The sequence below is a fragment of the Zingiber officinale genome, chromosome 5A (genome assembly GCF_018446385.1).
Source record: "Zingiber officinale cultivar Zhangliang chromosome 5A, Zo_v1.1, whole genome shotgun sequence".
Lineage (NCBI taxonomy): Eukaryota > Viridiplantae > Streptophyta > Magnoliopsida > Zingiberales > Zingiberaceae > Zingiber > Zingiber officinale.
In genome coordinates, this window is record NC_055994.1 from 87,461,706 (window position 1) to 87,533,794 (window position 72,089).

Sequence of the window (72,089 nt, forward strand, 5' to 3'; positions counted from 1 at the left end):
TCCATGTCTTCATCAACCAGCAGAGTTTTGTTTTTTTAGGGATTTTTTACAATCTGAAGCTCGATGCCCCTATTCACCATATCGAAAATACTTGATAGAGGTCTTAGAATTACCTTGTGGTGGCTGCTGGGAAGGGCGCAACTCCTGAGGGTGAACAACTCGATTGTTTTGATCACTTTTATTTGTTGGTCTATAGTTTAACTATTTTTCAACCATCAAAGCTCGCTGATAAGCCTCTGAAACTGTCCAGAGTGAGTGGAGGCTCAAGGAATCTTGTAAGGGTTGTCGTAATCCCCCTAAATATCGTCCTATCATTTGCTCTTCGATTTCAAATAGATCATTCCTAGCAATAAGCTAATAAAATTCCTTTGTATAGTTATAGACGCTAGCCCGTTGCCTTAATGTATGAAGTCATTGAAACAACGTTTGCGCATAACCAAAGGAAAGAAAGTGGGTTCTCATAAGTTTTTTCAATTTTTCTCAATCGGTGATTTTAGATTTACCTTGTCTCTCTTGTGATCGTCAAAGTTGCTCCCACCATGCTGAGGATCGACCTTTGAACTTGATAACGACCAATTTTACATTGACGTGATCAAGTACTTCCTTGTACTCGAAAATCCTCTCTATTTTGTTGAGCCAATCAATGAAGTCTTCCGCTTGTAATGTGCCAAAAAAATTAGGAAGATCAACTCAGAAACCAAAGTCCCCATATCGTTCCTCTCGACTATGGTGTTCCCGGTACATCGTACGATGGTGATATGGATTCTCAAAGTAGACTTAGAGTTATGATTAGAAATCTCACGATCTTCAAAATCCCGTGCTGCCAGACGTTGGGTTAATTTCACAACTTACTTTTGCAAATCCTCAATCATCATTACATCCTAGATATTACAATCACAGTGTTGGGCTTCCTCATTTGGAACCTACCTGTTGTGACCACGACTACATCCATGATGACCCTCCATTGGATCTTAATGAACTCTGATACCAACTAACATCGAGTAGAATATAGATTATCCTAGGGTGTGATGTTTCAGAGGAATTAATGAAACAACAAGAGAGAAATAACAAAATAAGAAGTAGCCCAAGCTAGGTTTAAAAAAAAAACTTTTCGAAGAAAACAAGAGTGGGAATAGAAGAATAAAAGAGATGTAGTCGTAACGTGGCTTAAGCGAAACCAATTGATTCAATATCAAAATAACTTCTCCTAAATATCATCTAAGCATAGATTTATATAGCTCTCAAAACCCTTAAAAAAATCTAAATGAAAAAAATAACCAACTAGACTTATTCCCTGAGATTTAGAATAAATTAACCAACAAGACTTGGTTCTTAAGATTTTGGAAAAAAATAAATATAATTAAAAAAATAAAAATTAACGAATAACTACTTAAAAAAAATCCAATTTAGATCTCCTCCTACATAAAAAAAATAGAGACAAAAAACCAGAGTAGATGCTACAGATGAAGATAGATATGTTGGAACCCCAAAAGTTGTTTTGGTGTGATCAACAAGTTAAGTTAGGTCCTGTGTGTTTTTAACCTTGTGTCCTAGTGTGCAAGAACTTAGGAGCACAGGTAGTCGAGTGGAAGACGCAACTAGTGAGAAGGAAGGCATGCGGTGCATCCGAGGGACGAGACGCTACGGAAGAGTACACCGGCGGACGATAAGGAAGCGTGTGGTGGTTCCGAGGGACGAGAAGCTGGAGCAGAAGACTGCTCGAGGAACAAGAGACGCAGCTAGCGAGAAGGTCAGCACGGGGTGCGACCGAGGGACGAAGACTGCGGATGAGTACGCTGGTGGACGAGAAGGAAGCACGCGGCAATTCTGAGGGACGAAAAGCCGGAGCGGAAGCATTCTCGAGAAGACCGGAAGTTGGGTTCGGGTGAGCCCTATTCCAAATGACAGAGATCACCCAAGCGAGCGGAAGGCTCGGTCTAAGGCGAAAGGAGTCAGAGCAAAAGACCCGTCCTGGAAAAAGTCAACAGGGTTGACTTTTCCCTCCGGGATGCCCAGAGCTGTCTGGGGCGCCCGGAACAGTCCGGGGGTGCCTGGAGCCCTCCGGGGACCCGGAACCCTTCTGGGCGCCCGGAGTTGACTTTTTGACCGAATCGAGTTTTGACTCGATCTGAACGTTGGGGGATAAAGTTTATCCCTCCCAAGGTGCCCAGAACCCCCAGGGCGCCCGGAACCCTCAGGGCGCCCCGAACAAGGCTATAAATATAGCCTTGGTCCAGAAGCTTTTCAACAATTCAAGCAATTCATTCTTTCTACACTTGTATGCTTTCTCTGTAGTTAAGCTTTTATTTTCTGTGCTTCATCGTTGTAAGAGGCTTCCCGCCTGAAGGAGATACTAGTGCTAATCCTTCCTTGGATTAACAACCTCCCCGGTTGTAACTAAGTAAATCTCTGTGTGCCTCTTCTTTTCTTTTAACTTACTGCTTATTTATTTTATATGCAAGTGTTAGTTTAAGAAAAGTTGAGAAGGGTTTGCATTTTTTTAGGCTATTCAACCCCCCTTCTAGTCGGCCGCAACGGTCCAACAAGTGGTATCAGAGCCAAGACGCTTCAGAAGGACTAACTGCCAATTGAAGCAAAGATAATGGCCGGACCAAGCATCTACCCACCGAAATTCAAAGGGGAATTCGCTAGTTAGAAAAAGCGAATGCAGGTATTCTTTAAAATCGATTTTGATTTAATGTTAATTATGGAATTCATGTTTACAGCACCAGAAGGTAAGGAAAAACACCACTGGACGAAAAAGGAGCAGGCCGACTACGTGGCAAACGACAAAGCTGAGTATCATCTACTAACCATTATTCCGCCACAAGAAGTCAACCGGATCGGCAACTACGACTCCATGAAGGAACTTTGGAAGAAGCTCCTTGAGCTGCACAAAGGAACGTCCGAAGCAAAACTCACAAAACGGGATCTACTCCGCAACTAGCTCACCAGCCTACGACTTGGGGAAGATGAGACAGTTGCGCATCTGCACTCGAGAATCAAAAAGATCATCACCGGACTGTCGAATTTTGGAGACAAGGTAAGTAACTGAGATTCGCTAAGGTACGCTTTAAATTCATTTCTGAGAAATTCAAAATAGGCATCGCTAGTAGATGCCTTTTATATTTCGAAAGATTTAGAAAAAATTACACTAGAAGAATTTTTCTCGACATTTGAAGTGCACGAATCAAGATGCGCAGGTACGAAGGAGCCCAAGAACAACGTCACCCTCAAAGCATCAAGAGACGAACCTGAGTCGGAATCTTCTCTCGACGACAAGGAAATGGTAATGATGGTAAGACGGTTTAAAAAGCTTTGTAAATCTAAAACTACTAACCATCCGCAGGGCACAAAGAAAAGGACCATCCACTGCTACCACTGCAACGAAGAAGGACACATCAAAGATAAATGCTCTAAGCTGAGGAACAAGGACAAGGACAAAGGTAAGAAGCATGTATAAAAGCGCAGGGTCCTAAAGGCGACGTGGGACGATACGTCGTCCGAATCGGAAGTCAAGGTATTCTCCGGACTCGCATTAATAGCGAGTCATCAAGACGACGACTGTGATTCAAGCTCTTCCGAGATGAGCATCGAGAGCATGATGAAGGGGGAGCTACGTCGGAAGAAAGCAGCAGTTCAGGGGGAGACACGGACAACGAGATCGACAAGGTAAGTGAGGTACGATCTCTTCCTCCTGATAAACTGTTTAAGTTTGTTAAGTTGCTAACTAAAGACTGCTGCAAGTTAGAGAAATAAATTAAGAATTTAAAATAATATTAGCTAAATCCTGCTCTATAGAAGAACTAGTTAAAGTTAAATTAGAAAATGAGAAATTGAAAGTAAAAAATGGAAATATGAAAATTCAAGTAGATAAATTGAAAAACCATGCATTCCTATCTAATACAAATTTTAGAAAGTTTAATAATTTAAATTGATATTATAGATATTATCAGGGACAAATTTGAAATATTTCAAGAAAATATGTCCCTAAGAAATTTTTGGTTAATCCAGTAGGCTGGAACCTATACTGGGTTCCTAAATCTTGCTTAGCCTAAATTTTAATCGAAATTAGCGCTTTCAGTGAGAAAATTAAATAATGAATTTCTTTATTAGATTTTGTCTAAGGAAGTGGTTGTTGCTCCAATAACCAAGAAGGCCTAGTGCCTCGCCACAACCTGTAAGCCAAAATATCGAAATAAAATGTTTAATTAACTTTTTGATAAAGCATTAAATTGAAAATTAATAATGCTTTAAAAAAAATTTTATTTAAACATTTTTTTTGTTCTTTTGAAATTAAAAATTTCTGCTTAAATTTTTTTACTTAGAATTTTTTTAAAAAAAATTTCCTATTTGTTTTCCTTAAGAAAATTTTCTTACCTAAAGTTTTTTTAAACTTAGAATATTTTTTTCTGAAAATTATTGCAAATTCTTTAACTTAGAATTTTTTTAAGAAAGTTAGAAATTTTTTAACCCTTAGATTTTTTTCAGAACCCCATTTTTTTGTAATCAAAGTGGGGAAGGAAAAGTATAAGTCTAGGAGGAGGTAGACTAGAAATTTAAATTTTCTATATTTTTGCACTTTATTGTAAAATTAGTTAGTTTTAATTTTTATGTCTATTTTACCCTAGTTTAACTTGGGTTGCTCACATCAAAATGGGGAAGATTGTTGGAACATCAAAAGTTATTTTTGGTGTGATTAACAAGTTAAGTTAGGTCCTGTGTTTTTGACCTTGTGTCTAAGTGTGCAGGAACTTAGGACCACAGGTAGTCGAGCAGAAAACGCAGCTAGCGAGAAGGACGACACGTGGTGCGTCCAAGGGACGAGAGGTTGCGGAAGAGTATACCGGCGGACGAGAAGGAAGCGTACGGTGGTTCTAAGGGACGAGAAGCCGGAGCGGAAAACTGCTCGAGGAGTAAGAGACGCAGTTAGCGAGAAGGTCGGCACGGGGTGTGACCGAGGGACGAAGATTGCGGATGAGTACGTTGGCGGACGAGAAGGAAGCACGCGGCGATTCCGAGGGACGAGAAGCCAGAGCAGAAGCCTGCTCTAGAAGACTGGAAGTTGGGTTCGGGTGAGCCCTATTCCGATTAGCAGAGATCACCCAAGCGAGCGGAAGACTCGGTCTAAAGAGAATGAAGCTGGAGCAGAAGACCCGGGATGGAAAAAATCAACGGGGTTGATTTTTCCCTCCGGGATGCCCGGAGCTGTCCGGGGCGCTCGGAACCCTTCCGAGCGCTCGAAATTGACTTTTTAACTAGATCAAGTTTTGACTCGATTTGAACATTGGGGGATAAAGTTTATCCCCCCCCCCCCAAGGCACCCGGAACCCTCAGGGTGCCCCGACCAAGGCTATAAATATAGCTTTGGTCCAGAAGCTTTTCAACAACTCAAGCAATTCATTCTTTCTACACTTGTACGCTTTCTCTGTAGTTAAGCTTCTATTTTCTACGCTTCATCATTGTAAGAGGTTTCTCCGCCTGAAGGAGATACTAGTGCTAATTCTTCCTTGGATTAACAACCTCTCCGATTGTGACCAAGTAAATCTCTGTGTGCCTCTTCTTTTCTTTTAACTTGCTACTTATTTATTTTATATGCAAGTGTTAGTTTAAGAAAAGTCGAGAAGGGTTTGCATTTTTTTAGGCTATTCAACCCCCCTTCTAGCCGGCCACAACGGTCCAACAAGATAGAGTGTAGAGTGCCTCCGATGGTAGAATTGTGTGAGTGACAGAGCCCTCACATGGTGCCAACCTGTGCGGTAGCCTCGCGCGGTGCCACCAACTTGACCACCTTGCCCGGTGCCACCTTCGCGTCTTGTGGCCGCCTCACATGGTCGTGCATCATGTGGCGCCCGTGAGTGCAAGTAGTTGAGGGAGAGATGATACAAAGGATGGACAAGCACTTTTCGCCCGATCTGGGAAGGATGAAAAAAACATGATCTATAGTTGGATTCATAAATTTATCGGTCCATTATTTTATATTAAGTAAATAATAAATTGAGGATTAATCCGTCCTTCCTCATGAAAAGTGGAAAACTTTACATACAGAAAGTTTACTTAAGTTTTTAAATTCACTCTACTAAATAAACAAAGCATTAGAGTTGGGATTGCCGGTTATATCAATAATGACATGCATAAAGAGGCTGTTGGTACAATTTTCCTAGGCCAAGGTTGACCAGTTTGACTAATCTTGAGTTGGCTCAAGTTTGAGTCTTGATATTTGAGTTTTGATGTTTGACAATGTATGAGGATTGCAGATGCAATTGTCTGATTGGGGAGATTAGTCAAGGTTGATCAGTTTAATGTGAAAAAGAGTCAAGTAGGTCAAGGTTGAGTGGATACTTGACTGAGAAGTCTTAATTGGAGATTAGACAAGAGCAAGTCTAATGGGAAGGTTGGCAAAAGATGGAAATCCGAGTGGGTCAGCGTTGATCGGACACTTGGTGAGGAAAATTCTGGTGAGTGAAGCTAGGTGAAAGACCTAGTGAGTGAAGCTAGATAGAAAGAAAATTTTGGTGAGTGAAGCCAGGTGAAAAGATCTAATGAGTGAAGTTAGACAGTGTGAAAGTCTTGGTGAGTGAAGTCAGACAGTTGGAAAGTGCCAATGAGTGAAACTAGGTAGTGAGGAAGTCCTGGTGAGTAAAGCCATATATATGAAAATCTAGGTGGGTCAAGATTGACCTGACACTTGGTGATTGGAAGTCCAAGTAGGTCAAAGGATTGACCGGATACTTGGCACAAGGAGAAAAGTCCAAGTGGGTCAAAGGTTTGACTGGACACTTGGTGAAGAAGTCCCAGCAGGTTAATGTTGACCAGATGCTAGGCAATGCGGAGTCCCAACAGGTCACAATTGATAGAATGTTGGGTAGGTGAACGATAGACTTCGGGTTTGATAATCGACTAGGTTAGTCGATTACCGAAGCTTAATCAATTGAGACAATCGATTAAGCAGTTTTCGCAAAGTGCACAGTAAGGTTCATAATTGATTAGGTCAATCGATTAGGTATGCTTAATCTAGTACGGCAATCGATTAAGCCTGGATTTCGCAGATGCACAAAGAGTTTGGTAAGCGATTAAGCAAGGAAGCTTAATCGCTTACGGCTTGCCTCGTGCAAACAGAAGCATGCCTAATCGATTAGGCTAGTCAATTAGGCATGGGTAATCAATCAGGGAAATAGATTACGATTGTAAAACTAGTCGTTGTGCGCCCGATAAAAGAAATTCGTGTGCACTGTTCTTCACATCACTCATAGGTTTTCTTCTCCACTCTCTTCACCGAGCTCACCAGTTCTTAAAGCTTCTTGGAGTCAAGTGTGTAAGTACCCAAGGTAGTTTTGATGTGATCAACCAATTTAGGTAAGTCCTGTTTGTGTTTAAGACTTGTGTCTAAGTGTGTAGGAACTTAGAAGCACAGGAAGTTGAGCGAAATATGTAGCTAGCGAGAAGGACGGCACGGGAGAGAGTCGACGGGATCGGTGCGTCTAAGAGACGAGGTGTTGCGGAAGAGTACACAGGAGGAAGAGAAGGAGGCGCGCGACGTTTCCGAGGGACGAGAAGCCAGAGCGGAAGTTTGGTTGAGAAGGTCGGAAGTTGGGTTCAAGTTAACCCTATTCCGGATGGTTGAAATCATCCAAGCGAGTGGAATTAGAGTGGAAGATCCAGACAAATGCAAGCAGAACCAGAGAAGAAGACTGAGACCAAAAAGTCAACACCAGGTTGACTTTCTAGTCTAGGTGCTTGGACCGGTCGAGGCGCCTGGACCCTCGGGATCCCCTGGGGGTGCCTCGGCCGAGCGACTTCTTGGAGTAGGTTTTAACCCAGTCCGAGTGCTCAGAATTGGTCTAGGTGCCCGAACCAAAAAAGTTATCAACACAATAGGTGTCGTGAGCCGTTGCGACGCGGATAAAATTCTATCCGAGTCCAAGCACTTGGAACTCTTTCAAGCACCCCGAACAGGGCTATAAATATAGCCCTAATACAAGAAGCTAAATAGAACACTTGTAATCAATTCTCTTTCTGTTTAGCTTTGTAATTGAGTGCTTTGAAAGCTATAAGAGGATTTCCCGCCTAAAGGAGACATTAGTGAGCTTTTCATCTTCCTTGGATTAATAACCTCCTCGGTTGTAACCAAGTAAAATCTCTGAGCCTCTTCTTTCTTTGATTAGTTTTCTTTTGTACAAGTGTTTATGTTAATATAGCTATAAAGTCAAGAAAGGTTGTTTTTATGATGCAGGCTATTCACCCCTTCTAGCCGACCAGTAAGAGACCAACAATTGGTATAGCCAGGCTTGCTTTAGAAGGACTAACCGCCATCTAAAGTAAAAGAAATAGCTGGATCCAACATCTATCCACCAAAATTTAAGGGAGACTTCATAATGTGGGAAAAAACACATGGAGGTATTCTTCAAAATCGACTTCGAATTTAATTATAAAATACAATTTTGTAGCACCAACGGATCAACACAGAGTCGAGAAAAAAGAGTACACATGGATGAAGAAGGAGCAAGCCGACTTCGTGGCTAATGAAAAAGTAGAGTTCCATCTGCTTAGCGCTCTTCCACCCCAGGAGGTTAACCGGATTGGAAGCTACGACTCCGCCAAAGATTTTTGGGAGAAATTCCTGGAGCTCCCCACAAAGGTACCTCGGAAGCCAAACTAGCAAAGCGGGGACATCCTCCGAAACCAATTGACGAACCTCTGAATGAAAAAGGGAGAGAAGGTAGCCCAACTCCATGCAAGGATCAAAGACTTGATCACCTAGCTCGACAACCTCAGAGAAAAGATAACAAATCGTGACTCCTTAAGGTACACACTTAACTCTATTCCAAGAACTCAAGAGTGGTATGCCTTGGTAGATACTTACTACATCTCTAAGGATCTCGAGGCATGTACTCTTGAAAACTTATTTTCAATCTTTGAACTTCATGAGTCTTGCTGTATAGATTCTCAAGAAATAGAGAAATCAAATAATATTGCCCTAAAAGCCAAGAAGGATGATTCAAACGCAGACACTTTCCTTGATGACGATGAATTGACATATATGGCAAGAAAATTCAAGAAGTTCTTTCACTCTAATAAATTTAACCAAGCACAGGCAAAGAAAAGAAGAGCAAGGTAGATAAGGTGTTATAACTGCGATGAAGAGGGACACATCAAGGATGACTGCCCAAAGCTAAAGAAGAAGGACAATAAGAAGGGACCAACCACAAAGCACAACTTGAAGGCAACGTGGGACGAGTCATTTTCAGAATCAGATCTAGAGGAGTATGCTAGACTTGCACTGATAGCAAGTCACCAGGAGGAGAGCATAGACGAAGGGGGAGCCTCCACAGAAGAAAGCTGCAGCGAAGAGAAATATACAGACTTCAAAGCGGATCTGGTAAGTGAGATATGTTTACTACCCCTCACCAGTTGTATTCAGGTATTAAATTCATGAGTAAATGCTTGTATAAACTTAAAGTTAAAAAGGATATTTTGGGAAATGAAATTGTAGAATTGAAATCAATTTTAGCAAAAACATGCCCTTTAGAAATGTATGACAAATTAAAAGATGAAAACAAAAAATTAAAGGACCAAATTGAAAAAACAAGGAACTCTGCATGTTTCAATCAAAATACATGGAAAAATTATAGAGGTCTAAATTAGTATCTTAAATATCACAAGGGCAAAATTAGAAAATTATCAAAGAAATATATTTTTAAGAAATTTTTGATTAATCCTGTAGGAAGGAATCTATTTTAGATTCCAAAATCATATTTAGATTAATTATTTTTTTGGACCTACGACTTTTAGAGAGAAAATTAAATATTTAATTTACTTAAAAAGCTTTGTCTAGAAGTGGTTGTTGTTTCAATAACCAAGAAGGTCTAATGTCTCGCTACAGCTTAGAAGCCAATTACTAAAATAAATGTTTAATTGACTAACTGTGAATCATTTAATTGTTAAACTAATGCTTTAAATTGTTTGTCAAAATTTCTATTATAAATTATTTAGAACTTAATTTTTCTGATAAAGATCATTTCTTCACTTATTTGTAAAACTTCTGATCGTTAAAATTTATTTAACAAAAATCATATTTATCATTTTAAAAATTATCTCGCAAAGTTATTTTAGTAAAATTATTTTTCTGTGAAACTTTATCAAAACATTTTTTTTGAAAGTTTTTTGACGGTTAGAAAATTTTCTATGAATTAGTTATCTAAATGTATTTTTTTTAAAATTCTGCTTAAAATAATTTCAACTTTTATATTTGCCTTATATATGTCTGATTAACCTTTGTTAAATTTTTAATTTTTTTCAATAATTAAAAGAGTTTTTCAATTTTTTTAATACAATTTGTTTATAAAACCAGAGTTTTTGAAGCTTGAAATTTTCATATTTTTCTAAAAAAATAGTTTTCCCTTAGACTTTAATTTTAGGTATTTCAAAGTCATTTAAAAGTACCTTATTTAATATGATCAAAGGGGGAGAAGAGAAGAAAATTAAGTCTAGCTAGGAGGAGGGTACTAATTTAATTTTTTTTTGCACATTATTGAGTTACAAATTTATTACCTTGTTATTACTTCTTTATGTTTGTTTACACTAACTTAACTTGGGTTGCTTACATTAAAAAGGGGGAGACTATAAGTACCCAAGGTAGTTTTGATGTGATCAATTAAGTTTGGTTAGGTCCTGTTTGTGTTTAACTCTTGTGTCTTAGTGTGCAGGAACTTAGGAGCACAGGAAGTCGAGTGAAAGAAGCAGCTAGTAAGAAAGACGACACGGGAGAGAGTGGATGGACTCAGTGTGTCTGAGGGACGAGGTGCTGCAGAAGAGTACGTGGGCGGATGAGAAGGAGACGCGCGGTGTTTTTGAGGGATGAGAAGTTGGAGTGAAAGTTTGCCCGAGAAGGCCGGAAGTTGGGTTCAAGTGAGCCATATTCTAGATGGCTGAAATTACCCAAATGAGTGGAACCAGAGCGGAAGATTTAGACCAATGCGATGGAACCAGAGCAGAAGACCGAGACTGAAAAGTCAACACTAGGTTGACTTTCTGGTCCAGGCGCTCGGACCCCCGGGATCCCCCGGGGGTTCCTAGGCCGAGTGGCTTCGCGAAGCGGGTTTTAACCCCAGCTGGGCCCCCGGAACTGGTCCAAGTGCCCAGACTGAAAAAGTTATCGACACGACAAGTGTCGCGAGCCATTGCGACGTGGTAGGCGCCTACAACCCTTCTAGGCGTCCGAACATGACTATAAATATCACCCTGACACAAGAAGTTAAATAGAACACTTGTAATCAATTCTCTTTATGTTTAGCTTTGTAATTGAGTGTTTTGAATGCTGTAAGAGGATTCTCCACCTGAAGGAGATATTAGTGAGCTTTTCATCTTCCTTTGATTAACAATTTTTCTCGTTGTAACTAAGTAAAATCTCTGAGACTCTTCTTTCTTTGATTAGTTTTCTTTTGTATAGGTGTTTATGTTAATATAGCTATAAAGTTGAGAAAGTTTTTTTTATTGTGTAGGTTATTCATCCCCATCTAGCCAGCCGCCAAGGGACTAATAAAGTGTTGCTGCACTTCTAAGGTCAAGAGATGTTCCCAAACAGGAAGAAGAAGCTAGCTAGGGTTTCATTTGTATAAATCTTGTAAGATTTTATTTGTGTTTTCTTCTTCCTTCTTCTTGTTGTATTGAGAGTCTTGTACGAGTTTTCACCACCTCTGAAGTGTTTCTGAGGAGTGTTTTGATAGTTGATGAGTGAGTGATGGCCAAATCCTTGGATTAGTCACTTCTTCTTGAGGTGGATACCAAGTAAATCCATATTGTTAGCATTGGAGAGCTTGCTTCAAGTATTCCGTTGCAAATCATCTCCATCGAAGCACAAGAAGTTATTCCCCCCCCCCCCCCCCCCCCTCCTTAGCTCCGAAGTGACCCAATAGAGGCTATTCAACCTTATGAGAAAATTTTAGAGGAGAAAATCATTCCAAACCAAAATAAGCTTTCTTTATCCGGATAATATTCCATTTTATGGTGTCATACAACTTGGTTTAGAGAGTATTGGTTTTGATGATGAGTGATCATGTCTAAAAGCGCTGGAGATGATGCACTAGGTAAGTGGCTTTGTCGTTGACGGGAAGAAGACTCTATGCTGTAAACTTAAAAAGGGGGAGATTTCCGACACTTAACTTGGGTTGCTCATATCAAAAAGGGGGAGATTGTAAGTACCCAAGGTAGTTTTGATGTGATCAACCAAGTCAGGTTAGGTTTTGTTTGTGTTTAACCCTTGTGTCTAAGTGTGCAGGAACTTAGGAGCGCATGAAATCGAGCGAAAGACGTAGCTAACGAGAAAGATGGCATGGGAGAGAGTTGACGAGTTTGGTGCATTTGAGGGACGAGGTGTTGCGAAAGAGTACGCGAGTGGACGAGAAGGAGGTGCGCAGCGTTTCTGAGGGACGAGAAGCTGGAGAGAAAGTTTTCTCCAGAACATTGGAAGTTGGGTTTAGGTGAGCCCTATTTCAAATGGCTAAAATCACCCAAGCGAGTGGAACCGGAGCGGAAGATCCCGACCAATGTGAGTGGAACCAGAGTAGAAGATCGGGACTGAAAAGTCAACACCAGGTTGACTTTTTGGTCCAAGCACCCGGACCAAAATAAGCTTTGTTTATCCGGATAATGCTCCATTTTATGGGGTCATACAACTTGGTTTAGAGAGTATTGGTTTTGATGATGAGTGATCATGTCTAAACATGGTGGAGATGATGTGCTAGGTAGGTGGCTCTGTCGTTGACTGGAAGAAGACTCTATGCTGTAAACTTAAAAAGGGGATGAAACCCGACACCCCTTTATGCGCACACCAAATAGATCAAACGGGGCGTTAGAGTGAGAACCAGGGAAGGGATCCCTTGTGCAGGCACTTCGACATTCAAGTTAGTAAGGTGGCTGAGCAAAATTGGAGCAGATGAACAGTAGATGTGTGCGTAATGTAAATTGTGAAGTGTAAAACATCACATACCTCGCCAATGGAATGTGGTCTCTCATAACCTTCACAGTAATGAGGTGACAAGGAATATTCGATGTTAGAATATATAGCGGTTGTATGATGGAGGACTGACAATATAAGTAGAGAGCTAAGCCTCTTAAGTCTAATCAACCCTTTTGTCGACCGGGTGTATGCTTTAGTGTTGAGCAATGGAGAGTTATGCCCTTTAGGCTTGACTGGATCTTTGTCCAACCGGCCATATGATAAGAGATTGCCTTGGTACTGAGAAATGAGCTGTTCTCTAAGTTTGACCGACTCAAATTCGACCGGTTATATACAGAGACTGCCTTTGTCATGTGTTGGAAGAGTACCTCGGCAGGATGAGGAGCTATCCCCCTACATCTGACCGAGTTTATTTTATGTTTTGGTGTTGAATGTAGCATTAAGTCCCTCCAGTTTGACCGACGCTTAGGTCGACCAGCTGTACGATGAAAGTCTTGCATTTGAAGAGTGGGGAGTTGAGTCCTTTAAGTTTGACTGACATTGAGTCTGATTGGCTCTATATTAATTGCCTTAGCATTGAGGAGCGATGAGCTGAGTCTGAGCGAGAGTGACTCATTCGATTGTATATATTTTGACTTTGACTGTCATCTCACTTTGACTTTGATTGCCACATCATCACCTCTAGATCTATTCACAACATACCGTATTAATGATGATGAAGAATATTATGGAGATTCAACATATTATGATAAAGAGTCAAAAGTCCAATAATTACTAAGTAGATTTTATCAATTTGGTGCCAAATGATTTTCTTTTTAGGCTACTACATGATATTACTCTAAATTTGATGACGAGTTCTTTCAACTCGGGATGACTAATAGAAGAGGATATGAAATTTTTTTTATTAGTTTGGTAATTTTATTTTTTGGTATTTTAGATTTAATAATTTATAGTCTTGTATTTTTTTGAATTATGAGTATATTTAGATATTTTAAAATTATGAGTATATTAGAAATTTTTTTTCTTTACCAGTTATTATAGTCTATATATGAGCATTTTTTTTATTTAGATCGGATCTAGAGGAGATCATCCTCTATTCTTAATAAAAAATTTTCCTATTGGTGATTTCTCTTCTTGCCTCCTTAATCCCGACGTTAAAAATTCAAAGAAAAATCATAAAACAATATAATCTATTTCCATAAAAAAAAGTAAAGGGAGATGATCGACTAAAAGGCAAAAGAATATCGCAAAGACGCAACCTGGATTTTGCGTACATACTCCCTCTGATAAAAATAAACTAGTCAAGAATTGATTCAACAAATGTAGCTGATGATTTCAACTACCCAAAGAAAAAGATCTTAAAGCTTGTGTGTGCTCAATTTATCACAAAAGCTCGTTATTTACTGATTATCTTCTTAAAATTATTTGGATGACAGAGTAATATGTTGTCTCCGGGTAGCTTCTGGAGTATGCAAACTGATCGTCGAGGCTAGTGTTCGACACTATCTCCGTAAATGATATTGCTCCGCTACGGTGCTTAATGGATTGTTGCAATTCGTTCCCAAGATACAACGACGACGAACGTCTCGGAATCGTAGCACTCCGACTTCCGAGACCAACGAACCTTTTAGTAGACTTCTTGGACTCTTGAATGCACAAGATGAGATGAATGCTTGAGGAAGAGAAGAGAAGATTGAGTGAGTATTCCATCATCTGGAGGGTTCTATTTATACTGAACGAAGAGGTTGAGTGTCCTTTGGGTGAGTGGATGTGTTCCTTGGGCTGGATCGATCTAGATCATCTATTCTGAAGGGTTGTAACCCTTCACCAAGCCCACTTCAATCTCATCCATCAGATCTGAGGAGTTGTGACCCTCAGATCCCGCCTATTGTCATCAGCCATCGGATCTGGATCCATTGATTCGATGCTTCAGATCAAGCCTCATACCAGGCCGTCAGATCGTTACTCTTTGCGATCCAACGCTCTAGATCGCATCACAAGCGATCCATCATATCTATTTGATCAACGTTGATCAACGGTAGCCATTCATTCCCTAAGTCAACTGTCCAGTCATCTCCCTTTACCCACGAGGATGCCGCATAGGCACTGCCACGTCATGCGTACGTGCGAAGTGCAAAGTGCGCCTACAAAGCGCCCATTGCGCACGTGCGCACGTGGCGGGTGGCGGGCTCACAGGTGCGAGCACCTGCTCGCCCTGGGCTAAGGGGTCACCTGTCCTTTTATTTTTTTTTTGTTAACTCCATTAACACATCTTCATTAATAAGTAGAGAATACACATCGAGAATTTCCGATGTGGGACTATTCTCCTATGCACTTTATTAATGAATAACAAATGTTATTTTGGGTTGACTTTAAACATTAATTTCTCATTCACCCTTAATCGGTTTTGAGCAAATTAATAGTCTAAATCTATCTACGCGAATCTTAGATTTCAATTTTGAAGTCAATTACGACTTTCAACAATTGATGGCTTCCTCGTTTTTTCATTCGAAAAATTATATTCCAACAATCCCCCACATGAATGGAAATTAATGCATGTATGCATGCTGACACCTTTTCAAGAGTCCAATCGATAAGTCATTGCATCGGGAGAGGTAGCTTGTGGCTTTGAACCTTCCGTAGTAGAATATGCTTGAGTATACTAGGCTGTACAGTGAACGTGATGTCTTGAACTTTCAGCTGTTGGTGTATACTTAGACAATAACACCCACATAGAGATCTATCTCACCTACTTTATGGTTCTCATGGTTGGTTCCGTTTTGGCCATGGATACCATCTTGGATTCATGAGTGTTTCATTGAAGCGGCTTGTCTTCACACTCACATAGGTGACACTTCTATCAAGAGTATCCTACCATACTCCACCTTATCGGTATAGAAGTCACTAAAGCATAAGCTTAACCTCACTACATGAGGTAGGACAACACAAATTCATCCTAGGATTGGGATAGAGATAAACTATCTAATGTGCTGGACCACAACTTCTGTAACTTCGTTGTCCCATTGAACCAAGATCTTGGGATCTCCAGTCAACAAGGTTGGGTTACCGCTACAGTCGTTTTTAGTTGTAGATTTTTAATCTCATTCCTCTTGATGAGCAGTATACTTGATCTCGACTCAACCCCTTCGTTAGAGGATCTGCCAAATTATCTTTGGACTTAACATAGTCGATTGCAATCACTCCATTCGAGATCAACTGCCTAATGGTATTATGTCTACGACGTATATGTCGTGACTTCCCATTATACATATTACTCTGTGCCCTTCCAATCGCCGATTGACTATCACAGTGGATTAGTACGGCAGACACAGGTTTCACCCAGCTAGGAATATCTTCCAAGAAATTCCGCAGCCATTCAACTTCCTCAGCTGCTTTGTCTAGTGCTATAAACTCGGATTCCATAGTTGACCGAGCAATGCAAGTCTGCTTAGTGGATTTCCAAGATACTGCTCCCCCACCGATCATGAATACATATCCACTAGTGGATTTGGAGTCTTTTGTATCTGATATCCAATTAGCATCACAATATCCTTCCAATACAGCGGGATATTTTCCATAATGTAATCCATAGTTCATAGTATATTTCAAATATCTGAGAACTCGCATCAATGCTTTCCAATGGGTGTCGTTTGGATTACTCGTAAAACGACTCAGTTTGTTGACCGTACAGGCAATATCCGGGCGTGTGCAGTTTGTGAGATACATCAAACTGCCTATTATCCGAGAATATTCCAACTGTGATATGGTCTCACCATGGTTTTTTGCTAAGTGTTGACTTAGATCCATAGGTGTTTTCACTATAGAGAGATCGTACGCATTGAATTTTTTCAATACAGATTCTACATAATGGGATTGTGTTAAAACTATCCCTTCTGATGTCCTGAGAATTTTGATTCCCAATATAACATCTGCTTGACCCATATTTTTCATATCAAAATTTCTGGTCAACATTTTCTTTGTAGTCATGATTACATCATGATTACTGCCCATTATTAGCATGTCGTCTACGTATAGACAGACAATTACATAGCCTTCAGGTGTGTTTTTGACATAAATGCATTTGTCACATTCATTTATTCTGAATTCGTTTGTGACATTACTTTGTCAAATTTTGTGCCATTGTTTAGGCGCTTGCTTAAGTCCGTACAGCGACTTAACAAGTCGACACACCTTTTTCTCATTTCCAAGAGCCATGAACCCTTCGGGTTGCTCCATATAAATTTCTTCTTCCAACTCACCATTTAAGAATGCAGTCTTAACATCCATTTGATGTATTTCAAGGTCATACAGTGCTGCAATGGCTATTAGCACTCGTATGGACGTAATCCTTGTCACCGGTGAGTATGTATCGAAGTAATTAAGGCCTTCCTCTTGCTTGTACCCCTTGGCTACAAGTCTGGCCTTATACTTGTCAATTGATCCATCAGCTTTATACTTACGTTTTAGTATCCACTTACAACCTAATGGTTTATTACCAGAAGGAAGGTCTACTAATTCCCAAGTATGATTATTCATGATAGACTCAATTTCACTATTGACAGCTTCTTTCCACATTGGAGCATCGGGTCTAGAGAGAGCTTCACTTAAAGTTCTTGGTTCAATTTCTGACATGAAAGTCATGAAATCTGGCCCGAACGATTTCTCAACTCTGGCCCGTTTGCTACGACGTGGCTCTTCACTTTGATCGTCAATAGTCCTTTTATAATAGCTAAGTTCGGTAACGTCATTTTTGTTTGAACTTCCGTTGTTATCACTTTCAACGTTTCCCTTTTTATTTGGGAATACGTTTTCAAAGAATATAGCATTTCGAGATTCTATGGTTGTTCCCACATGTATATCAGGAATATCTGATTTGTGAACTAGGAAACGATATGCACTACTATTATGGGCATATCCGACAAATATCGCATCGAACGTTTTAGGTCCGATCTTTACTTGCTTTGGTTTAGGTACTTCGACCTTTGCCAAGCACCCCCACACTTTCAGGTATTTGTACGATGGCTCGCGGCCTTTCCATAGTTCATATGGAGTTTTATCATTTTTCTTATGAGGGATTCTGTTGAGAATGTGATTTGCCGATAATATTGCTTCCCCCCACAAGTTTTGAGGTAAGCCTGAATTTATCAACAAGGCATTCATCATTTCTTTTAGTGTCCGATTTTTACGTTCGGCAACACCGTTTGATTGAGGTGAGTAAGGTGCCGTTGTTTGATGGATAATGCCAAATTCTATACAAAATTCATCAAACGGTGCACCATATTCTCCGCCTCTATCGCTTCGAATTATTTTAATTCGTTTGTCAAGTTGGTTTTCAACTTCTGTTTTATAGGTTCTGAACGCCTCTAGGGCTTCGTCTTTACTTCTTAAAAGAAAGACATAACAGAACTTTGTGCAGTCATCGATAAAAGTAATAAAATATTTTTTACCTCCTCTAGTTTGCACAAATTTCAAGTCACATAGATCACTATGTATTAACTCTAGAGGAGTTGTCGTCCTTTCCACCGAATGAAAAGGTAGTTTCGTCATTTTCGCTTCCACGCACACTTCACATTTGAGTGTTCCGTCAACATTGACGTTTGGTAATAAATTTAATTTGACGAGACGTTTGAGAGTATTATTATTCACATGTCCGAGTCGATCATGCCATAAATTAAAACACTCAACAACATAGCTGGAAGCATTTATTTTATTACCATCAAAATTTGAGTACAGGCATTACAACCATTTTGAATAGACCCTTTTCTAGGTACCCCTTTCCTACGAAGACACCATTCTTCGTAAGTACAAAGTTGTCTGACTGGAACACTAGCCTAAATCCGGCCTTGACCAATGCCGCTCCGAAACTAGGTTCTTACTGATGGGAACATGGAGTACATCAATGAGTGTTAGCTCCTTTCCGGACGTCATCTTGAACAACTTTTCGAGTCCAATAATTGGCGGCGTCGTGGAATTACCCATATAGAGCTTCACGCCATTTATCGGAGTATACTTGGAGAACATCGCTTTATCGGAGCAGATATGACGAGTTGCTCCAGTATCAATGAACCACTGCTTCGGGTTGGTATCCACCAAGTTGGCTTCAAATACAACCGCAGTGAGATCCAAGTCCTCAAGAGAGGTTGCGACATGATTCGCAACATCCTTTGGCCCCTTGGTTGGCTTCTTTGGGCGTCTGCAGTCCTTGGATAGGTGTCCTGCCTTTCCACAGTTGTAGCAGGAGCCTTTGAACTTCTTTGCTTGAGCCTTCCTTTTGAACTGCTTCGGCTTTTTGGCGTTCGGCTCGACCAGGTTGGACATTTCGTCTATAGTCCGCTTGGTTCCTCTGGAGTCGGATAACTTTCGATTATCCTCTTCTATTCGTAGCCTCAGGATCAGGTCTTGCAGCCCTATTTCCTTTTGCTTGTGCTTTAGGTAATTCTTGAAATCCTTCCATGACGGAGGAAGCTTCTCAATTACCGCAGCAACTGCGAATGTCTCGTTCAGCTTCATGCCTTCGGCGTCCAGATCATGCAGTATTAATTGCATATCTTGGACTTGAGATGAGACGCCTTTTGAGTCCACCATCTTGAAATCCAGAAATCGACCGACGATGAATTTCTTCAATCCAGCATTTTCGGTCTTGTATTTCTTCTCAAGGGATTCCCACAAAGATTTTGCCGTCTTCAGAGAACACTATACGTTATATAACGTGTTGTCCAAGGCGTTGAGTATATAATTGCGGCACAGAAAATCTCCATGAGACCACGCATCGCTAGCAGCCTTACTTCCTTCCGTAGCGGCTGGCGTGTCTTCGTACAAAAATCGTACAAGGTTTAGCGTTGTTAGATAAAACAACATCTTCTGTTGCCATCTTTTGAAGTCGGTTCCTGTGAATTTCTCCGGCTTTTCTCCGTGCGGAATGGTTGTCGGAATGGCGGTCGGAATGGCCGTCGGAATTTCGGAATGTCATTGGTAGCCATATCGTTTGGAAATATCGTTTACGACTGTTGTCTCGGGTAGCTTCGAGTATCCAAACTGATCGTCGAGGCTAGTGTTCGACACTATCTCCGAAGATACAACGACGACGAACGTCTCGGAATCGTAGCACTCCGACTTCCGAGACCAGCGAACCTTTTAGTAGACTTCTTGGACTTTTGAATGCACAAGATGAGATGAATGCTTGAGGAAGAGAAGAGAAGATTGAGTGAGTATTCCATCATCTGGAGGGTTCTATTTATACTGAACGAAGAGGTTGAGTGTCCTTTGGGTGAGTGGATGTGTTCCTTGGGCTGGATCGATCTAGATCATCTATTCTGAAGGGTTGTAACCCTTCACCAAGCCCACTTCAATCTCATCCATCAGATCTGAGGAGTTGTGACCCTCAGATCCCGCCTATTGTCATCAGCCATCGGATCTGGATCCATTGATTCGATGCTTCAGATCAAGTCTCATCCCAGGCCGTCAGATCGTTACTCTTTGCGATCCAACGCTCTAGATCGCATCACAAGCGATCCATCATATCTATTTGATCAACGTTGATCAACGGTAGCCATCCATTCCCTAAGTCAACTGTCCAGTCATCTCCCTTTGCCCACGAGGATGCCGCATAGGCGCTGTGGCGGGTGGCGGGCTCACAGGTGCGAGCACCTGCTCGCCCTGGGCTAAGGGGTCACCTGTCCTTTTATTTTTTTTTGTGTTAACTCCATTAACACATCTTCATTAATAAGTAGAGAATACACATCGAGAATTTCCGATGTGGGACTATTCTCCTATGCACTTTATTAATGAATAACAAATGTTATTTTGGGTTGACTTTAAACATTAATTTCTCATTCACCCTTAATCGGTTTTGAGCAAATTAATAGTCTAAATCTATCTACGCGAATCATAGATTTCAATTTTGAAGTCAATTACGACTTTCAACAATTGATGGCTTCCTTTCTCTAAATCGTTTTGGTCCATTTAAGGCCCCAATATCCAACATAATATATAACCACTTTACAAGGTGAAATGTCAAATGCACATTTAAGAAGAGCACAAACTTAGAACATTTGTTGACAAATTATAATATGTTGGATATAATTATCCCTATTAGATGAATTTATTTATAAGTTATATATGTGAATACGATCTGAACCTTTTAAAGTGATCTAACGTAGACTTATTAGATTCGGTTGTTAGATGTAGACTTTGTATATGTAGAACCTATAGTCTCACTTTTATTATTATCTATATGTTGATAATAGATATTCAGTATATATATGAATTTATAGTTTTGTATCTATTATTATGATTGATAATAGATGTCCAGTATATATAAGGTTAGTTTCCATGGGCTTAGAGAATCATCTTCATATAGTTTCTTGTTCCTCATTGACAAAATATTTTACGATGCCTAAAGAGGTTCCTTATTTATTATGTTTATATATTTATTTTCTTATGAAACGTATATCTATACTCACATATTTTTATTTTTCCTATTTAAATTTTTATTTTAATTGTCTAGAATTCATGCGATTTAATTTTACCAGAACTATCAAAATCCACATTGAGGATTTTTTTTTTCTACAACCAAATTCCACAGATAACATATTAAAAGTTTACAGTTTGGCAATCAAATATTTTAAAAACGCATGACAAAGGATGGAATTCCAATTTATTGAAAGTTCCTACGATGAGACATAGAATCAACGTGAATCCTCATCCCTCAGATTTTGATGAATAGAAAGCTGCATACGCCAAAATATTTGATCAGATAAATGTTCAATTAAATAAAGTTAAATGCAAAGATTGAATAAATCAAACCGAGAGACGAAATAATTCACCAAACAACAAGGCCAAGCAATCAGTGATCCCTTAGCATCCCCTAGAATCTTGACGCTACCATAAGGTCGTATTAAGTGCTCAGTGTTATCCATTGGAGTTCCAAGGTGTATTCCTGCCCAATTAGGACCTATCTCATATCCCCCCACCCTAGCATTTGAATCAAGGGTTTGAACAACTCCAATTCCCACAATTTTATCTGCATCATTCAAACTCTTCAGAGATACTTCAGCTCCAACCTGCACTTTCAGGAAAAAGAAGATCAGGATCGTGAAGCAATATATTTTTCAGGCATTAAAAGTGAAATATACCTTGAGACTTGATTTTTCGTCTTCAATTTGATCATGGAGAAGGCCACTTCTTTCCTCTTCCTTCATGGTATAAACGAGTAGTCATGAGAAAGAGATTAAATTCTAGTTTTGGCATTTAGACAGTCATAAAATTTTTAGTAAATGCTGCACTGTTTGATGCATCTAAATGGCTGTATGTATTTGGAGTACCTTTGTGAGATTTTGTTGATCTGGTATCACGCCACCAGTCCTGGGGAAGATGTCCAATGTCCTTGATCCATGAATGCCGTCGTCATAGCAGATATCAGGGATGTGCTCTACCTTGCTTCTCTGTTCTGTAATCGCATTGAGGAAGAAGGGGTTGCACTCAGAAAAGTGCAACTTCTGGAGGGACGCCAAGAATTCGATACCTATTGGGATCGTCATCAGTTGCAAGAGGCCTTCCATGATTAACAATTGCAAATTCCTCAGGGACCCTTGATATATTGTTATCTTTCCGAGGTTTGGCAAATGAAGCAAATGAAGTTCTTTGAGATTAGGGAACCAGGTGTTGCGAAAGGTTAGCGTCACGCCGTCATATGCCTTCTGCAGATAGAGCACAGTCAAATTCTGAAGTTGATAAAGTGCAGGAAGAGGATCTCTTTGCAGTCGACTCCAACTCAAACGCAACACCCGTAGATTGTCACTGAGAGAGATGAAAGTTTGGGACAGCTGCACGTAGTTATCCTTGAGTAATGATTGGGGAGCATCGATCAATTCTAATTCCACCAGCTTGCCTTGTAGATAGAGCACACGAAGATTCTTCATAAAGAGACCGAATTCTCGCAAATTGAGGACCTCGTTCTCGTCGTAGGCAGCAATGGACAACTTATACAGGAAAGGCATCTGCGATATCGAGTAGCGCAGTTGTGAGCAGTGGACTGATCTCACCTTGGATATGATGAGCACTCTGATGTTCGTCAGATTCTGAAGCTGCCACACGGACTCATCATCAGCTTCCAGGTCAAGGTGTTGCAGTCTCGTAAGATTCTGTAGGCCCTTGGGAACCTTCACATGTCTAATGGAATGAAACTCTCGACGGCTCGGGTCGTCCAGTCTGCTAGCAAGCAAGTGCAGCAGATTCTTCAATAGGGTTATTGCTTTAGGCAGCTTCACGATTCGAGTATAACGGGCATCAATCGTTTGCAGATTCTGAAGCTTCTTTATGGTCTCCGGAAGCTGTGTGACCCTGGTCCTCCTCAAGCCTAAATAGTGCAGGTTGTATAGCTCTGTCAGTCCATCAGGAACTCTGTCGATGTTTGCATTTTCTAGATCTATTACCCTCATAAATTTTGCTTCTTTTGATATGGTGCGCATTAACTCATCGAAAGCAGAAGAATTGTGCTTGTATATAAGTAAAGACCTGGTGCGAGAGAAATCCATCTTAAACAACACGCTGTTTTTGGTGAAGTCATGCACTGACAATCTACGAGCTTCATCTCTCAACTTTGGTGCTTCTGATTCATTCCACACCATGCTAAATTGTTCCTTTCTGGCCGCTGAAAGAGTTATTTTAAGGAAAAGATTACTCATCTCACATCTCCTCACACTTCCATCGTTATTCTTCTCCACAACCCGCAGCAGGGAACGGTAGATGAGTTCGTTAAAGATTTCTTCTGCAACTTCCTCTTTTGTTTGTTTATCCTCGTCTTGGACGAAGTTTTCGGCTACCCAAAGTCGAATCATCTTTTTTCCCTTTATGTAGTTATCCAACTGGAACATACTACAATACAGGAAGCAGTTTTTCACATTGCCCGGCAGATATTCGTAACAAAGACTCAAGACTTGGTTCACATCATCCGCATTGCTAGATTTGGGCTGCTGCTTGAGTTTACAGTGAATACGTTCTAATTCCGCAGTTTCTTTGTTTGTAAGCATCCATAGCCTGGCAACGGCCACAATAGCCACAGGCAGGCCTTGACAGTATTTTAAGATTTCCCACAAATTCTCAGAAGCAACAAGATCATGTATATCCGCCTGTCTCTTGAAAAGCTCAAATGATTCCTGATCATTCAGTTTGTTCAGCTTCATAGGCTTAAGGTCATTTACCTTTTTATCCACGTCAACTAAGCATGTCGTAATAACTATCCTGCTTCCTTGCTTATTGTCTATAAGCAATCTTTGAACATCCGAAATTAGTTGCAGATTCAGAACGTCATCAAGAATAAGCAAGTAACGTGTCTCTTGCAGAAGGTTATTAACCTTGTATGGTAAATTAATCAGATCAGATGCATTATAAATCTCTTCTTCTTTTGCAGACAATTCTTTAAGAATTCTTGTCAGTAATTCTTCCATTTCACAAGACTTTGAAAGAGTAATCCAAATTTTGCAATCAAAACGAGAGGCCAATGCCTTACTTCTATAAACCTCACCAACCATGGTGGTCTTGCCGACGCCTCTCTTTCCCACAACTGTTATCAAGGAGCGTTTAGGTTCTCCATCTGCTAACCACCCTCTCAGAATCTCTCTCTCTTTTCTGTGAATGGTCTTGTCATCCTCGGAATGCTCAAGCAAGTCTGATGGATCGATACGAACTCTTCCGGTGTTTGGTTCGTCCGAACAACCACCATTTTTGGATAAAAAATTCTTAATATCATATCGTTCTTTCATTGCGTCGAGATGAGCTAGGTCGCCTTCTATTTGTTCCAAATTAGACGATATCCTCTGCAAGATCATAGTCTTTCTGTTATGAAAACCCCAGACTCGGCGGTAAGCTAAGAGATCAGAAATTTGGGATCGCTTTGGCACCGCAGTGAGATACAAAAACTCATCGATGGCATCTTCCAAATTGTTCGCGATCTCCCTTGCTCGTTGTAGCCAAGGTTCCATGACGGTATTATGTTTTTGCACATCTACATTACTCAAAAATGTGTGTATATGCTGAAACTCACTGATAATACGTCTCATCCGACTCGCAATATCACCAAATGGCATTAGTTGTCCATCTTCAAGAAGTGTTCTAATGACAGTTATAGCTTCCCCAGCTAATGCTAGAATAGCCCTTCCGATCAAAAAACTTGGGTCCATACTTGATCTGTTCTTTATAAATTTGGAGAACTGGGCGTGCCTAATATTTCAAACAGGGCAGGTTGGTTATGACGAGGCTAATCAACAGATTTGAGATAATAAGTAAAACAATTAACTAAATACAATAACCAAATAGCAGGAGGTATATTAGTGGTATAAATGGTTTAAGATCTGCAATGAATTAAACATTGGTAGTCTTTTTTTCTTTCTGTTTTTTTGCATGAGAAGATGTTCTTAAATTTTTATGGAACAAAATGATAAAAAATTAAAAATACAAGGGAAAGACCAAGCTATGATTGAGCAAACTGATGTAGGCCTACGCTCGAGGCCGACTGTGCCGAGGTTGTCCGACCCGAGGGGCAAGACATTGTCGACGGACGGATGCGGGACTTTTGAACCTTCGAGGGCTTCGAAGTCGGTGGCATGAAGGCCACTGGCGGTGTGGCAAAAGTCCCTTGTGGCAGAACGGCAAGGGACAGTGTCCGATCAGACGACATGGAGGCCGTTGTTTGTTGAACCAGGGTTGGGGTCGAAGTTTCCACCCGCTCGGTCGACTGCGCCCCCGAGGTGGCAGAACGTGATGAACGTTCGGCTCGGCGCCTCTTGTGCATGTTCAGTGGCACATCGGAGGAGACCGAGCCCGATGGCTCCTCAACGAGAATGATGGGGCGTCGCTCGGTTGGAGGTTGTGAGCCCGGGGTGGCTCCTCCTCTCGGCGCGTGACTAGCCTCGCTTCGCCCATAACAACGGGAGTCTCCTCACTCACGCCGAGCGGATCATCATGTGAGCTGATCGGCTGAAGGCTTCGGCTCGCCAGTTCTTCAATGGCCACCGTATCGATCGCGACGTCCTTAAGCTTCGCCTTGCCAGTCATGTGTGCTCGCATCATGACGTCAGCTGCAAGAAAGAAAGAGAAATCAGTTAGCATCAAAGAAAGAATTAAATGAGCTTCATACCTAGGCTGGTCGACAACCTGGTGCGGATCGGACTCAGGCCGAAGATGTACAAGACACCCTCCAGCAGCAACCTATGGATATAATATTTTTGACCGAACAGCATGGAGGCTGTGTGCAAGTAGTCCGATTAGCTCTTGTGGCTCTTCAGAGGACGCTGAAGCGCCACTTCAAACTACCGGCTGGTCAGGAAGTCTGGCCGCTTGAGAAGACGCATAAAGAAGAAATACTCTTTCCAGTGCTTGTTGGAGGTTAGCATCTTATCGAAGAATACCAAACTGACTCGAGACTGGAATAGGAAGGTTCCCAGATTAGATAGTTTAGGGTAATAGAAAGTTTGAAGACTCATATTAAGCTTCAACATGGATGCCAGTCCCATATCACTGCGATCCTCTATTTGCCCACCGAAGAGTACAGCGAGCCGAGTGCCGGGTATCGAGGCCCTGAGCATCAAATCATTATCTAGGGCCCGCTCGCCAAGATCTGGGAGGACGCACGAGCCCATGTGGCGATGATGCCTCCAAGCGCCCTCGTGAACAGTTACACCCAAATGTCCACTGGAGTAAGTATTTTAATGTAAATTCATAATTTACCTCCAATCGGCACTCATAAACTCTCTTTTGATTGTCCGCAATACTGGGTGGAGAAACTGGCCATGTACCACAGGCTCGCGTTTTTGGAGGAGGAAGTAAAACAACTAAAGGCGTCGAGCGGCCAATCCTCCGTCATTCAAGAAAAGATGGACACCGAGGTGACCATACTCCAAGTTGCTCTGCAGAAGAGCGATAAGCTGCTCGAGGTCAAACGGGCCAAGAGCGCTGGGCAGGCCACCATGCTAGAGTGGCTGAATAAGTAGGTCACCACTTTAGATAATAAGATCGAGTCGACAAACGCGAGGAAGAACCGGGCCATCGCCGACCTAGATGAGAAGAATAAGGAGGCCCGGGCTCTCACCCAAAAGCTAAAGGAGGTCGAATACTTTTTGGTGGTCAAACGAAACAGCTGCTCGGTCGAAGAAACGACCCTTCGCGACCAAATTGCCTCCAGAGATACAGCGCTGGCCACCGCCAAGGATGAGCTAGAGGCCTCTCGAGTGGACCTGAAGACCTATCAAGAGGCTGAGTTGAATATGTTTGAGGTCAGGAAGTAAGCCTACATCCGCTCAGACGAGTTCTGTGACAAAGTCACTGACTGGGCCCTCCGACTATTCGACTTGGCGATTGACGGGATGATCAATCAGCTTCGTGAGGGAGGCCACCTGTCGGCCGATCTGACCAGCAAGGTCATAAGCTGGGACAAGCTTACAGCCGCGCTGCCCGACGATGCCCTGGATTATCTTGAGTGAGGCAGAGCCCTTTAATTTGTAATCCCAAAGTTTTAATGAATGCTCGTCCGTTCGGACAACCTTTATTTCCTTGCATGTTTTTTCAACTTCTTTGAGTTTAGAGCGAACTCCCAGCCCTGTGACTCCGCTCGTCCACAGTTGGTCCACCCAGCCGACCAATCCACTTCGAATTCAGTGGTGCACTTGTTCTATGCACCGCCGATCAGTCTTGGGGATGCTTTGAAGTGTAGTGTTGAACGGTCACTGTATTTTGTAGACTTTGGCCTTTGAGTAGCCATTGCTTATCTTCTCACTGAGCCAAGTGTTTAAGGTCACTGGTCGACCATTGGTACAGAGTGTGCAGGACTCGAGTTTAAGGTTGTCGCTCGACCCTTGGCAGAGGCAGGGATTTAACATCACTGCTCGACGGTTTGTTGTGGATTCGGGTTTAAGGTCGCCACTTGACTATTGATGGGGACAAGAGTTTAACGTCACCACTTGATGATTTGACGTAGATTCGGGTTTAAGGTAACCGCTCGACCGTTGATGGGGACAAGAGTTTAATGTCGTCGCTCTACAGTTTGATGTAGATTCGGGTTTAAGGTCGCCACTCGACCTTTGATGGGGACAAGAGTTTAACGTCGTCATTCGACGATTTGATGAAGATTTGGGTTTAAGGTATCCGTTCGACCACTGATGGACACAGGAGTTTAAGGTCGCTGCTCGACCGTTGGTGCAGACACGTGTTTAAGGTTGCCACTCGACTGCTGACGAAGACAAGAGTTTAACGTCACCGCTTGACGATTTGATGTAGACTCGCGTTTAACATTGTCGCTCGATGATTTAATGTGGACATCAACTGTAGACAAGCGTTTAAGGTTGCCGCTCGACCGTTGATGGAGACAAGAGTTTAACGTTGCCGCTCAATGATTTATTGTGGTCTCGGGTTTAAGGTCGTTGTTCGACCATTGGTGGAGACAAGAGTTTAACGTCACCGCTCGACGATTTGAGGCAAACCCGTGTTTAACGTTGTCGCTCGACGATTGGAGGTAGACCTATGTTTAATGTCGCCGCTCGACGATTGACTTAATCCTGGGTTTAAGGTCGTCGCTCGATCGTTTGAGAAAGATGTACTTCAAGGGGCTTCTGTTTTTTTTTATTCAAATTTTGCCCTGCGCTCGAGAGACATACAAGAAATACAGTACATAGTATTCACTTACGCACCTCTCATCCAGCCCTGTAGGGTTGAAGATGGTTTGCGCTACAACTCTTTATCCTCCAGATAGTAGGCGTCCGAACAGAGCTTCTGTACGACCTTGAAAGACCCTGCCCATAGGGCCTCGAGCTTGGTGGCGTCGCCAACCAACTTCACTTTCTTCCAGACGAGATCACCGACATGGAAGGATCTTGGGATTACTCTCCGGTTGTAGTTTTACTTCATCCATTATCGGTACGCCGTTAGCCGAACGGCTGCTTTAGCGCGCGTTTCATCCACCAGGTCGAGCTTCATATGCCTCCCTTTAGCGTTTCCTTCGTCATAGAGTTGCACCCGATCGGACTCCACTCTGACTTCTATGGGGACCAATTCTTTGCCGTCGTACACCAAATGAAATGGGGTTGTGTCGGTCCCCTCTTTTGGAGTCGTGCGGAGAGACCACAACACATTGGGGAGCTCATCAATCCAGCAACCTCCCACGTGGTCGAGCCAAGCGCGTAAGACTTTGAGGATCTCTCGATTGGCGACTTTGGCTTGTCAGTTGCCCTGAGGGTAGGCCACTGAAGTGAAGGTTTATTGGATGCCATAACCTTCACACCAATCTCTAAGCTCTTGACTGGTGAACTGTCTTCCATTGTCGGACACGAGTCGGCGTGGAATGCCAAACTGGCAAATGATATTTTTCCAAATAAATTTGATGATCATCCGCTTGGTGATTCTTGCAAGCGGCTCAGCTTCCACCCACTTAGAGAAGTAGTCAACCACAACAAGCAAAATCTTTCGCTGACCGGTCGTTATTGGGAACGATCCAACCATATCCATGCCCCATTGGTTGAACAGGCATGATACTGTGGACGCCTTCATTTCTTCGATTGGTTGGTGTGACAGGTTGTGATACTTCTGGTAGGATAAGCAGGTGGTCACCGTCCGAGCGGCATCCTCCTGGAGGGTCAGCCAGAAATACCCGGCTAGGAGTATCTTACGGGCTAGCACTCGGCTGCCCAGGTGACCTCCGCAAGAGCCTTGGTGCACCTCCTTTAGGATGTACTCGACGTCTTCCGATCTAACGCACTTGAGGAGGAGCTTGGAGAAGGCTCTATTGTAGAGCTGATCCCCGATCAAGGTGAACCGTCCGACCCTCTTCTTTAGCAAACAAGCTTCTTCTGGATCGGCAAGAGCAGCTCCTGACCACAAGAACTCCGTCAGGGCCGTCCTCCAGTCTTACGGGAAGGTTATTCCCTCCATCCGATCGATGTGCGCCTCGAGTGAGACTTGCTCGATTGGCTGACCTATGATGATCGGCATCAATGAACTGGCTAGTTTCGCTAACTCATCCACCGTCTGGTTCTCCGCTTGGGGGATCTTATGTATAGCGACCTCCTGGAAGTTGGTTTTTAACCTCTTGAAAGCCTCTACATAGAGCTTCAGCCGTGTGTTGCTTATCTCGAAGGTTCCGGATAGTTGTTGGGCGGTGAGCTGGGAGTCCAAGTGGATGAGGACTTTAACCGCTTCCACATGCTGAGTTGCTTGTAGGTTGGCTATCAGCGGCTCATACTCTACTTCGTTGTTAGTGGCTCGGTAGTCCAGTCGAACGGGCAGCTGCATCTGATCCTCCCGTGGTGAGATAAGCAATATGTCGATCCCGCTGCCTTGTCGAGTGGACGAGTCGTCCATATATATCTTCCATGTTGCTGCCGACTCATCACTCTGGACTTCTATGATGAAATCTGCCAAGGCTTGAGCCTTGATCGCCACTCGGAGCTAATACTGATTGTCGAACTCGCTCAGCTCGGTCGTCCATTTAATCAGCCGTCCGGACGCCTCCGGATTGAGGAGGACTCTTCCTAGAGCGCTGTTAGTCGTCACAATTATTGAGTGTGCCAGGAAGTATGTGCAAAGCCTCCACGTGGCAAGTATTAATGCATAAGCCAACTTTTCGAGACCAATGTAGCGGGACTCAGCATCTTTTAATATGTGGCTCAAAAAATATACAGGCTACTGCTTTGGGCCGTTCTACCTAACTAGAGCTGACCTGACTGCATGCTCATTAGATGACAAATAGATCCAGAGTGGCTCAACCACAACCGGTTTGGCTAACACAGGCAGTGAGTTTAGATACTCCTTCAGCTCCTCTAGTGCTCGGTCGCACTCGGCGTCCCAATGGAATTTTGTAGCTCGGCGCATTATCTTGAAGAATGGCAGGCTCCGATCAGACGACTTGGATATGAACCTGGATAGTGTCGTGATCCAACTGGTTAACCTCTGAGCTTCCTTCAAATTCCAAGGCGGAGGCATGTTCTACAAAGCTTAGACCTTACTCGAATTGGCTTTGATGCCCACTCGGTGACTATGTAGCTCAGGAAGCAACCACTCTTCGCGTCGAACAGACACTTACTCGGGTTCAGCTTTATTCCATATGTTCTCAGTGTGCGGCAAGTCTCGCCAATATCTGCGCATAGGACAGCAGCTTGGAGGGATTTAATTAGTATGTCGTCGACATATACCTCCATATTACGGTTGATTTGTCGTTGGAACACTTTGTTCATCAGCCTTTGGTAGGTGGCTCAAGCGTTCTTCAATCCGAATGACATGACGTTGTAGTAGTATGTTTCGTCAGCCATAATGAAGTTGACCTTCTCTTGATACTCTCGGACGAGTGACACTTGGTGGTAGCTCTGATAGGCGTCGAGCATGCAGATCAGCTCACAGCCCATCGTCGAGTCCACCATTTGGTCTCTCCTGGGCAGTGGATAGAAGTCCTTCGGGCATGCTTTGTTTAAATTGTGGAAGTCGATGTAGACCCACCATTTGTTGCCTGGCTTGGAGACTAGCACAACATTAGCTAGCCAGCTCAAGAACTAGACTTCCCTGATATGGCCGGCCTGTAGTAGCTTTTCTGTCTCTACCCGAATGATCACATTCTGCTCCGCACTGAAGTCCCTTTTCCTTTGCTTGACCGATCGAGCGTCCAATCGGACGTGAAGCTCGTGCTAAGCCACACTCGGTGAGATGCCGAGCAGCTCATGTGTCGACCAGGTGAATACATCAATTTTGTTTGAGGCATGCAATCAGCTCTACCTTCTTCCCCTCCTCCAGGTCAGCGACGATGAAGGTCGTGTCTTCCGACCAGCTCGAGTGGATCTAGACCTCCTCCTTTTCCTCGTATACCAGAGTAGGAGGTTTTTCAGTGATAGTATTTACCTCTAGCCATGGAGTCTTCCGAGTGGCTGTGGCCTCAGTCTTAACCATCTCCACATAGCAGCGTTGAGCGGCCAGTTGATCGCCCTTCACCTCGCCCACCTAATCGTCCACTGAGAACTTTATCTTTTGGCAGTAAGTTGACACTACCGCCCAGAACTCGTTGAGAGCCGGTTGGCCCAAGATGAGGTTGTAGGCCGATGGTGTGTCCACCACTATGAAGTTGGTGGTCTGGGCCCTCCTCAACGGTTCTTCTCCCAACGAGATGGCTAGCCTTGTTTGGCCGATAAACAATACTTCATTACCTGTGAATCCGTAAAGCGGGGTCACCATGGGTAGCAACCCACTTCGATCAATCTGCAGCTGATCGAACATCTTCTTGAAGATAATGTTCACCGAACTCCCCGTGTTGACGAAGGTCCGGTGAATGGTAGTTGGCGATTACCACTCGGATGATCAAAACATCATCATGAGGGATCTCTACACCCTCCAAATCGCTGGGGCCAAAGCTAATCTAAGGCCATTTGGCCTTCTCCTTGCTGCATCCCACGAAATGGATTTTCAATCGCCGAGCGTATGACTTCCTAGCCCAGTTGGAGTCACCGCCAGTCGGTGCAATAGGTATCATGCCTATCTCTCCTCTGGAAGCATTATTCCTATTTTCTTCTTCCTGAGCAGATGGTCTATCTCGCTCGGCTGGGGCTCGGGACGGATTGGTGTCTTCCCTCCGTTGATGTTGGTGATGGTGATGGCGTTCGAGCAGCCTTCTATCATCTCGACGCTCAGAGGATCTTTGTCGTGGTCGCCAATCGGGCAAAGGTGATTGGCGACTGTATCCTCTTGAAGCTAGTCGGCTAACAATCGGTGTCAGTCCCCGGTAGTCTCGCGTGTTATGCGTCGCCGACTGGTGGAATGAATAAAATATAGGCGTTCATACCTTGCCCTTCGACGCCTTAGGCCGACCAGACGCTATATGTTGTACGGCATGTGCCTTGGTCTCTTGGTGCAGTTGTGCTCCTTCAACCCTTGGCCCCTTGGGCGGTAGATGGTTGCTTGCCGGTCAGTGCTCGGTTGGTGTCGTATTCTCGGTCGACGCCTCCTTTCTTCTGGCCGCCTGAGCTTCTTCCACATTGATATAATCATTGGTCTTCTTGAGCATGTGGTCAAAGTCCCTGGGCGGCTTCTGGATGAATGACCAGAAGAAATCTCCCTCGGCGAGCCCTTGGGTGAAGGCATTCAACATAGTCTTGGACGAGACCGAGGGGATGTCCATGGCCACTTGATTGAAGCACTGAATGTAAGCTCGGAGCACTTCCTTGGGCCCTTGTTTCAGGATGAAGAGGTTGACACTTGTCTTCTGGTAGCATCGGCTGCTAGCGAAGTGGTGCTGGAACACGGCTCGAAAATCCTTGAAGCTTCGTATCGAGCTGTCCAGCAACCTTCTGAACCAGTGTTGCGCCAATCCCGAGAGAATCGTGAGGAAGATTCTGCACTTCACTCCGTTCGTGTACTGGTGTAGCGTAGCTTCATTGTCGAACCGATCCAGATGATCATCAGGGTCGGTCGATCCGTTCTATGTCCCAATTGCCAACGGGGTGTAGTGTCGGGGCAGAGATTCTTGTAAGATCTCCTTTAAGAACTGTCTGTTGATCCGTTCAGGAGACGTGTTGCTTCGGGGCACTTTGCCTTTCCGTGTGTCCTGAGCGGGGGCATCGTCTGAAGATGATCCTTGCTCCTAAGGCGCTTGGGCTATCTCTGAGGGGGTCTGGAATAGAGCTCGATAGAAGGGGATTGGCACGGGCAGCGCTTTCCCTTGCGTGTCGATCCACCTTCGGTTTTGCCCCCATATGGAGAGTTACTCCGCTCGGTCTTCTTGCCCTGCTCGTCCGTCGGCCATCGATATTGCAGGCTGCGGCGCTAGCCGATCGGCTAGAGCCTGTTATTGTTGTTGCTCGATCATTTTCGCTGCTCGTGCTTACATGAGCATCTCCAGCTCTTCCTATGTGAGTGTTACGGTGGTTAGTCGTCCAGCGTCTTCCATCTTCTCGGCTTGGATTCATGTGACATTCCCATAAACAGCGTCAAATATGATCATGTCCGAAAGTTGATGAGATGGATGCTGAGAATGTGGCACTCCTGTTGATCTCCGATGGACTTTGCTTCGACCTGCAACATAAACAGCGTCAGTGCCGAGCCAGGGAAGGGGTCCCCGACGATGGCCCTCCGACACTCAAGTTAGTCTCTGGTGAAGCAAGAAAAAGAAGAAGCAACGAGAACTGTAGCACAACAGTAAATATCGCATGTAACACATACATCCGCCAATGCTTGGACCCCCTTTATATAGAGCTCCAGAAGCGTGCATGCACACTTCCCAAGGCGAGCACGCATCTCATTTCCTTCCTTGAAAATACGTGTCAGTAAAGTGCCCCTAACACAGTACCTTAACGAGCCGAGCATATCTCTAAAGTGATAGTGGAAGCTTCTACTATACGATCCTCTGTCTGACCATGCCGCCTGTCAACGGCACTAGCTCCCAAAAGAATGTCAAAAGATATCCTGCAGTGTCTGTTGCTTGGCCGAGCGGAATAGTCGCTCGGCTGAAATTCTGCAATCCATGTGTTGTCTGCTATCGCGCCGAGCGAGATAGCAGCTCGACCGAAAGTTCATTGTCCAAGTGTTGTCCGTTGTCGGGTCGAGTGGGATAGCCGCTCGGCCAGAAGTCCACTGTCCACATGCTCTATTGCTGAGCCGAGCGGGATAGCCGCTCGGCGGGAAGTTCACTGTCCACGTTCTCAGTTGATGTCGAATTTGCTGCTAGGCCGAGCGGAGGAGCCGCTCTGCTCGGCTTTTGCACGTCCCTTGAGCGTCGGTTTGATTACTCCCTGTGTCGAAGACGATGGGTCGGTGCTTAATTCCCAGTCGGAGTATGATTCTCACGACCGGACAATACAGTACACCCATTGACTATCTTGATTTTCACCTCCTTTGACCTCTATCATGACAATGGGATGGAATCTTTCATCATCATTACATCACTTATATTTTTGATCTAGTATTGAGATGACATATTAGAGATTTTTTTTAAAAAACAAAAAACTCATATAGAACTCCAACTATTAGAGATATCACACTCAATGAACTAACGGCTGGAATTGCAACAGCAAATGGCCAACTATACAACCCAATTAGTTCAATCCGGAGTTCTAATTAGGTTAACTAGATAAATAAGAATCCAAGGAAACGTCTCTTGGCTTTTCAGGGTTAAAGTTGGATAAAGGGCAGAATGTAGCCATATAAATAGTGGTTGTTTTTGGCCATGTAGAGGCTAATTTTATCTTCTATTAGCGAGGCTCTTATTTTGTTAGCTCTTTAATAGAACTTGAAACTTATCAAGGCATTCCTTGTGATGTTCATTGGCTCATCAACCTCTTTCCCTTTTTGATTGCGGCACCATCTAGCCGGTTCCAACTTTCAAACTAGTTGTGGGTTGCTGATCCTCGTTGTTTCTTTCTATTTCTACAGCAATTCGAGCAAGTTGTTGAGACTTTTATTCTCAATTAGGTTCACATCATAACAATCCCTACATTTAGCTACTAGTTGCAGTACCAATTCCCATGTAATGTAATTATGGTTCTTCATTCATAAATTGATATATTCCTTGCTCTATCCAAATTATATATTTAATATTAAAAATTATATATATATATAAACCATTTAATATATGTGTGTGTGACTGACACACTTTAATGAATTAGCTATTGAATTGGTAAAATTGGTCAAGTTGGATGGAATGGGTAAGTTAGTAGAGTTGGACAAGTCTAGTAGGTCAAATGACCGATTAGGTTTGGCAATTTGGACAAGCAGGCGGTTGGATAGCAAGCCAAGCAGTTGGACAACTTGGTCAAATCAATATTATCAAACTAACACGCGTGGCTTAGTGACCAAATAAATCATTGCCTAGTTAAGTATTCACCTCAATTTTTCTATAGTATATATATCTAATTTAAAATAATTTATTTTATTAAATTTAGATAATTATTTTTATTATGCACTACATCAATCATCTTAAATTTTAATTTTTTTTATTTTTTTAAATTTTTTTTCTCTCTCCTTCACTTTTTTTATTATTTTCTCCTTCTCCTTATGTAATATCAAACTTTTCATTACCTAATCCATTTCTTTTATTTTTCTCTCTCTCCCAAATTAAATAATATTTTAATATTTAGAGAATGAATTTATTCTCTAAATTTAAAAAAATATTATTTATAAAATATAAATTTAGAGAATAGATACAAGATTTTTTTATGTAAAATATAAAATTTAATGTAAATTATGTGTTTAGAAAAATTGATATGGACACTATTAGAATATTAGTCAGGAAGCTTAAAGAATTATTAGAGCAAATTAGTACCTTGGCTAAGTTGGATAGATGAAATAGTTGAGTTGGTGAACCAATCAAGTACATAATCGAGTTCCAGTGCATTAAAAGGATTGATCATGGTGGCAAAAGGCGAATATGTTCGCCCCCAACGCCCCCGCCAACTCATCCCAGAGTCAACACAGAAGAAGTAAATCACAAACAGCTACTACCTTTTGGAATAGTGACTAGCACATAAGTGAGACATTTACCTCAACTTTGCCGAGATTCGAACTTCAGACCTCATAATGTTGGTGCAATCGACCTCCAAGATTTTAATGTCAGACAAATATATTTAAGTATGAAGCTTGATCTAGAGAAGTCCTAGTTGCAGGCTAGGCAAAGGAAGTCCTAGTTGGAGGCTAGGCAAGAGAAATCTCGGTATATCGTGGAAGCTAGATAGATAGGTTTTGAGAACCTGATCTCTGGATAGCCGAATACTAAGGCAAGGGAAATCTCGGTATATCGTGGAAGCTAGGTGGATAGGTTTGGAGGACCTGATCCTTGGGTAGTCGAATACTGAGTCTTGGTGAGTCAAGTCAAGTAGTGAAAAACCTAGGAGGAGATAACCTTAGGTAACGAGAAGTCTTGGAGGAGTGAACTCCAAGCAAGGTTGATCGGCTGGTTTCTGGTCGACAGCGCGCGATTGACCGGACCAGCGGATCTCGGTAAATCTAGGTTTAGGTTTACCATTGTATTCTGCATTATTATTGTTGTTGGCTAATATAATATTGCAGGAAATGTCTTAGTGGATCAGACGATCAGACACTATGCAGGCAAAGTCCAAACATGTCTGGAGGACCATGTTTGACAGGTAAGTTGAGGTAAACAACTAGAGGAGTGACAGTGAGGTCGAGTTCCTGAAGGGAACAACCTAAGGTCGCTGATCCAACTGAAGAACCGGGAATGTTTCCAAGTTGAGATCAAGACAATTCTACTATCTAATATTACTCATGCATTATATATTACTGTGCTAACCTTTGTGTTGCAGGGATACTTTGTTTAACTCTGTGTTGCAGGTTCGGCCAAATCGATCGACCGAATGTAGGGATCGGTCGGCCGAAACATGATGACTTAGCACAGGCCAGTTCATCAGCATCGATCAAAAGAAAAAGGAAAAAGAGTTGATCGGTCGACTGAACCCATGGATCGATCGACCGAACCAGTCAACATTAATGCAGCATTAAATGTGGATCTTGACAAATTTCGACGAACAGGGAATGAGCCTGTTTCGTCGATCGAAAAGAGGGATCGGTCGACCGAACCCTTAATGATTAATTAATGCCGAAGATCGAATCAACATCGGATCTCAGCTAGGAAGGAAGGAAGCTAGTTCGGTCGACCGAACCCAAGGATCGCTCGACCGAACATCGACGATCTTATAAAAAGAAGATTGAGGTCTGAGGTTGTACAATACTTTTCTAATCATCTCAAAGCTCTTCTCTGTAAGCGGACCGTGCTACAAGTTCTCTACGACTCTTCAAGCTATTCCGTCCGGAAGTACCGACCGAGCTTCAACCTTCACTTACTATTGTCGGTATACTTTATTTGTATTGCACTTAAATTCATATAAGATAGTAGGATTGTTACTATCTTATATCATTGCATACTATACGCATTACTTCTTTCCGAGGTTTTCGGGAAGAAAAATCTTAGTGGATTGTCCATCAGTGCGATCAAAGATCGCGGACCTTGGAGTAGGACTCAACCTGGGCTCCGAACCAAGTAACCGAACGAGTCTCCTTTTACTTTCCACTGCACGACTCTGTTTTCTAAAGTAAAAAAAAGTTTTAAAAGCGCGATATTCACCTCCCCCCTCTATCGCACTCATCCGATCCAACACATAGTACCAATACCTCATGCGCCAGCCACTAAATCATCCCGAGGAAACTCAAAAGGATTGATCACGCTAATAGAGTAAGAAGTTAAAACAATCAAATGATTAGTCAAGTCAACCTAATCAAAATATCGATCGAATCAATCAAGTTAAATGATTGATTGAGTTGGTTAAGTCAAAATGAGTCAAAAGTGTTGGACAATTATTTGAGATTGTTGGAGATATTTATGGGAGATAATAGGAAATAGTCTAAATTTCAAATTTGTTGAAAAAATAAATTCAAATTTATTTGTTAAGATAGTGTGAATTAATAATTTCAAGCTGTCAAGTGGGGAAGGATGAGTTACCTTATATAGGAGATGAAAATGGATGAAGTTTCTACTTAGTGCATCTATGCATCTATATTTCTCTTCAAAGTCATAGACTCTTTATATAAGAGTTTCGTTGTAGAAGTAAATTATATTAAATAATCAAATAAAAGTCATTTATTGTCTTTAACTTCCTAGCTTAAAATGTCAGCCGCCGATCATCAATGATCAACCAATTTACTCGATGGTTACGGATTTGCCATTAATGTTGAATGTTTCAAATCCGATCATTAATATGTCAATTAAACACTTGAGAAGTTAGCATAAAAAATTCATGTAACAAAATGTAGGATTCGTTTGAACAAATTTTGTCTCAATTAGACATGCACAAATCATGCTCACACATAAGTCATTCGAGTTCACTACAATTAGGATCCTAAATTTGTACTCCATGGGCCCATAAGTAAAAGAGAGTATCTCCCTATATAACTTCAATGATTACGATGCATTCACTCAAGTCGGAGAACTTAGCAAGTTGAATGTCCTAGTTAACTAAGGAATCAATAGAATAGTCAGGCTGAGGTTAAGCAAGGCAGACAAGACAAGGTAAATCATTCTGACTGAACAAAGTGTACTAGCAAGACAACTAAAATAAAATATTTCATTTTATTGTTGTGAGCTAACGATGCTTTCCTTATTCTATTTCTTATCTGTTTGGCTCTACAAACCAAAAACATTATTAAAATTTAATTTATGCCTGGAATGCAATAGATCACACTTCTCAACGAACGAATTGAATTTAATGAAATTTTTTTTTCATTAAGTTTGATTTTAAAAAATTATACAAACAATAAAAATTGAATAACCTTCGCAAAATCAAATCTCACGCAATAAAAAAATTGATTTAGAACATATTAAAATATTGATAAAAGAAAAAGCAGCAGGCATAATAATCAAGACAGTCCTAGAATAGAATTGTTACTCTTGGTTATATTATAGCGAAAAACACAACAATCAGAATGGTTATTCTCATATAAATAAATCATCAATTTCAAGAAAATAATTACCTGAAAGAAGCTTCAATTCCTCGACCTAGAGCACCTTTCTTTGTTCTTTTGGATTCAAACCCCTCTCATATGCTCTATTTATACGTAAGGAATCCAATAATCGTCCTTCCTCCTCCTTAAAATATATATAGTTTGCTCACTTCTTACAAAAATAAAATTGACAAAAGAAAAAAAAAATCTTAGTCATATATTATTCATATAAAGTTGACTTAAGAAAAAAATATATTATTCTTAGTCATATTTTAATATAAAATCGACTAAAGAAAAAAAAATATATTATTCTTAGTCATATATTAAATGCATAAGACAACGGGCATGTATTTTATAATGTGTACAACTTCTTCTTGGATCTAGGAGAGTTTTGAATATTGTCTCATTAAATTATTTTACTTTACTTTTTAAACATGTTATCACCTAATCATTAACATTACTAATTCATCTAAACACAAGATAACTTAATCTATTATGATCATCCAACTAGTTTAACCATCAAAATTTCCATCAATCTCCGTCTGTTAAGTAGTGACGGAGCTAGGATTATAAATCTGTTCGAGCTAAAAAAAATTTAAGAAGAAAAATTTTAAAAACACCCGGGCTATAACAGGATCAGGCCCGGCCCAGAGGCCGGGCGGTCCTGGGCGTCTGCCCAGGGCCCAATATTTTGGGGGGCCCAAATTTGTAGATAAGTATGTATTTAATAATTAGGTTAAGTGTTATTTTCCTTTTGTTTTTGTTTTTTTTTGCATCCGCCGGCTACTGCTTATTTTCCATGTGCAGTTTGCTTTTTGACTTTTACATCCGCCGGCTGCTGCCAACGTTCCTTTTGCTTTTTGGCTTTTGCATCCGCCGGCTGCTTCTTATGCTTACTTTCCTTTTGCTTTTTTGCATCCTTCCTTTTGCTTTTTGCATCCGCCTGCTGCTGCTCCACGAAATCCATCGTCGGCGCTGCTCCTTTGGCGAAATCGCCCCGTTCGGCTGCGAGACTGCGTACTCTCCTTCACCTCCGTCGGTCGGCGGCTGCTGCTCCAAGCGCATCAGAGGGCCACGCGACAGAGAGGGACAGTAGGGACCCTCTCCGCTGGTACTCCACTCTCCCCCGCGCGGCCGCGTCGCTGCCGGAAACACACTGCCCGCGACGCACGACTGCACGAGGCGTACTACTCGGCGCACCGAGCGGCATCGGAGGACGGAGGAGCTGAACTGCTGAAGAAGAAAACGCCGCTTCCCTACCGCTGCCAGGGCCTGTTCGGCTGTTCTGTTCAGCTACTCTCCTGCTCCTCTGGCTTTGAGTCCTCTCCTCTAGCGAATCGCTCCGCCTCCGCCTCTGCTCTACACGGCTGCTCCACTCTGTTGCGACTTGCGAGCCGACGATTGCAAGTCTACAGACTCTACACGGTGCTGTACTAGGATTTTTTTTGTTAATTAGCTAATTATTCATAGAATAGGAATTTTTTGTTAATTAATTAATTGTAAATTTGGAATTTAATGTTGACTTAATTATTAAATTAATAACAGTTGTTTTACTACAGTCTACCGTGTCCGAGGCGAGGTGCTTAAGCTGCTAAGTGCTAAGCCTACAAATAATTTCAATCCAGGTGCTATTATTTCTTTTATACTCAGATTAAGTTGATTTAAATTATAGCTTTTTAATTGTGATTTTGTGAATTATAATATGTTACCTAAAAAACATATTTTTGGATGTGAAAAAAGAAAAAAAAAGAAAAAGATTAGAACAATTAACTGAATCACAAAGAGGTGCTCTTAATAAATTCTTTGTTAAAAGTACAAGTTCTAATGTAAATATAGAAATTTTAAATAGGGATAATGTAAATGAGTCTAAAGAAATACATGATGTTAGCGAGGAGTCTAATGAAATTCATGATGTTAATGATGAATCTAATGAAATTCATGATGTTAATGAAGATAAAGATAATTTAAGAGAGCATGAAAATGTTACTAATGTAATAGATAATGAGAATAATAATATTGATAAACAATTTATTCCTCCACTTGATATATATGACCCAAGAAATTGGGATAATCTTGATAACAATGCACGTGATATTTTAGTTGAAAAGGGGCCTATAAGAGAAATAAATCTCACATTTCCTTTTGATCACTACTCTAGACATTTTTCAAGTACTTATTATTTTAAAAATTTAAGTAATGGAGAGGAAAGAGATCGAAAGTGGTTGGTATATAGTAAACATGTAGATAAAGTTTATTGTTTTTGTTGCAAGTTATTTAAATCTGAAAACAATAGAAGTTCTTTAGCGAATGATTAGTTTAGAAATTGGAAACATATCAGTGAACGACTTAAAGAACATGAAAATTCTATTGAACATATAACTAATATGAACTCTTGGAAGGAATTAAAAATGAGATTAGATAAAAATGAAACAATTGATAAAGATCTACAACGAGAAATTTCTAAAGAAAGAGAGCGTTGGAGACAAGTTCTTACAAGAATATTAGCAATTGTAAAATGTCTTTCTAAACGTTGTTTGGCTTTTCGGGGATCTAATGAGAAACTATATCAAGAAAGTAATGGAAATTTTTTAGGGTTGATTGAAATGATTGCTGAATTTGACGTTGTGATGCAAGATCATATTAGACGCATTCAAAATAATGAAATTCATTATCATTATCTTGGTCATAAAATTCAGAATGAGTTGATTTCTCTTTTAGCCGATAATGTTAGAAGTATTTGTTGATACAATCTGACCTGGATGATGTTTTGCTGTTGACACTGATTTAAGTTTGTATCAGATATTTAACTCAGATTAATTACTAATCTAGGTTGACTAGGTTGACCTGATTGAGAAAGTCCTAACTGGGATGTTAGGCAGTTGGAAAGTCCTGGTGAGTGAAGCCAGGCAGATTGGAAATCCTGGTGAGTGAAGCCAGGTGAAAACCCTAGTGAGTGAAGCTAGGTGCAAGTCCTGGTGAGTGAAGCCAGGCAAGGGAAAATCCAGATGGATCAAGGGTGATCGGACATCTAGTGTTGAAAAGTCCAAGAAGGAAGCTTGGCATGCGAAGTCAGAGAGGGCTCGGTAGCTCGTTCTCTAGGACCAGATGAAGTCGGAGAGAGCTAGGGAGCTCGTTCCTCCGGACTAGGTCAGAGAGGGCTCGACCCGGACTGAGTCAAGAAGCTGGATCGGTCGGCAGACCGATCCAGTGAAACCTTGGACACCTGGATCGGTCTGCAGACCGATCCAGTGAAACCTTTATACCTGATCGGTCTGCCGACCGATCAGGAATTGATCAGTGGCTACTGAACGTTTACTGATCGGTCTGCAGACCGATCAGAAATCGATCAGTAGCCCACTGTGATTTTACTGATCGGTCTGCGGACCGATCAGAAATCAATCAGTAGCCTACTGAGATTTCATTGATCGGTCTGGAGACCGATCAGGAGGTTTTAAGAACTGGGACGAGCGACATCTGATCGGTCTGGGGACCGATCAGATTAGTGCTTGATCGGTCCGCAGACCGATCAGAAGCTGCGCACCTTCGGAAAAAGCGACGCCTGATCGGTCTGGGGACCGATCAGATTAGTTCCTGATCGGTCCGCAGACCGATCAGAGATGATCCAGAAAGCATGGATCGGTCTGCAGACCGATCCACAGTATTGTTTGTTTTGCATGTACTTTTTCTGATTGCCGTATTTGTCTTCACCATCTGTTTTTAACCATCTGCTGTGAGTCTTTCTAGCTTGCAGGTTGCAGGTCACATTCTCATGTTTGGATTCAAATTAAGCTTCATTAATAGAAGGAGACAAGTACTCTTTTCACTGTAATTGGCTGCAACAGATACGTTTGGGGCATCAACGTTCACTGGCGAAATCCGATTACGATTGGGCTGCTCAGTTTGACTTCTACCCATTGGTTGGTATCCAGAGACGCCAGTGATTTTCATTGGCATGTGTTCAGAGAATCAGAAGAGGAGGAGAGGTGATTGGCTACGCCTTGCTGGCAGCAGCGATTCTGCAGACGGCGGTGATACGAGCAGAGAGACATAAGTAGGAAGAAGAGGAGTTCAGAAAGTTAATTCTGAATTCTCTGTCTTTAGTGATCAAGTCTTCGAGAGAGCAAGTTGGTGAAGCTGTGAGCTCCTTGCTGAGAAGGTTGATTGTGCGCTCTCTGCTCTGTTCTCTTCTCCGCGTGGCTGTAAGCTCATCTTAATATCTTTCTCAGCCACTGTAAGTCTTGTGCTTAAATCTATAATCATCTGAGACTTTGTTGAGAGGTTGCTCCACCGAGAAGGAGACATCTTTAGCCGGATCTTGTCCGGGGTGTGATCTACCGAAAGATCAAGGAGTCGTCCTCCTTACGGACACGCCGAGGAGTAGGGGCAAGTTATCCCCGAACCTCGTATATCCTTGTGTTTACTGTGTGTTTGTTTTCTTTCTTTTTAGTTTTTCTACTTCCGCTGTGCTGTGCTAACAAAGTTCTTGAAGAAATTTCTGTTTAGTGTTTTTCAAAGAGGCTATTCACCCCCCTCTAGCCATCTAAGATCCCAACAGTATTATCATTAAGAAAATTAAGGAGGCAAAATATTTTTCAATAATTCTTGATTATACTCCGGATATTAGTCATCAAGAACAAATGACTTTCATAGTACGATGTGTTAATATGTCATCTAGCAATGTGAAAATAGAAGAGTATTTTTTAGAGTTTCTAAAAGTTAATGATACGTCTGGTCTTGGACTTTTTAATGAATTAAAAAATGTTTTGAAATCACTTGATCTTAGTATTGAAAATATTAGAGGTCAAGGTTACGATAATGGTTCTAATATGAAAGGAAAACACCAAGGAGTTCAAAAGAGATTGCTTGAAATAAACCCAAGAGCGTTATACATGTCATGTGCTTGTCATAGTCTTAATTTGACTCTTAGTGATATGGCACATTCTTGTGTTAAAGTCGTTTCTTTTTTTGGAGAAGTTCAACGCATATATACATTGTTTTCAAGTTCTCCTAAAAGATGGAAAGTTTTACTTGATAATGTGAAAGGATTAACTGTCAAATCTTTTTCAAACACGTGTTGGGAAAGTCGTATTAAAAGTGTTCAAGCTATTAGGTTTCAAGTTCTTGAAGTGCGTAGTGCTTTATTAGAGTTATATGACATTTGTGATGATGCAAAGTCTAAGAGTGAAGCTGAAAGTATAGTTAACTCAATTGAAAGTTTTGAATTTTTACTTGGTATGGTTATTTGGTATGATATTTTATTTGCTATAAACATGATAAGTAAGAAGTTACAATCAAAATCTATGTGCATTGATTCTGCTATGAAACAATTAGATGGTATAATATCATATTTTGAAAAATATAGGAATGATGGTTTTGCAACAAGTTTGACTATTGTTAAAAGTCTTGCATCTGATATGAATATAGAGCCAGTATTTTCAACGAAACGTCGTATTTTTAGAAAAAAACAATTTGATGAGAAAGAAGATGATGAAATTTCACTATCACCTGAAGAATCTTTTAGAATTGATTATTTTGTGATTATTGTAGACATGACAATTTCTTCTTTGAAAAGTAGATTTGATGAAATGAAAACATTTGAAAATATATTTGGTTTTTTGTTTGATTCGAAAACATTAAAATCATTAGATAATGATGAGTTGAGAAAATGTTGTGTTAATCTGACATCCACTTTTACGCATGATAATTCATTAGATGTTGAGTTAGATGATTTGTTTACAGAATTAAAAATACTACAACTAACTTTACCAAATGAGATAATGTCGGCAGTTGATATTCTTAATTTTGTAAAAAATATAGATTGTTATCCAAATGTTGCAATTGCTTATAGAATATTGTTAACTATGCCTGTTACCGTAGGATCAGCTGAAAGAAGTTTCTCAAAATTAAAATTACTAAAAACATACATGAGATCAACGATGTCGCAAGAGAGATTGAATGGATTAGCAATTTTATCTATTGAAAAGAGATTTTAGAAAATCTTGAAATTAATAAAATTATAGATGATTTTGCTTCTAGGAAAGTTAGAAAAAATTAGGGCCTATTTTATCATTTTGCCTAGGGCCTCCTGAATGTTAGGACCGGGGCTGAACAGGATTTAATTACATTAACAAAAAAATTCACCACCTATTTTTTTTCATTTTTGCACTTCCCAACCTCCCTCACCTCTAAGCGGGGTAGACATATACATGATCCGCCCTTACCATCTAGATTTATTGGTAAGAAAATGTTAAACATTTAAAAAAGACCCATCTAAAATCTAATACTAAAATATTATTTTCTTTTAAAATAATGAAATATTATAAAAAATATTAAAATACCTCTTAATAAACTTTCAAATGTTAGAACTCGATTAAATTTTTACAAATATCATCAACCTTTTCTTATAATGACAATACAAAACATGTGACCAATAGAATAAACTAATCATTATCATTACGTTTAACTTCGAGATTTAACGCATTCTACTGGACAATAAGGTGATAATGTTCATTCTAGACGGTTACGGTATCTAAATTAGGTTATCCTCTTCGAAGTCAAGGTGATGGATACTGATGACATAGTGCTCCCATTGATCGTTGGACTTCTTGTCAGTGAAACCTGTAACTATAGCAATGTCAGTGCCGAGCTAGGGAGGGGTTCCCTGGCGATGACCCTCTGATGTTCAAGTCAACCACCGGCGATGTAAAAGGAACGAGGAAGCAAAATGGTAGGGTAACTGTAGCTACAGTAGAGATTATGCATATCTCCGTCGAAGCTTTGACCCCTTTATATAGGACTCCGAGGAAGCGCGTGCACATTTCTCGAAGTAGACACGCTTCTCAAAGGTTTTCCTGAAAAGATATGTCAGGAAAACGTTCCTGACACCATACCTCAATGACTCGGACATACCCCTGACATGACAGTGGAAGCTTCCGTCGTACGATATATCCTCTGTCTGTCCATGCTGCCAACCATGCCGTCTGTCGATGGCGCGAGTCCCCACGAGGATATCGGATGATCCTCCTTTTGTCTGTTAATGGGCCGAGCGGGATGGCCACTCGGCTAGCCCTTGGTCGTTAGGCGGGTCCGACCCTTTGGCAGCTCGATTAACGCTCCACTGTCCCGAGCTATGCCTGAGAGTGAACGCCGATTCTGAGGCTCAATGCGAGTCCGAGCGGGCTGGCCACTTGGCGTGTATCTTGTTCTGAGCGTCGGAAGCTCGGTATGCGATCGAGCTTTGGTAATCACCGGGTTGATATCAGCTCAACTGTCCTTCGAGCCGGTCGGGCGAGTGGGTCGTCCGATCAACCAGCGGCACGGGGCGTTGACCGTCTGGACTTTGATCTCTACCGTGTCATTTACCTCTCTACTGAGCGGACGACCCCTCCTCATCACCGGATCATCAGGGAAGGGACGCATTTTATCCTAGTATAGTGATTCTTTACATGGAAGAGATCAGATACTCAAGGAGATATTTTATATCCGTTGAAAATTAATAAAATTTAATGTATTCTATTGTCAAGGAAAAAAGTGAAATCATCACTTTGACGACCCCTCCATGTTGACCCCTCATTATATGGAAGGAAGATAAATCAACTCCCCCTATGGTGGCCCCTCATTATATGGAAGGAAGATAAATTATGGAGGATTTCATCCAAGAATAACAACATATGTAATTAGGAGGAGTTGAGAGGGAATTTCATACCCGTTAAAAATTGATCTATTGATAGTAATATTTATGTATTTTAGTATAGTAAAAGGTGATCATGTTTATTCAAGTATTTCTTATAGTCTGTTTTTATAATTGTATTTCTTATAGTTTATTTTTTAAAATTATATGAAAGATAATAAATTATTAAATTAATTTATAATGGACTGACACTAATAAATGGATAAATTTTTTCCTAATTTACCTAAGAGCTTATATCCGTGATCCATATTATATTATAATAAATTTATCTCTCTGATCAAATCAACTTCAACTAGACACCCACAGCATCCGTGCATTCTAGATTCTTATAAATTCTAGATATGATCCATTAACAGTTCTCCAAACCATTAAATATTCGACAAATGAGCAGCATTTTCAGCCGAGCTTTACTTGAACAGAAAAATTACAAATTATTAAGGAGCAGATCTATTGACCATTGTGTTTAAATTATGGGCCATATTAAGATAACAACAAAAATAAATAAATAAATAGATCCGTTATCATAATGGTTCCTTTAATACCAACTCTACAAATATGAAAGAAACTTCAAATCATATGCCACCGTCTACACTACATCCATTGATATAACAACAAAAAGGACCAAATCTTTGATAGCATTCAATTAATTAAACAACAAGTGGTAGGAAACAAGAGGACCGCTACAAAAAATTAAAATTAAAAAAATCTTAATACGATAAAAAATTATTGACTTATATAATTCTAGAAAAAATAATTATTAATATTGAGGTTGTAAAAAATATGCAGATCGCAACTCTAGATGAAAAAGGATATGAGTGGTGTATTAGGTTGTCAATTAGCGTGGACTTTCAGATAAATATTCAATGAATAAATTCATCAACTATTGTATTACTGTTAGATTGTTCCCTAAGAAATACGCTGCAAGATCTGATTTTAATGTTTCGATAAGAACTGCTACATTTCCATTAGAACTTGAGTGTAGTATTAAATATATAAGAATTCTCACATCATAGGTTAAATAAGAACAAATATTATAAGAATACTAATTATCTAAGATTTAAAACATAGAACAAAGGAACCCTTAATAATAAAGTAATAGAGGTAATAAATACGATAATTAGTAGTAGATATGATGCTACATCTCCCCAACTTTAGAATTTATAAAATCCCGACTATGGAATTCTTAACATCCTCATTCAGAATTAGCTTTCTACGACTCTAGAATTCTCAACCTCCCTGGCCTTGGAATTCTCAACATCCTCGGCTCTGGAATTCTTAACATCCTCATTCGGGATTAACCTTCTATGGCTTAGGAATTCTCAACATCCCCGGCTCTAGAATTCTTAAAATCGTCATTCAGGATTAGCCTTCTATGGCTCTAGAATTCTCAACCTCCTCGGGGCTTTGAAATTCTCAACCTCCCTAGCTCTGGAATTCTCAACATCCTCGGCTCTGGAATTCTTAATATTCTCATTTAGGATTAGCTTTCTGCAGCTTTGAAATTCTTAACATCCCTGGTTCGAAATGTTTAACATCCTCATTTGGGATTAGTCTTTTGGGACTCTAGAATTCTCAACCTCCCTTACCCTGAAATTCTCAACATCTCGACTTTGGAATTCTTAACATTCCGATTCTAGTGATTGATCATGCTAATAGAGTCAGAGAAGCAGTTAAAACAATCAAATGATTAGCCAATGATTGATTGAGTTGGTTAAGTTAAAGGATTAGCCCGGTCAGGTGAGTCAAAAGTGTTGGACAATCTTTCTGTTTGAGACCGTTGGAGATATCTGCGGGAGATAACTAGAAATAGTCTAAATTTTAAATTTGTTGGAAAAATAAATTTAAATTTATTTTTCGAGATAGTTTGAGTTAGCAATTTCAAGCTACAAAGTGGGGAAGGATGAGTTGCCTTATATAGGAGACGAAAATGAATGGAGTTTCTGCTCAGTATCTCTATATGTTTGTGCATCTATATTTCTATTCAAGGTCACAACGTCCTTATATAGAAGCTCATGTTCCGTTGTAAAAGCAAATTACATTAAATGATCAAATAAAAATCATTTACTACTGATCTTACTCTAAGATCCTCCCGATTGACTCGCTGGTGCGTTAGCAAGAGAGTAGACTTTTATTGTTGTGACTATCCTTGGAGATGTATAAATAGAATAAGTATATCCTCTCCTTTTTTCTATTACTATCCTTTTATACATTTCCTCTCATACCTTTTACCTTTCTTTCATTTAATGATATTGCTTTTATCAGGAGAGATCTTTGTTTTGTCTTCTTCTGAGCTTTTAATGAAGCTATTAACGAAACCATGATGAATGAGAAAGATTATTATTTTTCTTCCTCCGACTTTTCTTCTTCTCCCGCATTTTGGTCAAATGATGAGCTTTTAATGTAGGCGGTGCTAAGCATTTAATGTAGGCGGTGTCAATCTATTTTCCTTGGCTAGGTAAGGTTTTGGATTTTTTATATGCCCGAGCAGCATCTCGAATAATTTGACCGGTGCCGCAGCTACCCTGACCGGTTCGTCATATTCCCAAGAAGGGACCCAACACTTTACTAGTACTTTATATGATCGAACAGTTGTTCAACTACCCAGAGCGCTAAAACAGAGTAAGAGACCAATCGTATACACTTGTCCGACCAACTTACTGTACTTGGTCAGGAGATCTTCCTTCATGTTGACCTCGACTGTGGCTGCCACCTCTTCCTTTATAGTACCCTCTTTACGCCACGTGGCACCCATTACGAACCGTCGCATCATAAGCCTTCTCCTTTAGTCCAGTTGAAGGAGGCATGAGTCCAACTGACTAGAGATTTGACTTAGTCAAAGTCCTGATTATCACTGCCATGTGGAGAGAGAGAGAGGAAATCTTTTCCTTTTATTGCCGAATAACCCGAGATATCTATGCATTTATGAGGTATAGTGTTCATTAATGAAGAGTGCTATGATTGATGACGTGCTGTGATGACATGCTGAGTTATGATCACATCAAGTGATGTGATCAACTGATGTTTGAAATCACAAATGTGGATGATGGTACAACAGATGTTTCTATATGTTTTCACTTTATCCAACGACCTCAAATAAATCCCACCTACTTGTGACACTTTTCATTCGACGGCTAGTGCCGAAGGATCAAAGGTATACTAGGGTTAGGGTGTTCGTCCCCTTCCTCACCTTTTTGCCATTTGTGTTGTTCGTCTTCTTCGTAAGCCCCAGTGTTTCTACCCTCTCATCTTCTATATTCCCTCATCTTCTTGTAAGTTCTCTTTTCTGACTCCCTAACTCCCAGATTTAGTCTCCCTTTAGCCCTAGACACCCTTGTGTGTTTTTGAAAATTTGATGACTTTTGCTCCCTGGTATGAAACCATTCACTCATCTACCGATGAAAGACTTAGAGGAGGACTTAGAATAGATTATGGTATTTCTATTAATTATGTAATCCAAATACCAAGCGGAGACCAAATACCATCAAGGTCTCCTGCCAGTTTCACCACCCTTTTTATGGTCAAGTAAAAAGTGGCCTTCGCTTTCTTGTCCCTGAATTCTTCAGAGATATTTGTTCACACTTTAGTATTTCACTACACTAATTGGCACCGAATTCCATTAGGATTCTATGTGGAGTCGCGGTGATTTTCCGTTTGTATGACATTCCTCTAACCCCTATCTTTTTCCATTACTTCTTTCATCCGAAAAGAGTTGAGTTAGGAACCTTCCATTTCATGTCCTGAGTGGTGTGTAAGTTTCTGGAAGGCAACCCCTCGTCCCATAAAGGTTGTAAGAGTAAGTTTTCTATCCAAAGATGATGACTCTCTTTATTTTCCCGACCAGATGGCGAGGAGAACTGCCTGAACCATCGCCGCTTGATAAGTACAAAAAGAACCCTGAGTATCAACGAGCCTTAGAGATACTCGTCGACATGTGTTTCAATTGTACCTCCATCATTTAGAATGAAGGTCTCCTCTATTGGGCTCATTTAAGTCCTAATGCAGCCGATATGGAGAAATCGTTGGGTATGTTTGTCCTCTACTTCTTCTTCTATGAGAACTAACTCAAATTTTGCATTTACTAGCTTGTAGAGGACACCATGTTGAGCGCCTCGATGAGCAAACTTCTAAAGGTGAACCGAGCGGACTTTTGGACTTTGATCACTCTCGAAGTTTCTTTGATGCCACTGGTGCAACTTCAGCTGAGGCTGATCTGCCTCCACCCTGAGCACCCTTTGGTACTAGTGTCAGAGTAAGTTCTTCTAGTTGAGCGGCGATAGCCACCAAATTTGACTCCCAGATGGCACCTAGTTTTGCTGAGCAGGCTGATGATGTTGTTGATTTAACCTCTCGTTCGTCCGAGGATTCGACTGCCACTCAGATCAGAGAAGCATCTGAAGCTCCGATCTAGGAAAACACCAAGGTGTCGACTTCTCCTTTGTTGATAAGGAGATGTAAGTGCCCGAGCTATCCTGCCAAGCGGAGACTATGCTCGAGAAACCTACTGTTCGCTCGAGAATAGGCATTTCAATAAGAGAGCCTTCTGGAGGTCCATCAATCAACTCTCCAATTGCAAGTCCGGTGCAATCCTCCTCCAAGACACCGCCCGTCATTCAAACGGGCCTCATCGAAGGAAAATTTACTACTGAGCTAGAGGCTTCTATAGGATTTACCTTCCCCCAGTCCAAGCTGATCGAAAGAGATGGCCCGCCAGACCAACATACTCCAGCTAATAAAATCTGGTGATTATGCTAAGTCTTTGCACAACTTAGATGTAATGGAAGTTAGTCGTCGTGCCAACGTTTCCATACTCAAGGTATGTACTTTATGCTTGTTACCTTTGCCTTACAACAATCTAATTTATATAGGAATTTCTTGTGTAGCTATGGACAGAGCATATGCACGTTCATAACCGAATCCCCACCCTAGTGGAGTAGATCGGGTAACTACTGCAATAGTTGGGCAATCTGGAGGCGTGCATATTAGAGACTACTTGTGCGGTAGAAGAGGCTAAAGCAAAAGTTGCTCGGGCTAAGGAGGAAAGCCTCCTTCAAGCAAACTTGGTGGCTAGTTTGCGCCAAGAATTAGAACTCTCCGGGGTACAAGTATCCTCTATTCGAAATGAGCTGAACGAAGACATACAGAGAGGGAAATATAGTCCCAAGTCAACTCCCTAGAAGTTGTTTGGAATGAACTTACCTCCTAACTCGCAGCACAGGAGATCTGACTTACTGCTCTAGATCAACAAGTCGCGGATCTACAAGGCCAACTCACACAAGCCGAGGAAGAGGTTGCCACCCTTCATGAGTAGACAATTGTCGCTATCCAGAGGGAGATGTGTTCGTCCCTTGATGGCCGGTAGAGAGGGTGAATAGCCCTAAAAAAAAATGAATACCCTTTCTCGATCTTTATAAGTAAGAAACACTTGCATAAAAAGAATTAAAAAGGTAAAAGAAAGAGGTATAGAAAGAGTTACTTGCTTTGCAATCAACGAATTGCTGACCTAAGGAAATTAAAGCTCACTAAAGTCTCCTTCGGGCGAAGAAACCTCTTACAATAGTCAAAGCTCATAACTACAAAGCTAAACTCAATTGGAATTGATTACACGTGTTGATTTTAGCTTTTGGAGTCGGGGTTGTATTTATAGCCCTGATCGGGGTGCCTTGAAGGGTTTCAGGCACCTAGACGTGGATAGAATTTGATCCTCTTCGCAATGGATCACGCTACATCAAGTTTGGATACATTTTTTGGCCTGGGCGCTCGGACTTGGTCCAGGCGCCCGGACATAAGTCAACTTCATGTTGATTTTTTTGGTCCAGGTCTTCCACTCTAGTTTCGCTGGCTTGGGTCCAGGTCTTTCGCTCGAGCTCCATTTACTTGGGTGATTTCGGCCATCCCAGTCAGCCTTTCGTTGGTGCTTTCCGTCGAGCAGCGTTGCGCGGAGGAGTATTCTCAGTGGATGACTTTGCCGATTGGGCTCCCTCGAACTGCTCGTCTGAGTGTATTCCCGAACCACCATTCGACCTTGTTGTCGGTCAGGACAAGTGAGGCTGCTCCACTTGCGTGGGAAGTACAGGCAGAAGGAGATTTGCTATCTCTTGGGGCATCGTTGCTTGTGGTTGTTGTATTAGACTTACTTGCTACTGTTGTACCTGATTACTTGATGTTGTACTAAGGTATTTTTCACAGCACCTGCTACAATTTTGGCTAGCCGCGCTTGCGTCAGAGTAACATGTCTTATGTCCTTCATCAGTATCTCAGTTTAGGTATAGTTTCCCATAAACGGTGCTAATTTGATCATGTTATGAGATCCTCTCGGTCGACTTGCCGGTGCATTAGCAAGGAAGCGGACTTTTACTGTTGTGACTATCTTTGGAGATGCGTAAATAGAAGAAGTATATCCCCTTCTTTTTTCTATCACTATCCTTTTATACATTTCCTCTCATACCTTTTACCTTTCTTTCATTTAATGATATTACTTTTATCACAAGGGATCTTTATTTTGTCTTCTTAGCTTTTAATGAAGCTATTAATCAAACCATGATGAATAAGAAAGACTATTATTTTTCTTAATTCCTCCGACTTTTCCTCTTCTTTCGCATTTAAGGTCAAATGATGAGCTTTTAATGCAAGCGGTGTTAAGCATTTAATATAGGTGGTGTCTGTCTATTTTCCTTGTCTAGGTAAGGTTTTGGATTTTTTATATGCCCGAGCAGCATCTCGAATAATTTTACCGGTGTCGCGGCTACCCCTATCGGTACCTCGTATTCCCGAGAAGGGACCCAACGCTTTGCCAATACTTTATATGACCAAACGGTGGCTCAGCTACCCAGCACACTAAAACAGAGTAAGAGACCAATTGGATACACTTGTCTGACTTGCTTACTGTATTCAGTCGGGAGATATTTCTTCGTGTTAACCTCGATTGTGGCTGACCACCTCTTCCCTTATACTGCCCTCTTTACACCACATGGCACCCAATGCGAACCGCCGTATCAACTACCTTTAACCTCCTGTCTCGAAACACTAGCCGCTGACCATCAATGATTGATCATTTCACTCAAGCGGTTGCAAATTTGCCATTAGCACCGACAATTTCAAATCCGATCATTAATATGTCAATTAAACACTTAAGTAGTTAGTAAAAAGGTTTCATATGGTAAAACATTTGAACAAATTTTGTCTCGATTCATTTGACATTCGATGTACACAAGTCGTGTTCGCATTCGAGTTCATTGCAAGCTAGACTCAAAATTTGTACTCTTGCGGCCCATAAGTGAGAGGAAGTATCTCCCTATATATGTTTATTACAACTTTAATAATTATGATTCATTATAAACTAAATAATCACAAAACTCTCAATATAAAATTAAAGACATTCATTCGTAATAGAGACTTTTTCCGATCACCTATCTATTCACATTTCCAGAAAAAAAACTTGTCTTGATTGGTCAAACTAATCCAGTCAAATAGGAGGAGCCAAGCGGGTGAATCCATCATGCTAGGGGAGCCAACCAAATTAAACAGGTCACTTAACTCAGAGGACTTAGCAAGTTGAACGATCTAGTTAAACCAAGGGAATCAATATAATAGTCAGGTTAAGGTTAAGCAAGGCAGACAAGGTAAATCATTCTTACTGAACAAGTGTACCAGCAAGACCAATAAAATAAAATATTCCATTTTATTGTTGTGCGCTAATGATACTTTCTTTATTCTATTTCTTATCTGTCTGGCTCTACAAACCAAAAACATTATTATACTTTAATTTATGCCTGGAACGCAATAGATCACACTTCTGAACGAACGAATTGAATTTAATGAAAAAATTTTCATTAAGTCTGATTTTAAAAAATTATACAAGCAATAAAAAAAATGAATAACCTTCGCAAAATCAAATCTCACGCAATAAAAAAATTGATTTAGAACATATAAAATATTGATAAAAGAAAAAGCAGGAATAAATTCTCATACAAATAAATCACCAGGAATAAAAAAATATATCAATTTCAAGAAAATAATTACATGAAACAAGCTTCAATTCCTCGACCTAGACCACCTTTCTTTGTTCTTTTGGATTCAAACCCCTCTCATATGCTCTATTTATACGTAAGGAATCCAATAATCGTCCTTCCTCCTCCTTAAATTATAGTTTGCTCACTTATTACAAAAATAAAAATTGACAAAAGGGAAAAAAATCTTAGTCATATATTATTCATATAAAGTTGACTCAAGAAAAAAAAATATTATTCTTAGTCATATTTTAATATAAAATCGACTAAAGAAAAAATAGTATATTATTCTTAGTCATATATTAAATGCATAAGACAACGGGCATGTATTTTATAATGTGTACAACTTCTTCTTGGATCTAGGAGAGTTTTGAATATTATCTCATTAAATTATTTTACTTTACTTTTTAAACATGTTATCACCTAATCATTAACATTATTAATTCATCTAAACGCAACAGACCTTAATCTATTATCATCCGACTAGTTAACAACCAAAATTTTCATCAATCTCACTATCAATCCTAGTGACATTGCCTAGATTTACTGGTAAAAAAAATACGTGGTTCCGCCCTTAATGTCTAGATTTATTGGTAAAAATATACTAATATTAAATATTATTTTCTCTTAAAATAATGATATATTATATATAAAAAAATAACAGTACCTCGTAATAAACTTTCAAATGTTAGAACCCGATTAGATTTTTACAAATATCATCCTTGTTTTTTTTATAATGACAATACATTTTCTTAACTCAAACAAAGTCAACTTTGGTTATGTCAAACTAATCAAAACACGTGAAGATTAGAATAAACTAATCATTATCATTAGATTTAGCTTCAAAATTTAACGCATTGAGTCAAGGTGATAATGCTCATAAGCGATTCAGTATTATCGGCCTCATAATTAAATATAGATAGATAAATTATGAGAGATATTTTATCTTAATATAATGAAAAGGTCAACCACCCAACAAAACATTTTGTACCATGAGAAATTAACAAAATTTACTACATTCTATTGGTAGCAAAAAAAAAAATAAATAAAACCGTCACCTCGACGGCCCCTCTAGGATGATCCCTCACTATCTAAAAGGGAGATAAATCATGGAGGCTTCGGCCAATAATAACAACGTATGCACCATCAACACCAATTGAGGAAGAGTAAAAAGTCTTTCTATAAATTTTGGGTCCGGAGATTTAGCATGAATTGAGGCCCCTCGAGTAAAGAAAGTGTTTATTGATACTGACAATTTTGTCAATATTATTTTTAAAAAAGCTTTCAACCAGATGCTATTGGAGGGGCAGGAACTTCATCCTATATATATCCCCTGTATAGTTTCATAGGGCATGAAGTACAATCTATCGACCAAATTAACTTCTTCCTTTCCTTAAGGGAGGAGTCACTAATGTGAACTTGACAAATATCTTTATTACGTAAACACCGCCTCTGCCTATAATGCCATATTAGGAAGGTAGACATTGAGTATCTTCCAAACGGTAGTCTCCATTTTTTTATTAGAAAATCAAATTCCCGATGGGAAGTCGGGTCAGGGAGGTAAAAGGTGACCAATTTGTTGGAGGATCGGTGGCCGGCTTGAAGGGGGGTTGGATAGACGGCACCCTCAAATCGTTAGCTTCCTACACTATTGTTAGCTTGCGCAGCGGAATACAAATAAAAACAAACAAGATAAACTAAATACAAGACAAAGAAATGAAATGCAAACCGCTAACACGTTCTATGTAACGTGGTTCGGAGATGATGCTCCTACTCTACGGCTGTCTGTAAGGTGGACGATCCCTCAATCCGTCGGTGGATTAGTCCCCGGAAACTCCGGCTAGCACAATCCTCCTTGTCGGTGGAGAAACCTCGCCACAACTCGATCAAGAACACTTGGATTGCTAGAGCACTAGATGACTACTAATTAGACTTTAACCAAGTCTAATTTCGTCAGGTTGACCGGCCATCCCAAGCTCCCTCTTATAGAGCTTGGGGAAATCAGCCTTGCTGATTTGCCCGTTACCAGTCGACTGGTCCTTGCACCAGTCGACTGGTGCCAACCCAACGTCTCTCTCAACGGCTATCTATCAGTCGACTGGTCCCTGGACCAGTCGACTGGTCCCAGCCGTTTTGGGCACAGAAAGCTTCTGTGCTCACCACCAGGAACCAGTCGACTGGTACAACCCTAAACTTAGGGTTTCCCATCCCGAGTACATTTCTCTCGCACTCGGACCCTCACGACTCACTTGACTCTTCTTTGCAGCCTTGACCTCTAGCCTTCAAGCCTACTTCCTTTGGCTCTCGTCCCTCGGATGCATCCAAGCCCGCGGCTCGTCCCCAATGCCATCCTTCGCGTATGCCTCGAAGTCGCTTCCCTCGGCCCTTGTCCTTGCTGCCTTGTCCACGGTCCCTCGGATGCTCCATCCTTCACCGGACCCGAAGCCGTCAACCTGAGTCACATGTGTCACCTGCAGTCCTGCACAACTCAAGTACACATATCAAATAACGAGGGTAAACCTAACTTAAACCCTTTGCCCAAACACCAAAACACATGGTCCCGCAGACCATTGGGATTGCTCCAACAATCTCCCCCTTTTTGGTGTTTGGCAATACGTTTAAGTTAGGGAAAACATATAGCAAATAAACATGCTAAAAACAATGGACTTACGATGCCAAGGCTACACACTTGGACTTACTCCGCCGAATGGACTTACATTGCCAAGGCTACACACTTGGCAACCGCCGAATGGACTTACGTTGCCAAGGCTACATACTTGGCAACCGCCGAATCAATGCACCAAGCATTGGAACCTATCACAAGGCTCCCCCTACACCTAAGCTCCCCATTGAGCTATGATTTTTCCACAGGGCTTTTTAAGAACCTATCCCAAGGCTCCCCCTACACCTATGCTCCCCAATGAGCTAGGCTTTTTACAACGGGCTTTTTAAGAACCTATCCCAAGGCTCCCCCTACGCAAAGGCACTAAAGGTTTTCCCAACTAAACTTTAATTCTCCCCCTTTGCCTAACATCCAAAAAGTTCTCCAACAATATCCCAATTGTTGAAAACTTATCATCCAAACTGACCCTAAACTCATGTATTAATCCCCCTTGGATCCCATACATCTAAGCGAGTTGACATGGTCACAAACCAATGCTGAAAACAATTTCACACTGGTATCAGTCGACTGCCCTAAGTGCCAGTCGACTGCCCCCTTCAACACAACCTTACAGAATCATTATGTGGTCGAAAAGCACTGTTACCAGTCGACTGGTATCTGTACCAGTTGACTGGTACCCTATTTCTGAAAAAATCAGCCTTTTCAGGCCAACTTCAGAAATGTACCAGAAATTCCCTAGACCTCCAAAAATCCCCAAATTTTGTGAAGAGGTCTATTGTACCCTTGTTTACTTGGGAAAAATACATTACAAAATGTATCTATCACCAATCCCAAGATTGACACAAAATCCAAAACTAACTAAATTGTTCAATTGAACCTTGACCTAAAGTCCTAGTTTTGGCTTCCTCTTGATGTATGTGCCCATACCAACCCACAATGCATCCCTAGCATTGGTTTATATGACATCTATACATCCAAAACCAATTATCATGCAATATGACCCTTAATGTCATATTTCCTTGCATGAAACATAATCCATGTGTGCCAAATCCCTAGGTTTGAGACTCAAGTCCGTCTCTAAACCATTTGGCACACTCCATGGCTCCTCTAGACCCCCAAGTAGAACCCACCTGAGATCCATTGGCCATGGGTCCCAAATTGACTCTTAGAGCTCCCCCTAGAGCTCTTTGCCTTAGTCACCTCCCTAGGTGACTCATCCACAATGGCTAGACCACATCGGTCCACCCCTGGTGACACTTGGCCTACAAACGTAACTTTATTAACCTTGGACACCTTGTCCTTGGTTAATTTCTTCTTACCATTCAATGGCTTTTCCTTGCCATAGTCATATGCAACCCTAGCATAAGACTTTCCCTTAGCCTTGGAGGACTCTCCCTTGCCATGATCATTTGCCACCCTAGCATATGATCTCTTATTAGCCTTGGAGGGACTAGATCGGTATCCCAAGCCCGATCTATCATTGTTGGGTCTTTAACTCCCCAACACCATACTTAATCCCTTAGATCCAATAGTGAATCTCTTAAGGAATTTCTCTAAACCATTAAGCTTTGCCTTCAAAGCTTGATTCTCCTTTTCTAGGTTCCTAAACCTAGAGTCAACATGTCCACCTTGGACATTCCTAGACCTACCCTTTCTAGGCATGTGTCTCCCCTTCTTGGGATTAATGCCTTGGGTCTCCTTAGGTCTACCATTTCTAGGTTTTTCATGCATAGATTTCCTAGGGTTTTGATTTATATTAACCCTATTCCTATCATGATATCTAAATCCAAAGTTTTTCATGGGTAAATAATAACAATTATTCCTAGCATGCATGGAGGAGTTTAAATTTGAATTAACCTTCAAGTTAGGGTATACCTCCCTTACCCTTGAAGCTCCCCCTTGACACTTGCTTCTCTTCTTCTTCTCCCATTTCTTTAGATGCGCTAGCTTCTTAATTTCTCCCTTCTTGGGGCATTTAGTGTGGTAGTGGCCCTTCTCTCCACACGTGAAGCATATGATGCGCAATCTCCTCCTTTGGGCTTCTTCACTCCTACAACCATTGTTAGTGTTTAAATTAACTTGAATGGGTTTAGGAGATACCTTCTTCTTACCTAATGGACACCTACTCTTGTAGTGTCCCTTCTCATTGCAACCGAAGAAAATGATGTGGTCCTTTGACTTTGCTTCGGTGGAGGTGCTCACTAGGTTGACCTCCAAGACCTCTTCTTCATCCGTCTTGGATTCTTCTTCAACCCTTGAGGATGTTGATGATGCTTCATCTTCCTTCTCCTCCTCGGATGTTGAGCGTGACTCAACTTCCGTTTGCTCCACCTCCTCTTCTTGAGCTACTAAGCTCAACTCCTTGGGCTCCACATCCGATTGGTCCTTCTTCTCCTCTTGGACCACTTCATCACTTTCTTCGGATTTTTCTTCTTCTTCTTGTGTAGGCAAAAATTCCTCCCATGGAAATTTCTTCACTTTGCTCCATAAATCATGGGCGTTCTTATACTCACCTACACCATTTATCACATTAGGAGGCAATAAATCAATTAAAATTGCTATTACCTTTGAGTTTGCCTCCGATCATGAGGTTTGCTCTTCCGTCCAATGTCGTGTTCGGAGCTTCTTTCCTTTCTTGTCTCTTGGGACTTCAAATGGTTCTTCTACCACCATCATTGTGTCCCAATCCGTGTCGAGGAAGCTCTTCATCTTCACCATCCAAAAGGTGATGTCCCCAAGGCTTCCTCCTTCAAATTTTGGAGGGACAATACACCCGGCCATCTTATGCTTCCTTGGTGGTTAGTCCAACGGAGAGCGTCCTCGCTCTGATACCACTTGTTGGAGGATCGGTGGCCGGCTTGAAGGGGGGTTGGATAGACGGCACCCCCAAATCGTTAGCTTCCTACACTATTGTTAGCTTGCGCAGCGGAATACAAATAAAAACAAACAAGATAAACTAAATACAAGACAAAGAAATGAAATGCAAACCGCTAACACGTTCTATGTAACGTGGTTCGGAGATGATGCTCCTACTCCACGGCTGTCTGTAAGGTGGACGATCTCTCAATCCGTCGGTGGATTAGTCCCCGGAAACTCCGGCTAGCACAATCCTCCTTGTCGGTGGAGAAACCTCGCCACAACTCGATCAAGAACACTTGGATTGCTAGAGCACTAGATGACTACTAATTAGGCTTTAACCAAGTCTAATTTCGTCAGGTTGACCGGCCATCCCAAGCTCCCTCTTATAGAGCTTGGGGAAATCAGCCTTGCTGATTTGCCCGTTACCAGTCAACTGGTCCTTGCACCAGTCGACTGGTGCCAACCCAACGTCTCTCTCAACGGCTATCTATCAGTCGACTGGTCCCAGCCGTTTTGGGCACAGAAAGCTTCTGTGCTCACCACCAGTCGACTGGTTCTAGTACCAGTCGACTGGTACAACCCTAAACTTAGGGTTTCCCATCCCGAGTACATTTCTCTCGCACTCGGACCCTCACGACTCACTTGACTCTTCTTTGCAGCCTTGACCTCTAGCCTTCAAGCCTACTTCCTTTGGCTCTCGTCCCTCGGATGCATCCAAGCCCGCGGCTCGTCCCCAATGCCATCCTTCGCGTATGCCTCGAAGTCGCTTCCCTCGGCCCTTGTCCTTGCTGCCTTGTCCACAGTCCCTCGGATGCTCCATCCTTCACCGGACCCAAAGCCGTCAACCTGAGTCACATGTGTCACCTGCAGTCCTGCACAACTCAAGTACACATATCAAATAACGAGGGTAAACCTAACTTAAACCCTTTGCCCAAACACCAAAACACATGGTCCCGCAGACCATTGGGATTGCTCCAACACAATTGACGGCGAGAAAATGTTACGTGAATATAATCCGAACTGACTCATGCAAGGCCTGTCGAACTCAAGATACTATTATCCAAGCCGTCCAAGAGGTGTTGATAGCTCGACCGAAGGAGAATCATAAAAGTGTGCAAGTTCATCCTTACCAACCAGACGGGTTCACTTGAGTAGCTACCAACCTCCCTTTAGGGCTCAAACAAGAATTAATTACATGTTTCTAATGCAATTATGATGTCTTTACCTGGTCATTAAAGGATATTATAGGCATTTCCCCAACTATAATGGTTCACTAGCTAAACACGCTGCCAGAAGTATAGCCAGTTCAATAAAAGAAGCGAAATTTCTCACCATAGTAAGACCAAGTAATTCAGTCCGAGATCGACAAGTTAATGGAAGTCGGACATATACGGGAGGTTCAATTCTCTACTTGGCTAGCTAATGTGGTGCTAGTATCCAAACTAGGAGATAAATAGAGAGTTTGTATCAATTATTGTGACCTCAATAAAGCCTATCTAAAAGATTGCTACCCTCTTCCCCGCATTGATTAGCTGGTAGATGTTGGATCGTAAAATTTGCTAGAGGGGGGGGGGGGTGAATAGCAATCCTCGAAAATCGTAAACTAAATCAAGTACATAGAGGAAGAGAAAAATTGAAACAATGCTAATAAACAAATTTTACTTGGTTTGGAGCCTTCGTCGACTCTTACTCCAAGGCCCGCACGTGAGAGTGCTTTCGTTGGGCAATCACTAATAATTCATAAATAGTATTACACAATTTAGTACAAAAACTAAAGAAAAATAGAACTAAGTCGCAGGTTGTCGGAGGAGCTTCACAGTGTCACAATAGCGTCTTTGGAGCAGCGCACAAGTGAGCAATCGTAGAAGAAGTTGTGTTTGGCTATTGGAGGAAGACACTTATATAAGCAGTTCCGTGTGCCGGAATCCCTTTCGGGTGCTTGGACCGTGACGTTGGCCAACCAATTAGTGCGCTCCACGTTGGCGACGAGATAAGCCTTGGCATTCCGAGCGTCCGGACCAGTTCTAAGCACCCGGACTAGCTCCGGGCGCCTGGATCCCTTCCGGGCGCCCGGGCCCCCCTTTTCCAGCAACTCTTTTTCCTACAAGAAAAAGGTTAGTCCGAGCCAATAAAAATTATACTACCCTGCAAAATAAAGTTAGCACAATATAACAAATAGAGTAGTAATTAGATTTTGTCTCATCGCGACCAGAATCTAGTCAATATCTCAACTTAGATTTTTAAAATGGATCTAAGTTGGATCGACGCCTACTGTTCTCTTAAACGGGGAACGCATCCTCACCAAGTCACTTCCCTCCAGTGACTTACCTTAACTAACCATTCTGACAGACATCCGGTTAGTCCGTCGACCTGTCTGGACTTCGTGCTAGCTATCCGGTCAGCCCGTTGACCTAGCTGGACTTCGTGCCAAATATCCGATCTGCCCATCGACCTATCTGGACTTTTGCACCAGTTATCCGGTCAGCCCGTCGACCTAGCTGGATTTCATACCAACTATCCGGTCAACCCGTCGACCTAGCTGGATTTCTTGTCAGATATTCGGTCAGTCCGTCGACCTATCTGGATTTCTCCTGCATACTTAGTTTGTTGGTTGCTACTCGGAAAACCTAGAGGTTCCACTGTACAAAAATTTTGTACAAAGGTCTGAACCTTTTCCTAGCTACCATGTGTTCTTTTAAATTAAATTTTGGATCGCCTGCGGAACTTAACACGTTTGATCCAAAACTTAATCTATTTGTTTTTTTAGGTTTTGACTTGGGTCTCCTACGGAACTTAACACGTTCGACCCAAATCACCTTAAGTTATTAATTCCATTAAATATTAATTTCCATAATTGGTTCCCAGTACTGACGTGGCGAGGCACACGACCTTCTTGGATATGGGAGCAACCACCACATACTAGACAAAACCTTTTATGGAAAGCTAATATTTAATTTCCTAAAATAACTTTAGGTTAACCGAAAAGAACAATCAAATCACAAGGAAAAATAAAACAAAAGAACACAACATCGAAAAACATATTCGAAATACTAGAATCGTAAGCCTCTTGTATTTGGTATTATTTCCATAAATAACTAGTATGATGCAGAAAGGAAAAATTACTAGTTATACCTTCTAGAAAGACCTCTTGATCTTCTACCGTATTCCTCTTCTAACCTCGGACGTTGTGTGGGCAACGATCTTCCAAGATGAGAAACCATCAACCACCTTCTTCTCCTCCTAGCTAGGTTCGGCCAACACAAAGAAAGCTTCACCAAGGATGAAAGAAAAACACCAACCAAGCTCCAAGGGATGCAAGCTTTCTCTCCTTCTTCTTCTTTTTCTCCAAGTAGTATCCGGCCACCACAAAAGCTCCAAAGGAAGAGAGAGAGGTTCGGCCACCACAAAGAGGAAGATGAAAAGAGAGGATGGCCGGCCACACCAAGGAATAAGAGAGGGAGAGAAATAATAGAAGTTGTATCCCATGAAGGCACCCCTACCCCTTCTTTTATATTCCTTGGCTTTAGCAAATAAGGAAATTTATTTATAATAAAATTTCCTTAACTTTCTTTGACAATAATTAATTAAGAAAAATTTAATAAAATTTCTTAATCAACTAATCATGGCCGGCCACCTCAAATAGAAAAATTAGGAGAGTTTCAATCAACAATTAAAACTTCCTTATTTGTCTTTGGAAATTTTAAAAAATAAAATTTCCCTTTATAATCCCTTCATGGTTGATAAAAAGAAATTTCTATAATTTTAATTTTTCAACATGTGAATAATTTTTAAAGAGAAAATAAAATATCTCACCAATCTACAAATAAGGAAAGAGATCTAATCTCTTTCTTTAATCTTTTGTAGATCTTTTACAAAAGAAATATTTTAATTTTAATTCTCTTTAATAAATTATATCTTCCACATAATAAAAATTAAAATTAAAATCCTTTTTAATTTAATATGGCCGGCCCCTCTAGCTTGGGTTCAAGCTAGGGCCGGCCACACCAATTTATGCTTAGGCCGGCCCTAGCTTGGTTCCCAAGCTAGCTTGGCCGGCCCCTATTAGGTGGGTATAGAAAGTGGGTATAGGTGGGTATAGTACTCTATAAATAAGAGACTACGATAGGGACCGAGAGGAGGAATTGGTTTTGGTCTCCTGATACAATTAAGCATCCCGTGTTTGCCCCGAACACACAACTTAATTTTATCAATAATAATTTATTCCACTAGAGAACTATTATTGAACTACCGCACCAATCCCAAATTACATTTTTGGGCTCCTTCTTATTATGAGTGTGTTAGTCTCCCTGTGTTTAAGATATCGAATGTCCACTAATTAAGTGAGTTACTGACAACTTATTTAATTAATATCTTAATCCAAGAGTAGTACCACTCAACCTTATCATCATGTCGGACTAAGTCCACCTGCAGGGTTTAACATGACAATCCTTATGAGCTCCTCTTGAGGACATTATCAACCTAGTATCTCTAGGACACAGTTTCCTTCTATAATCAACAACACACACTATAAGTGATACCATTTCCCAACTTATCGGGCTTATTGATTCATCGAACTAAATCTCACCCATTGATAAATTAAAGAAATAAATATCAAATATATGTGCTTGTTATTATATTAGGATTAAGAGCACACACTTTCATAATAACCGAGGTCTTTGTTTCTTTATAAAGTTAGTATAAAAGAAACGACCTCAAATGATCCTACTCATTACACTCTAAGTGTACTAGTGTAATTATACAGTCAAGATAAACTGATATCTAATTACAATACAACCTTCTAATGATTTGTTCCTTTCCATTTTGGTCGTGAGCTACTATTTATAATTTATAAGGTACTGATAACATTATCTTCTGCATGTGGCACCACATACTATGTTATCTACAGTATAAATTAATTGAACAACTACAACTAAATGTAGACAATTTGACCAAATGTGATTCTTTATTCATAATGAATGTTTACAAAGCTTAGGCTTTCAGTATACACTCCAACATAGTTAACTTGTTAGATCACAATAAACCTAATTTAACTTACTTTGTAATTCATCAAAACCAGAGTTAGACCGTTAGTGCAATCTGCACCAACAATCTCCTCCTTTTTGATACAATGACAACCTGTGTTAAGTTAGGAAAAAAAACATGCAAAAAATGACATGGTTTTTAAGTTAGTATTGTTTTAATGTTATGCTTTGATATTTTGATAACTTAATCCACCTAACTCTCCCCCTTTGACATTCATCAAAAATAGAAATAGATAATTCATTGAAGAACTTGCTAAGTAAAAAAAAAACTTTAAATGGTCAGGTTTACTGGGGGAGTTAACTTATAAAATAAGTTAAGTAACTTGAAAGAAATTTTTAAAGATATCTTATAAAGTTATAAAAGTAAAACCTTTAAACATAAGTTTTGAAATTATTTTAAAGATATTTTTGTAGAAATTTTAATTTTTATTTTCAGAAATAACTTTTAATAAAAAAATTTCAAAATAAAAGCAAGAAATATTTTGAAAATAATTTGATAAACTTTTTCAAAATTGAAACTTTAAAAAAGATATAAGGAATGTTTTCAAAAATGAATGAAATGGTAAAACTAAGGTTTTCAAAAACTGACTTTTAATGCAATACTAAAAAAACTTAAACAGTTGTTAAATTGATTTTTTAAAAATCATCTTTTAAAATATTTTGAAGTTTGTAAGGTTAAAACTTTACAACTTTTAAAATGCTAATAAAAAAAATGAAGCAGTTTTCAAAAATATTTTAAATATTTAAAGATATTAATCCTCCCCCTGAATCTAACATTAATTCAAAATAAACAACTAAAAAGTGTCCTTAATTGTCTAACCATTTGTTACTTACTAACTATCAGAATACAACAATTTTCACTTGGTTAGTCAGGTTAAGTTAATTTATCCAGTTAGTGTATGACTAAGCTAAAAACCTTAACCTGATTACTGTTAGTTTGATTTTTAACGCCCAGACTTGTATTTGTAACGACCGCCTTTCTAAAACCCTAACTTAGGGCACGGACATTACACTTTTCATACCTTCTAAGGACATTGTTATTTGCACATCGCTCGATTCAGAAATCTAGTCTGAACTTGTTTCGACTGTTAAACCATGGTTTGGAGCGAAGCAGAGCTGAGAGGTACTCTATAGTTGCAAAGGGGTCTGGACCGTGTGACCCTAACCAGTCCTGTGGCCCTACCCATGAAGGGGCATGCTATGGCAGTGTGGTGATGACCGACTGTGTGCCTTACCAGACCCAAGTTTGGGCACAGCCGTGTGCGCCACACGTCCGTGTGCGCCACACGACCGTGTAAGGCCTTCCCTGACGGAGCAGGGCATGACCGTGTGGCTTCCACATGGCCGTGTCACCTGGCAGTGAGGAAGAGGGGCACGACCATGTGTCTCACACGGCCGTGTCACCTTGGCTGTGACGAAGGGGTGTACGACCGTGTGAAACCACACGACCATGTCATCTTACCCGAGAATAATAGGTGCACGGTCGTGTTCTTCACACGACCGTGTCACCTTGACCGAGACAAAAAGTGATGCACGGTCGTGTGAAGCCACACGACCGTGTCACTACGGACGATAGGAAGAGGTGCACGACCGTGTGAAACTACACGACCGTAGCACCCTGGCCGAGAGGGAGCTGGTGATGGTGTGTGAATTCACACGACCATGTTACCCTGGCCGAGAGGGGGCAGGTGATGGCCGTGTGAATCCACACGACCGTGTCACGGGCCGTGCAGGGGTCACACACAGCACTACAAAGGGGGTTGGTTCTCCCCTTTGTACTCCCTCTTGGCTTACCGTTCTCTTCTATTTCTTTAGGAAGAGTCTTTGACATGCTAATTACTAACAAACTATCAATTTCATCATGCACAACTCTTAATAGTATTTTTATACTAAGCGGGATAAGACAATTGGTCCATCAGTACCAAAATCTAACATATTCCATGCATTAGCAAGTTCCAAGATCACTTCCCACTATTCCGTCACACATACCAGCAAACATTGCTCCTGCTGCCCCTCCTTACTCGAGCTTTCCTTTACCTTTATCTGCAGTATAAGGAAAAGTAATCTATAAGCCAATGCTTAGTAAGTACCATCTACTCACAAAACAATGCATTCAAAGAGTACATGTTTTTCAAACTGCTTGTGAAACCAAAACATGCACTTAACAATCATTTATGCTAAAATACATAAGTCAGAAATATGTATAAGACATGCATTTTAAAATTAGTTTATCATGCAAAATATCCACTTAAACTCATGCAATGAAAACATAAAACTTGTTATGCCATATAGATCAAACCCTGCACTCTCTAACTCTAGTTCTCACCTTAATAATGTTTTCACTTTAACAAATCAATGAGCTTTGAAAACTTTATCTTACATACTAGTGAAAATAATAGTCACTTGCTTTGGGCCCCGACATTGTACCACTTTGCGCGCATCCTTAATAAGCTCCGAGGTAGCTAATCCCGAACTTATTAAGGTACTACTAGGCGATCTAGGGGCCTAGGGGCGATCTAGGAGCCCACCCATGGACTTTATGTCCAGTACATGCCATATTAAAGTAAAATACTTTCTTTTTTAATACTTCTTTCTTGTACTTGCACTAACTTATCATTTCAACAAATACCTTGTGTGCACTTAATCCCTCACACTTATAGGGAAGCACCTTGGGGTACTTGATTATGCTTCTTAGTCCCAAAACTTAATAGGAAGCAAATAAAATACTCTAAACGTGCTCTTAATCCCTAAACTTTAGAGGGCATCTTACAATCATAACATCTATCTCTTTTAACATACATAAAATATATCATGGCATGATTCTTCTTTTAACTTGCATAGATACATACTACAACATGCATCGACGAAGAAACTTATACCGCAGGTGAGAAGTACTTACATCCTTTCACTAAATCTTACTAGTATAATATGTAGGGAAGACAATCTTCTCTTGCCCTCCCTAATTCCCAAGACACCTTCCTGCACGTTCTACTTCCTTGGGAGAGACCCTCCCCTTAGATTCTTCCCTTGAAAAGCTTGAAGACTTGAAACCCTAGGTTTCTTGGCCGAAACTTGAAAGGAGGAAGGAGAGATTTCGGCTAGAGAGGAGAAGAGGAAGATGAAAAGCTAGGTTTTCATCTCTTCTTTTCCCTTTTATATTAGATGGAAGTTGAAGCTGTAGGACCGTTGGGCCGGCTAGGAGGGGGTTGTTGGATATCCTGCTAACACAAAAAGGAAAACAAACCCTCCTCGAACTCTTTAGGCTAACACTTGCATAATTATGTTAAGCAGATAAATTAAAAGCATAAAGAAAAGCGAGGCACAAAAGATTTACTTGGTTACAACCGATGTGGTTGTTAATCCAAGGAAGATTAAGCTCAATAAAACTCCTTCAGGCGGAGAAGCCTCTTACAGCGTTTAGGCACAGAAAATAGAAGCTTAACTACAACTAAAGCACACAAGTGTTTGGAAATAGAATGATCGTGATTGTTGAAAAGCTTCTGGACCAAGACTATATTTATAGCCTTGGTCGGGGCGCCTGGATGGGTTCCGGGCGCCCTGGGGGGATAAAATTTATCCCCCAACGGTTGGATCGAGTCAAAGCTCGATCCTGTGAAAAAGTCCCTTCCGGGCGCCCCGGATGGTTCCGGGCGCCCCGGACAGCTCCGGGCGCCCCGGAGCCAAAAGTCAACCCAGTTGACTTTTGGTCCGTGCTCTCTTCTCTGGTTCAGCTCGCCTCTGGTCCGGGTCTTTCTGCTCCGGCTCCGCTTGCTTGGGTGATCTCTGACATCCGGAATAGGGCTCACCCGAACCCATCTTCCGGTCTTCTCGAGCGTGCTTCCCTCCGGCTTCTCGTCCCTCGGAATTACCGCGTGTCCCTTCTCGTCCACCAGCGTACTCATCCGCAGACTTCGTCCCTCGGTCGCACCCCGTGCCGACCTTCGCGCTAGCTGCGTCTCTTGCTCCCCGAGCAATCTTCCGCTCCGGCTTTCGTACCTCGGAACCACCGCGCGCACTTCCTTCTCGTCCGCCGATGTACTCTTCCGCAGCACCTCGTCCCTCGGACGCACAGCGTGCCGTCCTTCTCGCTAGCTGCATCTTCCGCTCGAGTACCTGTGCTCCTAAGCTCCTGCACACTTAGACACAAGGTTAGAAACAACGCAGGACCTAACTTAACTTGTTGATCACACCAAAACAACCTTGGGGTTCCAACAATCTCCCCCTTTTTGGTGTGATCAACCCAAGTTAAGCTAGGGTCAACAATAGATATGAAATTTTAAACATTTTGTCTACCTCCCCTAGACTTATACTTTCCCTTCTCCCCCTTTGATCACAATAAAAATGGGGTACAAACGAAATCTAAGGGTTGACATTAAAAAAAATTTTGAAACTATATTTCAATAATTTTCAGGGAAATATTTCTAAGTCAAGACAAATTTCTAAGTCATTCGACATCAAGATTAAGAAGTTTCTAAACAGAAAGCTTTATGCAAGAAAATTTCAGAGAATTAATAACATAAAGAGAAATTTTCTATGTATTTATTTATTTATATATTGTATGCTTTAATCAGAAGGTTTAAATTTCCATTTTAATTTATCAGAAATTCTTAAGTCATACTTTTTCAGATTTAAAGCAAAAAATATTAAACATACAATAATTTGTATCATGTTAATTTCTATTATTTTTTGAATTTCAAGTTCACAAAAATATTTCAATAGCATTGATTCTAACTTGATGAAATTTTTCGATGCTATAAAAAATTCTTTCGACAATGTATAAAATTCGTTTGAAAGAATATTTTGTAATTTGCCAGAATTTTTTAACAATAAGAATTTGCCGGAATCTATTAATAATAGATTTTTTAATCCGAAAATATTTTTCGATGAATCAATTTCTAATTCATAAAACTTTTTCAATAAAGTAATTTGTAATTCCAAATTTTTAGGACCAGAAAAAGTTTTCGATAATATTTCTAAGTTGCATAATTCTTTCGAAAAACTTCTTTTTGATTCACAAAAGTTTTTTAGCAAAGTTTCCAACTTGCAAAATTCTTTTGTTAAGATATTTTGAAATTCGAAGAACTCTTTCGATAATATTTCAAATTTGCAGGATAAGTTTGACAATTGATTTTCTAATATAAAAAACTCTTTCGATGATTCGCAAAAATTTTCAGGCAATTCTTCGATTGAATCATTCAATTGATCAGAGGTTCGAGTCCATACCTGACTTACCTTGTCAGTAATTGATTCTCCCCCTATCGAGTTGCTTTCTTCCGAAGATTCTCCCCCTTCATCGATCTTGGGATGTACTTCGGCTGTTGTAGTACTTACCTCGATTTCGGACTCTTCTGTCGGTGGCTCGGTGTCTATTGAGGTGTCAGCTTCTGAAGGTTCTTCGTAGAGCTGCAAGAACTTTTCCCAAAGTTCTTTTGCGCTTTCATAATCTGCGACCTTTTTGAAATCTTCCTTTGGTATTACATTCAGAAGATAATATTTTGCCCGTCCATTTGCCATAGACTCCTCACGTTGCTTTTCGTTCCAGAGGCGTAGATCGAGTCTTTCTCCGTTCGTGTTCTTTGGTTCTTCATAACCAAATTTCATTATTAAAGAAATACCAGAATCTGAGTTAAGGTATACCTCCATGTTTTGTTTCCAGATGGAAAACTCCCCCTCGAATGCAGGTGGGTAGTCGCTAGCTCCGGCCATCGTTTTTGTTGCGTCAGACGGCGGTTAGTCCTTCTGAGGCGTACTCGGCTCTGATACCACTTGTAGGACCGTTGGGCTGGCTAGGAGGGGGTTGTTGGATATCCTGCTAACACAAAAAGGAAAACAAACCCTCCTCGAACTCTTTAGGCTAACACTTGCATAATTATGTTAAGCAGATAAATTAAAAGCATAAAGAAAAGCGAGGCACAAAAGATTTACTTGGTTACAACCGATGTGGTTGTTAATCCAAGGAAGATTAAGCTCAATAAAACTCCTTCAGGCGGAGAAGCCTCTTACAGCGTTTAGGCAGAGAAAATAGAAGCTTAACTACAACTAAAGCACACAAGTGTTTGGAAATAGAATGATCGTAATTGTTGAAAAGCTTTTGGACCAAGGCTATATTTATAGCCTTGGTCGGGGCGCCTGGATGGGTTCCGGGCGCCCTGGGGGGATAAAATTTATCCCCCAACGGTTGGATCGAGTCAAAGCTCGATCCTGTGAAAAAGTCCCTTCCGGGCGCCCCGGAGCCAAAAGTCAACCCAGTTGACTTTTGGTCCGTGCTCTCTTCACTGGTTCAGCTCGCCTCTGGTCCGGGTCTTTCTGCTCCGGCTCCGCTTGCTTGGGTGATCTATGACATCCGGAATAGGGCTCACCCGAACCCATCTTCCGGTCTTCTCGAGCGTGCTTCCCTCCGGCTTCTCGTCCCTCGGAATTACCGCGTGTCCCTTCTCGTCCA

General features: G+C 41.0%; 2 protein-coding genes across 2 annotated transcripts; one reads left to right on the top strand and one right to left on the bottom strand.

Moving 5' to 3' along the window:
* Window positions 1-21,489: 21,489 nt before the first annotated feature.
* LOC121980871 (disease resistance protein RPM1-like) lies at window positions 21,490-39,559 on the bottom strand. Its single transcript, XM_042533134.1, has 5 exons — window positions 39,458-39,559; window positions 22,282-25,177; window positions 22,093-22,152; window positions 21,784-22,020; window positions 21,490-21,687 (listed from the first exon to the last, which is right to left on the bottom strand). The coding sequence occupies exons 2-5, from the start codon at window positions 25,135-25,137 to the stop codon at window positions 21,646-21,648; spliced, it is 3,195 nt and encodes a 1,064-aa protein (XP_042389068.1). The 5' UTR covers window positions 25,138-25,177; window positions 39,458-39,559; the 3' UTR covers window positions 21,490-21,645.
* A 2,064-nt stretch (window positions 39,560-41,623) lies between these two features.
* Window positions 41,624-46,106, top strand: LOC121979757. The gene is made up of 7 exons (XM_042531750.1): window positions 41,624-41,652; window positions 41,766-41,913; window positions 41,986-42,154; window positions 44,198-44,379; window positions 44,713-44,809; window positions 45,140-45,390; window positions 45,966-46,106. Exons 1-7 carry the CDS (start codon window positions 41,624-41,626, stop codon window positions 46,104-46,106), a joined length of 1,017 nt encoding a protein of 338 aa, XP_042387684.1.
* The last annotated feature ends 25,983 nt before the right edge of the window (window positions 46,107-72,089 follow it).

Bases quoted from the DNA above. Each gene is read 5' to 3' on its own strand.
- LOC121979757 (XM_042531750.1), top strand. From the start codon at position 41,624: ATGGAGAGGAAAGAGATCGAAAGTGGTTG. The intron at 44,380-44,712 runs GTCGTTTCTTTT...ATAAGTAAGAAG, and splicing joins TGGCACATTCTTGTGTTAAA to TTACAATCAAAATCTATGTG. The intron at 44,810-45,139 runs GTTTGACTATTG...ATAATTCATTAG, and splicing joins GAATGATGGTTTTGCAACAA to ATGTTGAGTTAGATGATTTG.
- LOC121980871 (XM_042533134.1), bottom strand. From the start codon at position 25,137: ATGGACCCAAGTTTTTTGATCGGAAGGGCTATTCTAGCATTAGCTGGG. The intron at 22,153-22,281 runs GTACTCCAAATA...TATACCATGAAG, and splicing joins ATCAACAAAATCTCACAAAG to GAAGAGGAAAGAAGTGGCCT. The intron at 21,688-21,783 runs GTGAATTATTTC...TGGCGTATGCAG, and splicing joins TTGCTTGGCCTTGTTGTTTG to CTTTCTATTCATCAAAATCT.